The sequence below is a fragment of the Canis lupus genome, chromosome 3 (assembly GCF_011100685.1).
Source record: "Canis lupus familiaris isolate Mischka breed German Shepherd chromosome 3, alternate assembly UU_Cfam_GSD_1.0, whole genome shotgun sequence".
NCBI lineage: Eukaryota > Metazoa > Chordata > Mammalia > Carnivora > Canidae > Canis > Canis lupus.
In genome coordinates, this window is record NC_049224.1 from 65,666,203 (window position 1) to 65,730,618 (window position 64,416).

General features: G+C 40.2%; 2 long non-coding RNA genes across 2 annotated transcripts; one reads left to right on the forward strand and one right to left on the reverse strand.

Moving 5' to 3' along the window:
• Positions 1-444: 444 nt before the first annotated feature.
• Positions 445-28,963, forward strand: LOC119870836. The gene is made up of 3 exons (XR_005356394.1): positions 445-562; positions 26,898-27,889; positions 28,465-28,963. It is a non-coding gene; the product is annotated as an uncharacterized LOC119870836 (long non-coding RNA).
• Positions 15,321-29,972, reverse strand: LOC111095263. Its single transcript, XR_005356393.1, has 3 exons — positions 29,868-29,972; positions 25,567-25,667; positions 15,321-15,660 (listed from the first exon to the last, which is right to left on the reverse strand). It is a non-coding gene; the product is annotated as an uncharacterized LOC111095263 (long non-coding RNA).
• Positions 29,973-64,416: the final 34,444 nt, after the last annotated feature.

The window sequence follows — 64,416 nt, forward strand, 5'->3', positions numbered from 1 at the left end:
GCTTAGTCTTAGTTTCTAAGACTATAACATGCTGGGAATAAGATACTTACTTCCTAAGGCTGTGGTGCGTATTAGCCAAGATCATCTATGCACACAGTACTGGGCTCCTTGTAAATTCTTAATAAATCTTACCTGTTCTTATCTTTCTATGAAGCAGAAGGAAGGGAGATTGCTTTGTGTGATGATCGGGGACATGGGGTGAGGCTGGTCTTGAAGGGTCCTCTGAGGGTGTGGGTTAATAGTACTGAGCACTTCAGTCCATGAGCATACTCAGCCTCTGCTTGCTTACCGAACTCGCTGCACAAGTCTGCAGGGAAGGGATTATTATGTCCTTCATAAAGATGAACAGACTGAGGTTTGGGGAAGTGATGCCAACCTGCCTAAGGTCATGTAGCTAATAAATATCAGAGTTTGGGCTTGAATTCAACTTTACCTGGCCTCAGAGTTAGACACTGCAGGCACAGGCAGTCTCAGGAGTGGGAAAGCCTCAGGCCATCCGGACTCTGGCTAGAAGAACCAGTGCCTATAATGGTGAAAGAGCAGACAAGGAGGAGAAGAAAAGGTAAGCTGGGCCAGGGGAGGTCTCCATTGCCAGGCCAGGGTATCTTGGACTTGTTGCCATACATATTAGAATGTCCTTTCAAGGTTATGAACAGGGAAGAAAGCTGACAACAGCTGTGGAAGAGGGGGCCTAGATTGTATTGTAGTCCATTTACAGCTGAAGATCTCAGCAGTGTCATATCCTGGCCATGCTTTCCCCCCTGTGCTCCGGAAATGCCCGGCTTTTGTCTTGTGTCCGCTGCTGCTGTTTGTAGGATTTTCAGCTCAAATTTCAGCATCTGGACGCTCTGCAAACAGCAGCCAGGCCCAGCTGCGGGGGGGTGGCGGGTGGGGGTGGGATGATGCCCATTAGAAAACTGTTAAAGAAGCTACTGCCTCCTCTTCGGAGGCCCAGAGCTGCAGAGTGCTGCTGGGCTAGGGGGTGCCTGTCCCAGAGGCTGCGTCCTTAGGTTCCAAGCAGCTCTCCCAGCAGGGCAGCTGCTCAGGAAGGCAACTTCACACAACTGTCTCACCCCCTCAGAGCTTTGATTCACGTTTGTAAAATCAGGAGAATACGGCACTGTCTTCCCTAACCGATCTGCCATGTCAAGCAAGCTCGTGTTTGTGAAAAATGCATAATCATTCTCCAAGCACTAGATTACCACCCTGACACTTTTTTCCTCCTGCCCCCCATCCCAAAGTGACCCCATTAAATTCAATAATGAAGTTCAATTCAAGAAACATATTTATGGCATCAATAGGCACTGGGCATGCAGAAGGGAATGAGAAAAGTCTGTCCTTAAATGTCTCCCTGGTTAATAGAGGAATTCCAGACATGAGCAAATATGGCGGTGGGCAGGCAGCTTGGACGTCATCTCAGATGACATCATTTGAGATTCCTCTCATTGTTCCTGGTATAGTGGCACTGCCCTGTGAGTGCTTTCTATATTCAAGGTACTGGCTAGTTTCCTTATCTTTGTTATTTTATTTAACCTTTAGAACAATCTTGTCTCAGAGATTTGAAAACCAAAGCTCATCAGGAGAAATGAACCCAAGGTCATCCAGGTACTAAATGGCATAGTCAAAATGCTAAGCATGGCTCCAGCCTAGAAACTTTTCTTCTGTCAACTAGCCTACCAATGAGCAAATACCCCCTCCTCTCACACCTCTTTCCTTCTCTCCATCCATGTGGCTGCTTTAATTCAGGTCTCTATCATTTCTCAGAGGTGATTTAAATACCAGCAACCCCCCCCCCCCCAAAAAAAAAACCAAATAAAAAAAACCAGCACCCTCATTTCCCTTGCCATTCTCTAGTCCATTCTTTCCATGACCACCAGAGTGAATCTTTTAAGCACAGATACAATCATGCCACTGCTGGTTAAAGCTCTAAATCCTCTAAATCACTTCCTTTGCCGAGAAGATAAGGCCTAAATACTTTGCTGTGGCATGCAAAACCCTTTGTGATCTTTCCTTGCAAACCATTTCAATGGTCCCCTGCACAGACCAGCCCAGCAAACAGGACCATGGGTATGGCGCCACTCGTCAAGTCTTCCTTAGGTCCATATGCTCGATTCCATTTTCCCCTTCCTCAATTTAGGAAAACCCTGCTCTTGCCTTAAAATTGAGGGTTTTCTCTACAGGAAGCCTCTCTGAGCCATCACATGCCCAATTAATCAACACAACCTTTGTAATGTCTACTATAATTGGCACATGATGTGATGAACACTGGGTGTTATATGCAACTGGTAAATTATTGAACACTACATCTGAAACTAATGATGTACTATAGGTTGGCTAATTAAATTTAAACTTAAAAAAATAATTATTACTTCTGTTATGAGGAAATTGACCTGATGAACAATGATATCAGGATGCCCCTGGCCTAAGGTGGGACAAGGGGAGGAACATGCATCTCTCTATGGTTGGCCATGGTCTTGGGGAACACATCATGGAAGAGGTGAAATCAGAGCTGCATTTCAAAGGAAGGACTGGATGCATTTAGGTCACCGTGCTCTGAATTCCCTGCTGTTGCCAAGGAGAATGTCAATATTGATGCCCGTCAAGTAGGAAGAAGACAAAGTCCCTTAAATAAGCAATGGTATCTTTTGTTCTTTCAGTTTGGGCTGGTGGCTAGTCTGGCAATGAGCCAGGTGTCCCTCAGCACATTGTCATCTTAAGAGATTGGGCATAAGTGACAAGTGTGGGTGACTTTGATATTTATTAAGGCTCTTTTCCTCCAGAAATATCAAGTTCTAGCCATCAGTGAGGGAGGGGACTGTGGACTGTGGATGTCTTCATTTTACAGGCTATGGACATCTTTTGTGGCCATTGGGAAACAAGAAACTAGCCTTTGAACTTTGCCTTGAGCAGCCCCAGAAATCGCATAAAACAACATTATCTGGGGGTTTTTACTCTGGGAAGTTAGAAACAAGTTTCTTGAACTCGGACTTAACTAGTCAGAAGCTGAGAAAACAAAGAAGTAGTTATTACCATCCCCATCATCATCATCACCATCACCATCTTCACCATCATCATCATCACTATCTTTACCATCATCACCATCATCATCATCACCATCACCATCTTCATCATCGTTTTTCATCTTCATCATCACCATCATCACACTTTTCTCTTTTCATAGCTTCTGTAAGATTATTGACAACCATCTCTTATTTAGTCCAATCTAACTTTAAGCATGCAACATAAGACCTTCCTCATTTCCAGGGAGACAATTCTCTATTTTTGCAGTTGAATTCCAGACCCATCTTACTGCAATACATCTTTTAATTTTGTTTCACTTTTAAAATTTCCATACATCTCCTACTCCAATCCTCAATCTTAGTCCAAATGAGCATTTCCTTTGTTGATTTATATGTATTTTAAATATGTATAGGTTGTAGTTGCATTTTCTGCCCACACCCCCCCCCCCCCCCATCTTTATAAGTCTTACTTTCTCTGTTAAGGTCAACTCCTCCAGGCTCTCCTTTTATTTACAGTGCTTCTGCCCCTTTTAGTATGTGTGTGGGTCTTGCTAGAAGGGTTATTAATCCCCTGCAGCTGAGGGTGGATTAAGCCATCTGTCATGGATCCTCACCTGAAAATAAAAATTTTAACAACAACCACTTACAACAGGCACAGTGCTAGCCAGGCACTAGGTAAGTCTCCTGACCTGAATTTGTTATCATATTCATTCTTGCAGCCCTAAACATTTGGTATTTCTATTTTCCCAACTTGAAGATGTGGGACCAAGTCTCAGAGGGGCAAAGTGACAGGTTGAAGGTCAGATAATTAGTGAGCAACAGAATCTGTCTGCCTCCAAAACCAAAGTTCAGTGTCCCAGACGACATTCTATATTGAGCTTTCATTGACATATGTTTTTATTTCTCCTTTTTAATAATAATACCATAAATAAAACAGAAAATAAGATCTGACAGATAAAAATAGTGGACACCCTGAAATTGTCCTCAGTCCTTAATTAGGGTCTCCCAGCAGGGGTGATACTCAATTTCCTTACTTAAATCCATTTGAATTCATTTCCAGGAGTTAAAATTTGACAAGAGGCTGTAAGAACACACTCCAGTGGAGTATGGGACTCAGCCGCCTAGCATGCCTGCCATGGTCTTATTTTGTTCCTCTCCTGTTTGCCTGGCATGATTTGTCCTTTATAAACCAGCCTCATCTGGGAATAGTGCGCATTTGTTAATTACCTTTACAGAGCCAGCAGATGGTGCAGAAAGCACTGTATTATCTGTGGACCCAAGCCAAAGAGAGAGAGAGAGAGAGAGAGAGAGAGAGATGAGAGAAGGAGGCATCTGTTTATTTGTTTAATTTCTTTGCAAGGAAATGGTGGGTATAAAAATAAAACTATTCGTCATTGGACATTTCAGAATGAGGAACACTTTGACTGTCGCATAATAATGTTTTAAAATAAAACTATCCTTCAATCCCCAAAGACTCTGCAAACTAAAGAAGTATTTGAAATCAGGAACTGGCCATGTTGGCTCAATGAGGGTCCATCAGCCAATGTTGGATGATGGCCAATTTACCTGCCAGAGGGAAACCACTCAGCGAGGTGGATCCCACACAGAGATTCTCACCATGTGCCCCTCACTCCTACGTCTTCTTCACCAGCCAGAGGCCAGATGAGTTTCAAATTAGCACAGGATAATGGCCTCAAGTTTGGCGGTAGGAGTCCTGTATATAAGTCTACACCCCTGTCCCTAGAAATAGAGAGTATTCCAGGTAGAAGGGCTCTCAAAACCACCTCGGCCAGACCACTTCATTTCAGTGTTTAAGACATTGAGACACAGAGTAAGAAAGGGCTTTACTCCAAGTCACTAAGCTTATTAGTGGCAGAGCCAGAATCGGAAGTGAGGTGACCGCATCTCTCAGTGGGTTATACATACTGCCAGGTGAGCAGAAGAGGATGAGGGCCAGGAACAGTCTGAGAACACTATATGGTTCCAGAAGCAAAGTCTGAGGAACTGTCTCCTGTGGAAGGTCCCATGCACATGGAGGTAGGCAGCACATAAGTGCTGGCTGTGGGACATGGGGCAAGAAAGGTCGTTTGGGGTTTGACTGTGAAGTGACCCTGTCATAAAGATGTGGCACCAACAGATGGTTGGGCCTGTGTGGTGGTCATGTGAAAACAGGCTAGTGGGGAACAATCCCGAGGCAAAGGTGCCACCAGGGAGAGAAATGAGAAGACTCGGCCTCCAGGTGGTGGTACCAGGGATAGAGAGCTTTTGTCTCTCCCATTTCACAGGAATATCTCTGCTCAAGGTCGCTCATGATCTTGAGATTGCCAAATTCAACAATCAGTTCTTGGACCTGACTCTTCCTGACACAGTTAACCACTGCCTTCTTCTTCAGATACTTTTCTTTTCTTAGACTCCATGACACTGCACTCTACTGTTTTTCCTCCTTCCTCAGAGGCCAGGCCTTCTTGGTTGTTTCTGCTTCCTCTGCTGTGTCTCTAAGTGGTGTTGATCACACAGCTCTCTCCTTGGTCTTTCCCAGGACTTTAAATATCATCCATGTACCAATTACTTCTAATTTTATCATTCTGGTACTGGTCGTTGCCTTCAAATTCACATGCATATATTCAGCTTACTATTTAAAAGCCAAATGGATCTCTGGAACATGGAATTAGGTACATGAGAACCCTCAGTTCGTTACACACTATGGGAGTCAGGCCACATAATGAAACCCCGTGATTACACAGGGCAGCTTCCCAGTGAGGATGGTGGCAGGGCTAGAACTTTTTGCACCCATTATTTGCTTTTCCCCTGTTCATTTCCCTGTCCTTCTCACCCTGAGGTAACATCTGTCCTAAATTTTGTATTTGTCATTTCCTTGTTTTGTTTTTCTTAACACAGTTTTATCATATATATATTTATGCCTGAAAGTATCATTTTTTTGGTTTCAGTTGTTACTGAATTATATTGAAAAGGTGTCATCTGTATGTGGTCTTCACTTGATGTTATGTTGCTAAGATCTATCTATATCATTCTATGTAAACTCATCTAATTATTTCCACAGCTGAAAAATATTCTGTTGCCCAAATATAGCACCAATTATTTATCTATTTTCCTGTCAATAAGCTTTTGAATTATTTCTCGATCGCCATTAAAATCAGCACCTTTATGAGCACTTTGTCATGGCTCCTGATACACATAAGAGATTTGTTTAAGGTTATACCTAGGAGTGAAAGTGCTCCTTCCCAAGATAGATGAATGCCAAAATTTACATCATAATACTAAATTATTTCTCCAATATGGTTCAAGTCACATTCCTATCAGCAGTATAGATGATTTTTTTTTTGCTTCACATCCACATCAATACTTGTTATTGTCAAACTTTGAAAATGTCATCAATTATATCAGTATAAAATCACATCTTATTAGGACCTTGATCTGCATTTTCCTGATTACCAAGGAGGTTGAGTAATGCTTCATAAGCTTATTAATTACATAACTTAATTAATTATTAATTAATTAAATTTAAAATATATGTATTTATCATTTTCAAATTTAAATTCAATTAGCTAACATATGGCACATCATTAGTTTCAGATGTAGTGTTCAATAATTTATCAATTGTGTATAACACCCAGTGCTCATGACATCATGTGCCCTCCTTGATTTTTAAAAATTTTTTAAAAAGATTTTGTTTATTTATTCATGAGAGACACAGAGAGAGGCAGAGCTATAGGCAGAGGGAGAAGCAGGTTCCCTCTAGGGAGCCTGATGGGGTACTCGATTCCAGGACCCCAGGATCACTACCTGAGCCAAAGGCAGAGGCTCAACCACTGAGCCATCCAGGTGCCCTATATGCCCTCTCATAATGCCCATCATTCAATTTATATTTTTTTACTTATAATATGTATTTCCATAAATTTTGCCTATTTTTTCCATTGGTTTGTTAATCATACAGTTATTGAATTGTAAAAGTTCTTTATACATTTTGACATTTTATATTTTGATACTATAATCCTTTGTTGGTTATATATAGCATGTATATATTACAGTTTACAGTTTGAATCTTCATTTTCTTTAATGTTTCTCTTTTTGATCAATAGAGTTTCTTAATTATATGTACTTTGTCAGTCTCTGACAAAGTAGTTAGAGCTTTTGTGTCTTAAAAAAAAAAAAAGAAAATCTTTCTCTACCCCAAATGGAGAAATATATTCCTCAACGTATTACATAAAAGTTTTTACTTTGGTACTTGGGTTCCTAATTCATCTAAAATTCACTTGTAGTATATGGTGTGAGGTAGTGATTCAGTTTAACATTTTTTTCCCTCCCAATATGATAACCGTTTTATCAATGCTACTAAGTAGCTTCTCACTGATTTCCTTACTGATCAGCCATGCTGTCCCCATCCTTATGTTATATTATATATGTGTGTGCCTTAATTTCTAGGATCTCTGTTCTTTTTCTGACTGGATACACTTTATCATTTTGTCCACCAACATTCTTTCCTTTTATTCCAGTAACAGATTTTCTTTTCTTTTTAGGGACTGCCCCTTCTCTACTTATCGGCCTCCTCATAAATGTGGACATATGATCCAGGTTGGCCAGTTAGCATTCTTCTAAACAAGATGGTTGGTTTGAAATTGGTCATATGAACATGATTAATTAAGAAACCAACACTAAAGAAAGCATAGCTGGACGAGAAGAGGGGTAACCATTTGATTATAGCCTTTGAGCACTTGGATCCAGCCATGCCTGAAGCAATTTAGCCTTTGAACTTTTCAATTAAATAAGCCAGTGAAGGCTCCTTATTGTTAAGTATGCTTAAGGAAGGTTTTTCTCTCTTGCAAATAACAAATGTGGCTGTGACACATCTACCTGCAGGTGAACCTAGGGGCTATCTATGGGCAGAGTCAATATTTTCCTGAAATAATCTATCTTCCTCTGCTCCCACCCAAAGACAAATCAGGAGACAGATTGAGTTTCCAAGTACCAAGGAACAGATATTTTCAAGTCCTTTTTAAAATGCAGAACCCATTTTTAAGGTAAAATTCAATGCAGAAATCCCACACAGAGCGTGCATAGAAGTGGAGTTGCCCTGGTGAGAAAGGAATGAGGGCTCACACAGATCTCCCCACACTGGCCCAAGGGCAGTTTCCACTTCCACAGTGTTTGGATGCTATATCTTATTGTGGAGAATTTCCTCAGCACCTCTCACCAGACCATTAAAAAATAAAAAGTGATTTTGGTTTCAGAGTGGATGACCTTAGCTGGTCAGCTTGGCAATAACATATAACAGGGCAGTGATCTCTGGAAGCCATTCTCAATCCATGAATGGCATCAGCACAGGGAGAATGCTGACTTTCCTGTTCCCTGTAGCATAAAGGGGGAGCAAGCAGAGAGGATTTTTGCTAGACCAAGAGTAATAGCAGAGTTGGGGGACTTGGGAGTAGCTGCATCTAATTTCACTGCCCCTTCACTCTGCCCCTACATTTATGACTCTTTCCTCTGGCCCCCATGGCCTCAGCATGTTAATGGTCTCCTAGCAGGAGACCAAATCAGTCTGCCTTTGCAATTCTGTTTGAACTCACATTTCCCAAGGGTAACCCACTTATCATCTGGGATCCCTCCACCCCTTGAAATCTTGGTAACTTGAATCACATCCCACAATTCCATGGCCAGTAGGGAGTCAGGTCCTCCCTGACATTTATTTATTTCTGAAGTACTTGAATTGTGCCAGGCTCCTCTGCCTTGGGAAAAACATAGAAGGCTTATGGGAAAATCTGAAGTGAAACAAACCTGAGAGGGAGAGAAAATAGGGTAAATGACAGAATAAAAATTCAAAATGACCTCGACAGACAAAGGCCACAGTAAAATCAACATCGTGAGATTGGTCAGGGTTAAATGCAAGACTCTCCATTTCAGGTTTTTTTCTTTGTTTGTTTGTTTTTTGTTTTTTTGTTTTTTTAATTAAAAGATGGAATGAATGAATATAGCTATGCTCAAAAATAAGAAATGGGAATCTTCTTGGACAGAGGAAGACAACACCACAGATGACTAGCCGCTGCCTAGTGGAGAGCTCCTGCAGGGAGTGACTCCATTCCAGGACACAGGCAGGGCAAAAGGAAAGTCCTATATTTTGATTGGGAATAAAGCATCTATAGGACTCAAGTTCTAGTTTAGCTATAGATCATGCTTTCCATCATCTGTAGGTAAAAGTCAAAATTACCCTGGCATAGCATGTGAGCTTTTTATGACTTTTTTCTATTTACATTCTTAATTCCTTACTTGCCTTTTGTGTGAATAAACCAAACTTGCAACAAAGCTACTATTTAGAAAGCTAACCAAATAGGTAACATCACTACGAGTTTAAGTTCTAGATCAAAGGAAGTGATAAGCCTACATTGTTCTGCATTGTTCTGCATTGATTAAACCCTATCTCGAATTCATTCGCTGTCTAGTTCAGGGCCTTACATTTCCAAAGAGAGAATGACAAAGTGAAAAAATAATCCAGCATGGGGGGGCTCACAAATGAAGAAGTGTTCCTTGTGACACCTAGACACATTTTACTCAGAAAAATCTTTAAGCTCCTTTGATTGTTATTTTCAAATGTTTAAAATTTAAGGATAAATGTGGATGATTCTCAGACTCATTTCAGAAGAAAAACTTATGGCCAATGGGTGAACCTTGCAGGTGGTGAGCATAGCTCTGTGTAAGCACTAATCCTCGAAGGAGTTGATTGTTGGGAGTTATGGCTGGCTTTCTGGACCTAGAAGTGTCCACCTATAGAAACATGTGAAAGACATGACCCTCTGCATGGAAGTCTAAGTTATTTGAAATATAGCCTTCTCTTAGAGACCATCTAGAATTTCTTAGAAATACCCAGAAGTTCTGGGTAAGATCAGAGGTTGTCAGGAAAGGGAAATAAGAGACAGAAGGATATAAAAAAGATGATATTAACATTAGATAAAAATCTGAAATCTGTTCAGTGGGCTTTCTAGGAACCTCTATTTCCTTTCTTAACTAGTGATATATTCTCCTCATCATCCATGCTCCCTCTTTGTCTTTGTACAACTTTCAAAATACACCTTCAATCAGGGGTTAACACTAACAGGTAAATGACTTCTAAGTATCCAGTCTTCTCTTCCTACAGCCCTTATTTACTAGTAAATGACAAAATATGAAACTAGCTAATGGACTGTGGAGTCAAATCATTAGCCAGGTGTGGAGGGGAAGATTAAGGGTTACGTTTGGGAGTAAATAAGCCCAAGGGTTAATGACAAATAGCAGAAATGGGTTTTCCCTTCAGCACACAATGAGCTCACAGAATTGAGGATCAACAACTGAGCCACAAGAGAGACAGGGAGCAGAGTAGCTCCAGGGGCCTGGGAAGTAAGAGCTGGTGAGCCTTTCTCCCATGGCTACTGCCAGAGCTTGACTCTAACCATCACCCATCCCTGCCATATAACACTCAGCATTGGTAGAGAGAAAATGATGATCTAGCTTGGGTCACATGGCTACCCTGAGTTACCAGGTGTAGAGAGAGGCATAAAAGTAAGACAACCAGATGTAGGAGAAGGTATAAAAGAAGAACAGAGAGCCTTGCAAGGATCTGAAAGCACATCACACAAGTAAAGTCTTGAAAGACTCCTTGTACCACCAGTGAATCCGGTCCTGTCACCACTATGCTAACAACCCTTGAGTGCCTCCTGGCTTCCACAGGTGAAATCCAAGTTCCATAGCAAGTATCCACATCCCATGGACCCTTACCCTTGACCACTTCACTGTCCAAGCGACCGCCATATAGCCCCTCTGACACCCCAGCTGCTGAGCACCAGTGGCATTCAGGGGTCCCAGTGCTTCCTCTCTGTGCAGGACCCTCCCCACCCTTGCTGGCTTTCGGACTTGTACTTGTGTTCATAGATGATGGGGCAGAGGCAACTGCATCCACAAAACCCCTGGTTTTTTTGTTTGTTTGTTTGTTTTGTTTTTTAATTTTTATTTATTTATGATAGTCACAGAGAGAGACATAGGCAGAGGGAGAAGCAGGCTCCATGCACCGGGAGCCCGACGTGGGATTCGATCCCGGGTCTCCAGGATCGCACCCTGGGCCAAAGGCAGGAGACAAACCGCTGCGCCACCCAGGGATCCCCACAAAACCCCTGTTAAAGTCAATATTTTAACTGATTCCACTTTTATTTTTGAAATTTGCAGTTGTACTGATTGAATGTTTCCTGAGATCCACTTCACGTCTCTGGGGGCATGAGGCAAGACACAAACAAATATGGCTTTTTGGAACATCAGAGCTGGGGCAGAAATCAGGGTGATGTGAAGAACCACAATCTTTCCTTCCTTCTCCCTCCACTTCCAGGTCTGAGTTTGAACAGATTCATGGTGCCTGGTACATAGTAAGTGCCTGATAAATAATGCCTGGTGGTAGACCAAGGGGCCCAGGCTTTTAGTCCTCGCGACCAACAACCTGGGCCAGACCCTGAAGTTTACACAGTTTGGCAGCCTGTCTGGGAAAAAAGAATACAAATTTTGCAATTTTTGCAGAAACAGAACATGAGGAATACCTTGTAAGGGGTTCATGCAAGAGAGCAGCTGAGGCAGAAGTTTCTTATTTTCACGGTAATTTCTCCTCTGTCCATAACCAACCAGATGGGTGACATTCATACCATCTAACAGGAAATAACTAATTAAGGGGAAGAGTTAACCTTTACTAAGTCTACCCCATGTGCCAGCATCTGATTTCAACCTCACATCTCTGGGAAGGAGGGTGTGTTAGGTTCCTGTGGCTGCCACAACAAATGACCACCAACTTGTGACTTAGAGCAACAGAAATTAATTTTTTTCACAGTGCTAGAGGCCAGAGATCTGAAATCAAGGTGTTGGTAGGGGCAACTGAATCTGTCCCATACCCTGTCCAGCTTTTGGTGGCTAGACACCAATCTCTGCCTGTCTTCACATCCACCCTCCCGTGTCTATCTCTTACAAGAACACTTGAAATCAGACTTAGAGCTTACCTGCAGGATCCCAGATGGTCTCATTTCAAGATCCTTAACTTAATTACACTTGCAAAGTCCCTTTTTCTAAATAATATTACATTTACAGATTCCAAGGATTGAGATGAAGACATGGAATATCTTTTGGAGGGCCACCGTTCAACCAACTACAGAGCAACTATTATCTTCATTTTGCTGAGGTTCAGAGAGATTAAGACATTTCCCAAGATCACACAGCCAGGAAGTAGTGGAGCCAGGATTTATTTATTTTTTTAAAGATTTTATTTATTTATTCATGAGAGACACACATAGAGAGAGGTAGAGACACAGGCAGAGAGAGAAGCAGGCTCCATGCAGGGAGCCCGATGTGGGACTCGATCCCGGGACTCCAGGAACACACCCTGGGCCAAAGGTAGGCACTGAGCCACCCAGGTGTCCAGAGCCAGGATTTAAAACTAGGCAGACTGCCTCAGCTTAGGGTCTTAACTACTATTTTATATGGCAACTAAAAATTGTAAACCAATGGCCAGATCAAGAAGACTTCAAATGAATAAACAGTTTTATAAAATTAGTTGCCTAGATTTTTAAAATTCAGAATATTTTATAGAAAATTGTGGATTTCCAGCTATAAAACAATAACAATCAAAAGACACTACAACTCCAAGATAGGATATCTTCATGGCAACAATTGCTCAGTGCCTAAGGGGTGGCAGGTCCTTTCAGATGGGACATGAATGTTTCACTTAGTACTTCCCAGTCCCCACCATGCCCTCTTGTATTCCCACAGTTTCCACTCATTTACCTTACTTGCCGGGAACATGAGAATGATTGAATTTAGGTTCTCTGCATAAATAGGGGGTTGTAGAATTGTATTCTAGATCCTGTAGAACTTCAAGACCTCTTCCAGGAAGTCTTACTTAATTTATATCCTCTCAGAGGCTTCCATGAGCCTCTGTCCTCTGTACATTCACATCCCTTTATAAGCCATGTCAATCTCCTTGACTTTGACCTTGAGCTATGTGTAATATCAATCATACTCTTGTCCCTAAGAACTGATGGCTTCCAGTTTTAGTGGCTACCTTTTTTTTTTTTTTTTTTTTTTTACTGCAGGTCTGATTTCTGTGGACTGTGCTTGGGCTACACTGGTCTCCTCTTGGTTCCACAAATGCCACATGGGCTCCCATAACAGGCCTTGTCACCTTCTGCTCCTTGTGCTCTGGTGGCACTTCCATGTGTCTTTTATACCTCCTGCTTGCATTTGAATCTCAGTTTAAATCCCATATCTTACCCTGATTCAGCCAAAGAAAATATAAGAAGACATGATTGAGAAAATAAGTGTAAATCTGTCATCTTGGTACTAAGTGACATTAAGAAACACTCAACTTTAAGGTGTATTAATAATACGATGACTTTGTTTTTGCTGTTTTAGTCCTTTTTTGTTAGAAATGCTGAAGTGTTTATGGGGGAAATGACGTGATGTCTTGGATTTGCTGCAAAATACTCCAACAACAGCAAAAAGTCTAGGAAGCAGAAGTGAGGTAAAAGAAAGGAGATTGCCAAAATGTTGATAACTATGGATGCTGGGTGATGGGTATATGGGAATTCATTATTTTGCGTGTGCTTAAAAATTTCCATGATAAAAAGAGGTGTGTTTGTGTGTGCATGTGTAAACATTTTCCAAGAGGCCTCTTGATGCTCAACCTAAAGTAGTTACATTGCCATTTGCTGCAACAAAATCCTCTTTTCGTTCTCCTGAACCGCCCTCTTCCTCTTTATTGTTCTTTTACCTGATTGGACTTGGTGTGTGTGAACATGTGTGTGCATTTTATCATCTTATTGTATCTTCTCCTCATACCTGCCCTCCCAGAATATAAGGGATGGCTCCTCCAAATATAATTTGTATGGTGCAAGCAAAGGGATGTTTTTATCTTCTGTTCACTGGTACATCTCTAAATGCCCCTAAAGCACCAGCTAGCATGTGGTAGGTGCTTAATAATTATTGAGTCAATGAATCCATACTTGAAGCCCCCAGAGACCATGTCCACTTACCTGTGCATCAATGTGGCTCCTATTGTGACATGATTGTTCAGGAACTGATGGCTAAGTAAATGTTCATGTTGCCCCACCGACAACAGACTTGTCTTAATCTCTGGCACTTTCTTGGGCTTGTATTTGAGAGCAACTCAGGCACTATGCTGGCAATATTGGAGAGTAGAGAGCAGTTTCTTAAGAGACTGCTTTAGGAATTCTGGAAGTAGTTCTAAACTATTTTTCTTACATGTTTTTCAATGCCTGTTAAATTGTTGCTATAAAATAACACACATTTAGATGCCATCCAGATTAAACTTTAACTCCACTCAGGCCACCAGTGAGTTACTTTGGGGTGCCAGATTATCTCACTTTGGGGAAGGCCTTATAGTAAAGCTTTCCTGGTGTTTTGATGTGTGTATCTGGATCTTTTGCAATGTACCACTGATTTGGAAAGTCTCTTGTTTCTTGTTTGTTTCTTTTTCTTTTCAACTCAGGTTCAATCTGTTCCTTTCATGTAAAACTGTATATATAGGAAGTCTTATACACCACGTCTTAACAGGATTATATATTGGGCAAGGAAAGTTGTAAGATAAGATTTGGCGTCATTACAACAATCCCAACATCACAAATTTCTCAGACAACTATACATTTTAAGGACTACTGACCCGACTTTAGATGTTTATGATAAAAAAATGTGGGGGTGCCTGGGTGGCCCACTTGGTTAAGTGTCTGACTTTTGATTTTGGGTCTGGTCATGATTCCAGGGTCATAAAATTGAGGCCCAAGTTGGTCTCTGTGCTCAGCATGGAGCCTGCTTAAGATTTCTCTCTCTCCCTCTGCCCCCCCACCCCCATGATCTCTCTCTGACTCAAAATAAAATAAAATAAAATAATTTTAAAATGAGGATTCATAATTAAAATTTAATAGTAATTCAGCTCAGTAATATTTGGATTAGTTTTTCTGAAGAATGAGCATGCTGAGACTCTAAGATTAGCTATTTAGGAATTGCCAATCCTTTGTAGCTATGTATCTGGTAGAAAAGACGTTTGTTCAATTCTGTGCAACAAAAACAAAATTCAAAAATAGCTTCTGAAGCTCACGGAGAACTCTGTTGTCTATGCCCTCAAATTTAATGTTTTTGTGTTAATTAGAAATGACTCATTGGTTTCACTGTCTTTCAATTTTATATTATAAGTTTAAACAAATCAGTTCTGTTTATACTAGCATGCCACTGGTGGTTTTATATAGAGTTTGCATATTTGCACTCTAGGTAAGATTTTATTTGAAGATAAGACTCTACTACTGAACAAAAATAAATGAAACAAAACATGGGGGTGGTAGAGAGAATGTGAGTTCAGGGCAGATGGTCTTGGATTCAAATTCAAGCTGTGCCAAGTCCAGTGGCTGTCCCAGGACAGGGTTTTCATCAATGCTTTCTAGCCAATGGTGAATTTTCCATGTTCCTGCCTTTACAAATCAGCTGCCTACACAAGTAGCCTTAGATTCTGGAGGTTCTTCTGCTTTGCCTTTTGTTTCACAAAACATTCCATGTGAGGAGGATGCCACCCTGCATATCAATGTGGTAGCTATGTTCAAAGCCCAAGAAGGTCCTAGAAGATGAGAAACATTCATGAGAAAGTGCTGGGTAATCAGGCCCACTAGGCTCTGAGCCCAAGTGGGCAGCTCTGCTCCTTGAAAAGTTTTGTTTCTCCAAGAGGCCACCAGGACAATGCAGGCCTTATGCTAAGTCAACTGACCAGACCTTACCTCCTGCCACTAACCCCGCCCCCAGCTTTGGGACAGCCCGTAACCTTCTACCGTGGACAAAGTAACAAAGGCCAGTCTATTTCCCTTTACACTGGAGATGCCATCGGGGGAAACAGAGCATGTTTTCTTCAAAATCCAAAATATTCAGTTTTCAGTCAGAAGGCCAAACTTGAACTGGGAGGGTGTGGGATCATATGGGAGGCTCAGAGGCCTTGGCAGGTTTTCTAACTTTTGGATGGAGTTTGGGCTCCGGTGAGAGCCCTGCTGGGGGTGGGGCTCCAAGAGGAATAAGGGAACATTGCCAGAACTAGCTGGCTCAAATCATGCACATTCTTGGCAAGAAGAGAGAGTCTTTGGATGAGGAAATCTCAAGAAGCTGCAGGGAGGGTAGCCTTTTCTCTCCCTGTGTGTTTGCAAAATCTTAAAGGCAATCACATGCTTTACTAGACTTTAAGCCAGAGATCTGATTCTCTGCAAAAACAAAGCCAGAAAACAAAACCCAAATGTCTTAAATAGGTCATCAGAAAGACATCTCCTTGGAGTTGACAATCAAATTTCCTCTTCACGTTTCACTTGTAGTCACAAAATCTGTCTTGTTGCAGTGAGTAGTGTCCTACTCAGTCTCTCTGTCCTACTCTCTCTGCATGTGGCAGGCTGAGTGGCCCCCTTGGGTAGCATTTCAATGATGCCATGTCATGGCTTTAACATTCTAATTCTCTCCATTGCCTAGAAAACAAGCTTAGACTCTTGACCCTGCCATTCAAAGCCCTCTAGGTCTGTCCCAAAGATATTTTTTCAGTCTTCATTTTCTCTTATTTTCAAACAACATGTTCCTCAATCAGTTTTACATTCTGTGTCCCACTCATACATCCTGCTCTTTGTCTCCGTGCCTTTCTTTGTGTTGTTCACACCCATCTCCTGCCACCCTCCCCACCTTCCTTTCCAAGCCCAAGTTCTACCACTCTAAAATACTTATTTCAGACGCTACACCTTCTACAAAGGCTTCCCAAGAACTTAAGAAAAGCAAATTTACTCTGGGGCACTGTGCCTGGGTGGCACAGTCAGTTAAACATGCAATCATGGTTTTGGCTCAGGTCATGATCTCAGGGTCCTGGGATCAAGCCCTGCATCAGGCTCTATACTCAGTGGGGAGTTTGCTTGAGACTTTTTCTCCCTCTGCCTGGGCTCCCCCTGTTCTCTCTCTCTCTCTCTCAAATAAATTTATTTATTCGTTCATTTATTTATTTATTTTTAAAGAGAGAAAACCAAATTTACTCTAGACTTGTCCCTTCATCTATAAGTGCCTTGCTTTGGGACTGGATCTGTAACTTTCCCTTGGTTTCCTCAGCTATAAAATAAGGAAAACTTACAGGGGAGTGTGAAATTTAATTGAGAAAAACGTACAAATTTCTTAGCACAGTGCTTAGCACATAGTAAATGCTTAAAAGGGGCATTTTAAAATTTACTATTATGCTTACCATGTTCTACCTTATTTTGCAGTGACAAGAAATGTACTTTATTGCTCTACTCTGCCTTTGAAAGAATTCCTGCAAATCTTTCATAGCAAGTCTATGAAAAAAATTCACATAATCGATAATTTCAGACTTACGTGTTTACCACCACATGACACGCTGTGCTAATTCACATATGGAGTCCTTGTGGTGAGTTTAATTTACCACAGACATTTTAACTAGCCATTCTATTCTACCTGCTTCCCAAAAGAGATATAAAATCAGCATTAATAATACTAGAAATATTGTCCCTTACTCAAATTTCCAGAACATGGAGCTATCATCCCATATTTATAGAGCACTTCAGAGTTTTCAAACTATAAGTCTTATTTGGTCACCACAACAAGGGATATTTAGGGATACTTAGCACTATTTTCCAAGGAAGGAAAGAAGGACTTACAGTTGACCAAAGTGAGATCATCACACTAATGTCATAGCTAATGCAGAAATAATGAAATCATGTGGGCACAGAATAGATAATCAATAAGAATTTGTAAAGTGAATGGATGAATGAATGAACGAATGAATGAATGAAAGAAGTGAATTGCGTTCTGTTCTGGCTGAAAGATATAATTCATCAGGAGTTGGGGAGAGTAATATTCATCTATACATTCCTTTAAAAATTTAGGGGACTGTACCTGTTGGTCCATTTCAGTTTTGACAGAGGTCCTACCTTATTTGCTTGAAGGAAAGCAAGATTTATTAGCTCCCATAAATGGGAAACACAAAGACCAAGTTTCCTGCTAAGAGTTGATTCAAGGCCTAAGTAAAGTTATCAGTCCTCTGTCTCTGTCTCTCTCTCTGTCACACACACACACATACAGTCTCTCTCACACATACTCTACCAGACACATTCCCCTACTCTGAGGAAAAGATCATACCAGCACCTCAAACTTCACATCTTTTCTGTTCTGTGGTCAGGATGATAAAGAAGTAGGGGAATGTGGTATCTAACTTAACTGAAACTGGGTCGAGGTAGTACTGTATTAAAATGATTTTAGAGTTATTTATGGAGTATCTCAGTGACAGTGTGATTTTCGTAGCAATAAGAGCTTCTGATTGCCCAGTCTAGCCTACTTAGACCAAGAAACTGTAATAGTTAATTTCCTGTTGAGCATTCACCAATTTTAACCTCTGTTGTCTATACGATCTCATTGGGTCCTTTGAACAAGTCTATAAAGCAGTTCTATTATTATCATTATTCATGGGTGAAGAAAGTGAGGCACATACAATTTAAGTAATTATTTCTCCAAGGTCTTGCAGAAATTAGGTAGCAGAACTAGACATCAAGTGTAAATGGACTAGCTCCAGAGGCCATGCTCGTAACCACCACACAACTGCTGCTCAGTTACCACCTATGTGGCTAGTACATCTGATATGATTTAGTAAAAGCCTCAGTGCCTCATGAGTAGTATTACATAATGGGTGGAAAGAATAGAGGTAACAAATGTATTCACAGTGCATGATGCATGGCAGGAGGTTCAATCAATCCTACTTAATGCTCTATTCTAAGAAGATACTGATTTACAGATTCTAGTATATCCTAGGAAGCTCCCAGGGATAGACCAGGCAACAATGACAAGATTGTCAATGATTTTAATTTCTTTGTGTTATAAGTCATGGTCTCTGTTACAGGGGTTAGACATTAGTCTGTTTTAGTCAAGATTGTGAACAATACTGGGGGGAGGGGTGTGCAAGAGACATCAATCTAAGCCCAAACTGGCCAAGAGAGAAATGCATTTGTTTTCATAAATGAAATATGTAGGCTAGAGCCAATGTTCAAACAATTTTTGCAAAAATCTGTCTTCATCTCCCAGTTCTGCATTCCTCTAGGTTGGCTTATTTCTGCAGGTTGACCAAGACAGTCATTAGAGACCATCTCTCCACATTATTATCAGTTTAGTACATTGACCACCCCCCCCCCCACCCCCCCCACCCCCCCCACCCCCCCCCCCCCCCCCCCCCCCGGCCAACCCCCAGCCAAAGAAGAGCATCTCTTTCCTGAAACTTCCATTACCAGTCCTGGGGTACCCATCATTTTCTGGCTTAAGTCACACTCCCATTCCTGCTCACCTTCTATTCAAAGGGAAATCAGGGTGTAGTTACCAAAAGAAGGGAAAGGAGATCCAGGGCAAGCTAAAATGAATCTCTCCCTACAGAGCACTTTAAACAAAGGTGGAAAATTCTAATCAGTCTAGTGGAGAAAGTTCTTGAGTTTCATTTGGAGAGGGCAAACCTCATTTGAATTGGGGAAATTCCAACTCCGGCCTCAACAATGTCTCACTGCTCCTTCCCCATTCAGTGAATATTTATTTATTCAGCACCTACTATGCATCTGGTGCTGTGAAAAGAACAGAAGATAAAAAAGGAACAAAGACACCTGCTACCCTGCTAAGACTCCCAGTCCATTGCTGGGGGCTAGGGGAGGTAAGAATTCCAATAACCATCTTGCAATTTGATAGTCCAGAGACAAATAATAACAGAAAAACTCAAATGTTAGGTATAAAACTGTAAATCACCAGAGGAGAATGTAGCAACATATTTATGTAATAGTTGGAAAGACATGTGTTCACCACAATCTTTTGGAAGACAGCAGAATATTAATTTAGAAGAAATGCTTGATAATCTGCTTGGGTTACAGGTCAAGATCCTCAAGGAAGGCTTAAGTATCAAAAGATGAGTCATTAATCGCTCTGCATAATAAAAGAAATTTGGTGCTCACTAGAGAGAAATGGAAAGGAGATTTGGCAAGAAGAGACACTGATAGTGAGGTGGTGGCACTTAATAGTGATGTGTCCTTCATCCTGAAACCCCACCTGTGTGTGTTCCCTCAATCTCCAGAAAACAACCGGTGTGAGTGGATTTATTATGAAAACTGGCAAATGGGCGGAGCTTCCTACAGACAGAGCGCCTGTGACTGCGCTGACATCTGGTTTGCATTTACGTAATCACAGGGTGGGGACCAACTCTCAAAGCATGACCCCAAAGGCAGAAACCATAAAAGAAATGAAGGCTAAATATGGCTACATCACACTAAACAGATTCTGAATGATTAAAATACCATAAACAAAGTTAAAAATGACAAAGACAAACTGGATTGAAATATTTTTGCAATAGAAATGACAAAGGCTTATCTTCACAAAAATATTTTTATATCATTCAAAAACAAAGGTAAATAACCCCAATAAAAAGATGGGCAGGGAACATCTGGGTGACTTACTTGGTTGAGTGTCCAACTTATGATTTCAGTTCAGGTCTTGATCTCAGGGTCATGAGTTAAATCCCTGCACTGAGCTCCACACTAGGCATGGAGCCTACTTACAAACAAAAGGAGGGAAGGAAAGAAGGAAGGAAGAAAGGAAGGAAGGAAGGAAGGAAGGAAGGAAGGAAGGAAGGAAGGAAGGAAGAAGATGGGCAGAGAAAATGAACTAACTGGTCATTTTCAAAAGGAAAAGAACATAAATGATCAATAAACATATTAAGAAGTTTAATCTCATCAATAATGGAAGAAACACAATCTACAATAATATATTAAAATACCATTTTTTGCCTACTAGGTCAGGAGAAAAAAGAATGATAATCCCCAGGGTTTGCCAGGCTGTGGGGAAATAGGCACCTTCAGATACCACACAAGAGAGAAACTTTCCAAAGAAAAATTTGGCAGTGTATTCTAAGTCCTTAGAACTTATAATTTGCATTATATATATATATATATATATATATATCTTTAATTAAAAAAATATTTCAGAGGATTTATCCTAAAGAAATATTTAGACCAATGTGAAAAGTATGAATACAGGAGTACTCGTTGCAGTTTATTTATCAAAGTGAAATATTAGGAAGAACCTGAAATTCAAAGTCCACAGAGTGGTTATCTAAACTATGCCATGGAACACCAGACAGCCACCACATACTATGATATAGATGGATATGTGTGGACATCGGCATTAGTCCCAATGCAGAGATTATGAAGTGAAAAGAGCAGACTAGGGAGGGATGTGTATACTATGAGCCTGGTTTTGATTGTACACACAAATACCCAAAAGCACACACAGGAAAAGATGCCCAAAGGGCATCCATCAGATGGTTTACTGAGGCATTTTTGGATGATTGGACTACAGGTGCTTTTCAACTTTTAAAAAACATTTAATTGGTCTCTGTTCTGAGTATCCTAAACAGAAAGCTGGATTCTGGCATCAGCTAAGAACATAAATGCAACATGGTGGCTGTAGGTTGTGTTGAGGAAGGGACAAGTGCAGAGGGCTGTGGGGGCCCAGGGAAGAACCCATGACACCCACTGGAAACCTCAGGAGCAGATTGCAAGCTTTCTTCCTCTGTGTCATCCCCTTCCTTTAAGTGAGCATTTGCTCTCCTATCACAATGCCATCCCCTCTCCAAATGTGTGTCCTTCCTCTCCGAATCTGACTCTTGTAACTCTGCCAATGATCTGGACTGAATTTGATTCTTAGGCCCCAGGTCCACATCCAAACCAACCCATCTCCTGGCCCCAGATCTGGAGCCCTGGTCTACACCAGTGTGTTCATGCTCTTGGTTCTTGTACCTTCCACATGGCTGTTCTCTCCATCTGAAAAATCAGGATTGTTCCATGATCTCCTTAAAAATTGCTTCAATGTCAAATTCTCCAGAAATTATTATTCTTTTCCTTCTCCTCCTTCTCCTCCTTTTTCCTCCTTCTTCTTTTTCCTCCTCCTCCTCCTCCTTCCTTCTCCTCCTCCCCTTCTTCTTCTTCTTCTTCTTCTTCTTCTTCTTCTTCTTCTTCTTCTTCTTTTTCTTCTTTTTTTTTTTTTAAATTTTTTATTCATTTATGATAGTCACAGAGAGAGAGCGAGAGAGAGAGGCAGAGAGAGAAGCAGGCTCCATGCACCGGGAGCCTGATGTGGGATTCGATCCCGGATCTCCAGGATCGCGCCCTGGGCCAAAGGCAGGCGCCAAACTGCTGCGCCACCCAGGGATCCCTTCTTCTTCTTCTTCTTCTTCTTCTCCTTCTTCTTCTTCTTCTTCTTCTTCTTCTTCTTCTTCTTCTTCTTCTTCTTCTTCTTCTTCTTTTTCTTCTTCATTAGAATACTGCAATTTAACTACTAAAAAAGAACCCCAGTAATCACATTCCACATGAAGCTATTGGAGCTCAGTGGGACTAAGTGTCTCTCCCAAGGTGTCCTAGCTATTAATGTCAGAGTGAAGACTCCATCCTGGTGCTCTGTCCCCCTACCCCATGCAATTCACCTGTGTAAGCTATGCCACAGTGTATTTGCCACACCGACCTCCCAATGTAAAGGAGAGCTTGGAAAAACCTTCTTCCTCTAGCCACCATATCACAGTCTTATTTCTTCCCTCCAACTCAAGTTCTGATTTTACTCCTGGCTTTTTTTCCCCTGCTTGCTTTCAAGTTTCTTTGAGGAATGCCTTGGAGAAAGACCTGGTAGTTGATTCTATGGTTTTGTCCAGGAATACTTCTTAGGCAGACCCAATTATCTTTCCATACATTCATTCTAGTAATGTTCTGTATCCTGCTCTTTTTTGTTTGCATGCTAGGACCTTGCCTTCATATCTGTTCCCCAATCCGCCCTTCAAGTTGGGATTTGGACATTGTGGCTCTGCCATCCTACAAGACCAAACTTCCATGATGATCTGCTCATCTGAGCTGGGAAGGATTACACAGGCTCCCTATCTGTGTCATTGCTTAAGCATAAAATCCAATCACTTTACCATGACCAATGAGGCCCTCTTACATCTAACATTGCTTCATGGGCTCTGCTTCTGTCCTCTCATCTCTGGAATGTGGCTATGTTGGGGGAACCTGCAGTGGTCCCTAGGGGGGATGAGGTTGGTTCATGCTGACCAGGGCTTAATGGTGGAGCAGGGGCCTGATGGTCAGGCACAGCCCTGGTGTTTAGGAACATGCAAAGGAGATACTTCATGAGGCTCATCCATCCCCACCATTCATTATTTTCAAGCTATCAGATTGCTGGCCACAGGAATCTCGAAAATAGCATCTGATGTTATCCTTAGCCAGTTTTCTAAGACTGATTGGTAAAGCCAGTTCCTTGACTACATCATGTACTAAGTGTTATTTGGGGAAATGCTGGGCTGGATTTTGGTTTTCAGGTGGTTCTTTGAACCAAGTATAAGTAAGGAAACGAGTCAGGAGACTCTTATCTCCTAGTGGGTCTGGACAAGAGCAAAGATCGGAAAACATAGACCAGTTAGGGGTAATTTGGAAGGTTTTATAAATGACAAGACTTGCCTCCCTGTGTGATTGGGGAAGGAGAGATGGGAAAGGAAAAATCGTGAGAAATTCTTTGTTTTTGGACTGAGCAACTGCGTGGAGGGATGGTGGTATATTTACTGAGAGGCAAAGGGGTGGGGGAGGGTAGTAACCACTTTGGAACAGTTTATAGTACGTGTGAGGTGGAGAAGGAGGGAGTTCTGCTTCCAACACCTTGTGTTTGAGATGTCTGAGACATCCATGTAAAGATGCAATTATGGAGTTGTTTATGTGAGCCCAGATCACAAAGTCTGGCTGGAGTCTGAAATCCTGGAGTCAGCGACCTAAGGTGGAATTTAAAGTCCTAGGAAGGCCTGAGCACAAATACAAAAGGATTATAGAGATAACACAACATCAGAAAAAGAGCTAGGCCACCTTGTACAATTTTTCTGTGCCTCATCTTATGCATCTGTAACATGGGATTAAAAGATGCCTGGCATGTAGTAGCACTGTGCAAATAAAGCTTTTATTGTTAACATTCTTACAGGTCAGTAAAAGGAGGTTGGTTGGCCACGAAGATGGAAAGGAGTGAGTGAAGTCTGAGGGAAATGTGGAGCATGTAGTTCCTTTTAGGGAATATATGCATGTGTTAGCATGTGTGCATATGCCTGTGTAGGCACGCATGCAAGTCTAAGGGTTTGTGCATGCATGTGTGTGTGTGCAGGTGGCCGTGATGTGAAAAGGGGGAACATAGACAATCACACAAGACAAAAGCCCCTTTCCGTCCTTGAGAAAATCCTCTTAGGGGAGCAGACTCTGTTTTCTTTCTATTAATAACCTTATTACATGCAAAGATACCTTTTTAAGTTGTTGTTGAATGATAAGAAACAACAACAAAATCCAGCACCACATTTGTATATAACATAGTTACAGCTTGTATAGGATACTCCTGTCTGTCCCAATCCATATTGGTCACGCACAAGCTAGTGTCATTTCTTACAACTGGGAATGGGCAATGGTCTTCAGGTACCACTTGGAGGCTTTCTAACACAATCCTGGGTGTGGACAACCAAGATATTATTCTGAATAGAGGAAGAGCAAAGTCAAAGCAGGAGGAATTCTGGAAATATCATTTTAAAGAGTTCATTTAACAATAAAGAAAGGGTTCTCTATCTCATTTAATAATATAATTTTACTGAATTCTTAGATAATGTTGGGAACAGAGTCTCTTAAAACAATAATGATAAAAGTCCACAACCTTTGAAGAACACATCAAAATTTGCAAAGCACATTCCTCTCCCTTCAGCTGATTCTCTTCTCAGCCTCACTAAGGGAGGAGAGAGGCTGGTGGGGGCTGGACTCTGGAGTCCAATATGGGCCCAACTCTGGCTTCCACCTCTGTATTCATTTGCTAGGGATGTTGTAACAAATTACTGCAAACCAAGTGGCTTAAGACAACAATTTATTGCCTCACAGTTCAGGAGGCCAGGAGTCTGAAATCAAGGTGTCAGTAGGATTGGCTCCATTGGAGACTCTGCAGGAGAGCAGGTCCAGGCCTCCCACCTGACTTCTGGTGTTTGCCACTGTCCTTTGTGGTCTTAGCTTGCTCCTGCCCCCATCTGCCTTGGTCACCGCCAAGCCTTCCTCCTGTGTGTCCCTCTGTGTCTTCAAGTGGCTTTCTTTTAAGGACAGCAGCACTGGATTTAGGACCCGTCCTTCTCCAGTATGACCTCACCTTAACTATATCTGCAAAGATCCTACTTCCAAATAAGGTCTCATTCTGAGGTTCAGGGTGGATGTGACATTTTACGGGCACTACTCAACCTGGTACAATCTCCTGCCAGCTATGTAAATTGCTTAGACAGCAACTTCATTTGTAATATGTACATATTATACTGTTGAGTTGTGAGAGTAAATGAAGGAAAGTGGAAACACCCAAAATGCTGCCTAGTGTGAAGATCATCAGAGCTATGTACTGAGGGCCGAGTCTGGTTCGTTGAGAGATCACATACCTCTCTGAGCCTGGTTCTTATTTTCCCATTTTGATTCAAAGCTCCTTGAAGAAAAGATATTTTCCTCTGTTTTGCTCTCATTGCTGTATCTCCAGAGCTTCCTATAACACATGGTCAATAGCAGATGCTTATTATATTATCCTGACATGAGTGAACACTAACACGAGAATAATATATACCCCACAGAAGTAGTGTCTACTTCCTAGTGCTTGATAAAAGCACTTCTATTCTCTTTTCTGACCCTCTTTTACAGCACAGACTGCAAACAGTATAGACATTCATAGAGGGATCCCTGGGTGGCGCAGCAGTTTGGCACCTGCCTTTGGCCCAGGGCGCGATCCTGGAGACCCGGGATCGAATCCCACATCGGGCTCCCGGTACATGGAGCCTGCTTCTCCCTCTGCCTGTGTCTCTGCGCCTCTCTCTCTCTCTGTGACTATCATAAATAAATAAATTTTATTTATTTATAAATAAATAAAAAATAAAAAAAATAAAGTACTAAATTAAAAAAAATCATAAATAAATAAATTTTATTTATTTATAAATAAATAAAAAATAAAAAAATAAAGTACTAAATTAAAAAAAAAAAAGACATTCATAGAGATGCCTATGAGGACTGCATGCATCAGTGAAAATCTCAGGGAAGAGTCAGGGAAGGGGATGCTGAGCTCCATTTAATGCCTGGGTAGAATTTGGAGAATAAGAAGGAAAAAGGTAAATCAGCCTGACAAACTACCAGTGCATCCTGTACTTGGTCTACAAAAAGATCTTCAGAGTCAGTTCTGTATCAGGCACCATGTGTGTGGTTGCAGAAACCAAAGTAAACTGCCCTGTTCTGTTTAGTTCTTTGGTTCAGCAGAGAAAACAACTTATTTAGGTTAATATCATGTTATAGGTCTCTGTGGGGACATTTTTCCATGATAAGAAATTTCTATATGATACTTTAGATATACACAAATGTATGAAAACTAATAATGAACACCATAGACTGCGTTAGAGGAATACAGCATTGCTAATACAATGAGAACTCCCTGTGTTTCCTCCCAATTGGAACCTCTGTCCATGATTGGTGGGAATATTGCTCAGGAAGGAAAGGATAAAGTGAGGAGAAATGACTGGCCCAGGGTGCTACATGAGGCAAAAACTCAGCTCAGGACTCCCTGAACTTCCGTAATGGGAATGGGCAAAAAAGGACTTGTGTTGTCCAGTGGTGTTTATTTATTGCTTTCCAAGCAAAGGAAATAGGTTATTATTCTAAAGGTCGTATGTCAGAGAGTGGGCATGATGATCCTTTCCTTGCTCCCTGGACACGTGTGTTCTATTATTCCCAGGGAATAATGTCACAGAATGTTGATGAGATTCTTCTTGAACCCTGAAATTGGAGGACTAGGAAGCCTCCACATTCTAAACAATACTTCTAAAAGAGGTGAAGATCAAGCATCATGCCCAAGGATTCCTAAGAGTTTGCAGAATTAGCCGCTGCCTCTGCCTCTGACCAGTCACAACACTTGTCAAGCTGTGAGAATGAGGACACAGGAGCATGGAAGATGAAGATGTTGTGAGAACTGTCAAAACTGTTTAGGATGAAATCCTCCCTTCCCTGGAAGCCAAGAGGGGAGGTGGCAAGAGGGGAGGTTGTCTCAGAGAATCACTTTTGGAGGCTAGGGCACTTCACTTGCCTATTGGATATTGCTGAACTGCAGAACCTTTAGGTCTCGCCTGGTGCTGCTATTGCAGAGGAGTGAAGCATAGTGTGCAGGCAGACTCCTAGGATGGTCCTAAGAGTTTCAGGCCCAGTTGTACACATACCTTCTCCCAGCTTCCAATTAATCACTAGTCTGGGTTCTTATGTGAAAGAATTTTTCAGATATAATTAAGATCTCAAATCAATTTGCCCTAAAATGGGGAGAAATCTGGGAGAGGCTTTTCCATGTGGGTCTTCCATATGAGACCTTTCCATGTGTGTCTAGAAATCAGAGACAGGGGCATTCAGGTGTGTGAAGTATGAGGGAGATTGGGCACATGAGAAGTTCTCTGTTGGCAACTTGAAGATGAAAGGGGCAACATGGAAGACATGCAGGCAGCCTCTAAAAGATGCAAGTGAACCTGGTTGATGCCAATAAGAAAATGGGGACCTCAGTCTTAATAACCACAAGGAACTGAATTCTGCTTGGAACCTGAATTCACTTGGAAGCAGAGCCTCCAAATGAGAACTCAACGTGGTCAACACCCTGATTTCACTCTTATAATAACCTGAGCTGACTTCAGCTGACTTATCAGCTGATAAGACTTCACACTCACAGAATTCAGAGATAATAAATGGGTACTGTTTTTAACTGGATTGTTGTGATAATTTTGTATGCAGCATAGAAAAGTAATAAATGCCATAAGGAAGGTGTTCAAGGGCTGGGCATGTGTACCCTGTAGTTTACGGTGCTGGCTTCCAGTCTACAAGATTTGTGGATTCCAGACAATGGTACTGTATGCTTGGGCATCCTGACTTATCCCCAAATCTCTCTTATTCTCAGAGAAAGGGGAAGAACATCCTAGTGGCTCCTGAGTTCTACTTGAAGGAACACTGGAAATTTAAAAAGAGGGCAAGAATGAGGATAAGGCCCAAACACCAACCAAGGGAAGGGACACAATATCTGGTGAAGGGATGGTGAACAGAGATCCATTGCAGAAGCTGAAGAGAGATGCCACTGTCTCTCTTGAAGGGAGTGCTCAGTGAATAAAGATGTAGACCACAGAACTAAAACCATACCCACTATTGATGAAGTTGTAAACACTGGAGGCAAGCAGAATCAAAATGAATCAGGGAGTGAAAAGGTTTTTTCTCCTGATAGGGAACAAACTTCATCTTTTTTTTTTTTTTTTTTTTTTGTCTTTTTGTGTCAGATTGTATTTGTCAGATTGCTGCCCCATATCTCCGAATCTACAAACTCTTCTGCATTGTGATCTCCCTTCCATCTCATCAGCCAGTGAAGTCTATTTTTTACTCTCTCTGAATCTAAGCTGACTCCTGTGCCCTGCTTGACCAAGAGAATACAGTAGTGGAAGTGATGTTCTGGGGCTCCCAAGACTAGATCATAAGAAGCCTTGAAATTTCTGTTTGAGCTCCTTGGATTGTTCTTTTTGGAGGTCTTTCCTTTGGGGAACCCACCCTCACACTGTGAGGAGCTCACACAACACGGAAAGACCACATGTAGGCTCTTAGGTCAACAGCCACAACAGTGCTGCCAGAGGAGAGCCAGCATAAAATACCACATGAAGAGCCATTCTGGATGTCCAGCCTTTGGATGACTGCAATTTCACACATCCTGAGCTACTACTGCCCCACTGAGCCCAGTCAACCTACCAAATTGTGAGAGATAATAATTGTTGTCTTAAGCCATGTTTGGAGGTGGTTTATTATACAGTAAAGAGAAAAGTGGAACACTCTTTTTTTTCTTTTTTTCTTTTTTTTTCTATTCCTTCTAACTCTTCAAGGGAACAGAGGGTCAGAGAAGTGAAATAAGGCAGCAAAGCTGGAACCCAGGTGTATGTAACTCCAGTAAACACACATTTCTAAGGAAGTGTCTTAGCTCTGGCTGCTATAACAAAATGCCATAGGGGTGGCTTAAATAACAGAAATGTATTTCCACTTCCAGAGGCTGGAAAATTTAAGATCAAAGTGCTGGCCTATGGGATCCCTGGGTGGCGCAGCGGTTTAGCGCCTGCCTTTGGCCCAGGGCACGATCTTGGAGACCCAGGATCGAATCCCACGTCGGGCTCCCGGTGCATGGAGCCTGCTTCTCCCTCTGTCTGTGTCTCTGCCTCTCTCTCTCTCTCTCTGTGTGTGTGTGTTACTATCATAAATAAATTAAAAAAAAAAAAAAAAAAAAAAACAAAGTGCTGGCCTAATCAGTTCCTGGAAAGAGCATTCTTGCAGAAGGCTGGCTTCTTGCTTATCCTCACATGGCCCTGAGAGGGAGAGAAAGCTCTCTGATCTCTTCTTAGAGGAGCACCAATCTCATCATGGGGGCTCCATCCTCGTGATTTCATCTAAATCTAATTACCTCCCAAAGGCCCTACCTCCTAATACTGTCACATCGGTGTTAGGACTTCAACATATGGATTTTGGGGGGCACAAACATTCAGCCCATCACAGGATCTTTCAGGGTCAGAGATTCACCACCAAATATCATGATCAAAAGCCCTATGGCTTCTGAACTGGATGCCTGGGAGATTAAAAAATAAATTGAATTTCTGAATGGGGGGAAGGAGCAAACAGGTCCCTGTGGGGCTGCCAGATTTCATACCATCTTAATACCAGTGCTGCCCTTGAACATCAGGAGTTTCTGGTCATTAAGCCCTGACCAGCCATTCGAGCCCACATCAGCACACTCTGAGCCAAGGACATCGTCATTGCCCTGGTAACGATTCAGGCTCCGCCGTGGGGGCCACATTCCGGAGGCCAGGGAACAGACGGAGGTGGAGAGCTGGCACACAAAGTGACACTCCTCAGAAAGCAGCCCAAAAGAAATTCACAAAAGCCCCGTTTGCCTTGGTCTAATATTTGCCATTCCAGAATTCCCCATCTGCAAACAGCAGGGTTGAGCCCGTGGTCATGGACACAGCCTGGGCTGAGTGCTGCTTCTTGCTCTTTATGGCTTTTCCAAGAAACCTGCTGTGTTCTGCAGACATCAAATGATTTGTCTTTTGAGCCTGTCTCTCTTCTACTCCTTAACATCCTTCTCCCATTCTCTTTCCACAAAAGAGCTTGAAAGAAGACAGTAACAAATTAATATTTATTGGGCACTGACTGTGTTCTAGACATCATGTTGGGTATGGAATGCTATTTTATTTGATTCTCATGATACTTCCATGTAAAAGGGCATATTACTTCCAGTGATGGGCAAAAATAATTAAGTTCAGAGATGTTAAGTGAAATGCCCAAAGTCACACAGCCCATAAGAAGAAGTACTGGGGTTAGAACTCTGGTCCACTTGCCCTCAGCAACTTGCTCTGTCCACTTCACCTTTCCAGGAGAAAGCTGACGCAAGGCAAAAGCAGATGGAATGGGCAAAGTGGTAGGTCTCCTCTCCAAACCAGATCTTGAGATGAAAATTCTTTTTCTCATTGCCTACTTAAGACCAATCCCGGAACCACAGGACCTTATCTGAAGTGCAATTTAGGGGAAGGTAGGGTGGACACAATGTGTGATCTTTCATCACACCTTTGAGCAAACATTTTCTGAGGTCCTAAGCACTGTTACGGAAGGAGAGAGGCTAAAAAGATGAAATTCTTTCCAATCATTTTTACAAATGTCAACAGAGTCCTTACCATTGTTTTATAGCTGAACGTAAAAAGATTAACAAGATCATCTCAACCTTTAATAATGGCATCGTGCAATTACTTAATAACCTTGTGCTTCCTTCTTATTTAATCCTCACAACAACCAAATGAGGAAGCCATTGGGTATTCCCTCTTTCTAGAAGAGAACAGCCAAGTCACAGTGATCACAACAGGACCTAGAGCAGGACAGGCACAGCTGCTGCCAAAGGCTGCAGAAGTTGTGCATGGTCGGGGAGTCCCAGTCCATCCTGGCAGCGGTAGGGGCTTATCGTAATTCAGGTGACGAGAGGGTCCATCATCTGAAGACAATCGAAAAACAATATTAAAACTGCTGAAAGTCTGCTTTTTTATTACCACTATGCCCAATATCCATGGTCAAACACTCTGTTCTGAAAAAAATCTTTTGCCACTCCAGGTTGTAAACCATTCTGCGGTTGCTATTGTGATTTAATGTATTTGCAAACTTCAGATAGGCTCATTTTCATTTGTTGGGCTCCCATATACGATGTATTCCACACAGAAATTAACTCAGAGGCCTCCCTGGTGTCCAGTTGGGCCCTGACTCCCACAGAGTCATGCCCTTGTTTCAAGAGTAAATTTGTAATGGTTTGACATTGTTTGAGCTTTCTTCACGGGCAGTTCGTGTTCCCAACACAATACTGTTCTGCTACTAGTGATTACCGAGCACTGCTGGGAACCAGGGTCTGTGCCAGGCATGGAATAAATAAGAAAGGCAATGTCTCTTCCCTCATGATGTGTCTATCTTTTCAAAGAAGACAGATAATGAACAAGAAAAGAAATTGAAACACAAAATGATTTAAAATTGGGGAAAATGCTCTGAAGGAGAAAACAACAGTATTCTTGGGGCACATAATAGGAAGCCAGTTTTGATAGGATAACCAGAGAGTCCTTTCTGAGGAAGAAGCATCTGAATAGAAGCATGAAGAATGAACACGAGTTTATTAAGAGTCAGCCTCTCAAGAGTCAGGACATGAGGGCCCTGGTCTTGGAAACAGCAGGTGCAACAAACAGCATGTGAGAGAATGTTCTAGGATGTCTTGATGAAGCTGAGTGAGGGATGAAAAAGTAGCAGGAAGAGAATTTGGAGAAGGAAGTGGGGATCAATGACACATACAAAGCTTGGATGGGACAGGGGCATGGATTTTATTTGCATTTTATTCTACTTGCCACATAAGGACTTTAAGAAGGGAAGAAACTTGTTCTGATTTACATTTTCAGAAGATCTTTCTTGCTGCCATATGGTGAAGACAGTGAGAGAAGTCAGGAAAGATATGATAATATCCCTGGGATTGGAGAGAAGCAAGATATATTTGAGGACATAATTATATTGATGAGGCTTGCGAGGTCAAGAGAAAGAGAGAAGCCCGAGAAAGTATCTGGCTGCTTTGTTTTCTGTTGAGTAGGTAGTGGAGCTATTTGCTGGAATAAGAGCAGTTGGGGAGAAATATTTAAAGAGAAAGAAAGAGAGAGAGAGAGTGTTGGGGATATATATATATTAATGTTTAAGAAAATTTGGAAGATACTGGGGTGCCTGCATGGCTCAGTCAGTTGAGCACCTAACTCTAGATTTTGGCACAGGTCATGATCTCAGGGTAATGGGATCAGGCCCCATGTAGGGCTCCCAGCTCAGTGAAGAGTCTGCTTGAGATTCTCTCTCCCTTGCCCCATCCTCCACTCTCTCTCTCAAGTAAATAAATAAATCTTTTAGAAAATTTGGAAAATAAGAAGGAAGAGAAAACTATCTCACCACTTAGAGTCAAGCACTATTAATAGTTTATATATATATATATAGTCTCTAGTCTTTTTTTTTTTTAAGATTTTATTTATTTATTCACAAGAGACACAGAGAGAGGCAGAGACATAGGCAGAGGGAGAAGCAGGCTTCCTGCGGGGAGCCTGATGTGGGACTGGATCCCAGGACCCTAGGATCATGACCTGAGACAAGGGTGGATGCTCAATCACTGAGCCACACAGGTGTCCCTCCTTCTAGCCTTTTATTTCTTTATTTTTATATTTTTATTTTGGTACTCAGTATACAATTAAAGACATCATGGTGTATCAAAGTAATTAGGAATTAAGTAAACTAGAAGCTCTTACTTCCTTTACCTTGCTATGTGACCTTGGCAATGTACTTATGCCCCTCAAACTTTATTTCTTCTTCTGTAAAATGGAATGGAGGACACTAATCTGCAATTCAATGCATGGCTGCAAGGATGAAATAAATAAGGCAGATCATGTGCTTAGCACAATCCCTGGCAGATACAAGGCCCAAGAATTGTTAATTATTATTATTATTATTATTGTTAATATTATATGATTACTTCTCTATAATAAATTCTTAGAATTAGAATTGCTATCCTAATGTCCTGTACAAATAATAGCAGTAACAGAAAAAAAGAGAGCAAAGAGCAGAGTAAATTGCACACAGCACAAGGACCACCCCCCCATTTTTCTTCTGACCCAAAAGGACTTAGAGGAGAAAAAAAAAAAGAAAAATTCACAGAGTAGAAATCTGCCTTGAAGCCATATTCACATATTTTTCAGCATATTGACTTAGTGGGGATTAAATACCACAATTGATATTCTCAGTTATTTTTAAAATGATCCAATCTTGCATTTGAGTCTTATTGGATGGAATTCTTTCCTTGCCACAAATTAATGTCATGCAACTATTCTAGGAGGGGACATTCTACTTGGGCCAGGTGAACCAATGGATCCCACAAATTTACTTTGATGCTTTCTGAGGGCAGCAAACATGTTGTGACAAAGGCCAGAGTCACTCCGGAGGCAAATTTCACCTGGAGCTGCTATCACTGGCTTGTCTCTACCATTGACAAATCTGCTCTTTCCCGGTGATTTTTGTTGGCCAGATTCCCCTACCTTTTAAAGGTGCTTCCAATCATACCAAAGACATTTAAAGGACAAAAAAAAAAAAAAAAAAAAAATTCATGGGAGGGGCCAGTGGCTACCCTAGAGGCTAGGCTTGAAGCCAGGGAATCCTTCAGTCCAGCATAGGAATAAACTCAACTGTGAACTCAAGAGGGGCCTCGAGGCAAGTGATGGAGTCTGTCCCATCGATCCTCAGTGGCTTAAAAAACCATATGGACACCAGCACATACAACAGTGAATGCAGGCCAAGCAAAGATGAAAGTGCAAGGAATAACTTAGAAACTTCATGAACACTGGTTAATTGCCTTGACAAATTAAACTCATTAGCCCAGAAGCCAATTAAGTTGGAACATTTATTAGTTAATAAAAACAGGGCCTAACAAGGACTCCCTTTGCAGACATTGGAAATTATTTGACTACATGGAAGAGACCAGAGCTAAAGGAAAAAAGTGATTCTGCTCTATGTATATTGTCATCATAAAGCCTTATTTGGTAAAAACTTAGATATACTGTCAGGATTACAAAGTAAAGCCAGGAGTGTGAAAATATGCTGCCGCTATAAGACAGTCTAAAATGTTTAGCAATAGTGTTTGTCTCAAACCCACAATATAAAAATGATGGAATAGCTCAGAGAAGTTAGATAACCAGATATGGATACCTAGGAAGTAGATGGCCACCTTAGGAAGCTGCGTTCCTCACCCCCCCCCCCCCCCCCCCCCCCCCCCCATTCACTGGTTCCTTTTCTATTGCTTGACAACCACAATGTTAATATATATAGTAATGGTCACTGATAGAGCATCAAGCATTCTTCACAGTAATCTCACTAAATCCTCATTAGAACCCTGTATTGTCACATGATTATCTTTATTTTCCAGGTGGGAGGAGAGGTGGAGAACCTCTAAAACCATATCTAAAACCATATCTCCATGGCGTCAGCAATTCCGTAGAAGAACACTGACCCTTAGTAAGCATTTGTTATGCTGCCAGGATCAGGCCAGTGACATCACAAGCATTAACCCACTTTATCCTCCTGATCCAGTAAAGCAGGTATTCCTAGTTCTGGTTCATAAAAGAAGAAAGTCAGCTAATAGGAGTCAAGGAACTTGCCAAAGGTTAAAGTGTGGGTGGGACCATTCCTCCTTTGCCTGACTTCCAAGAAATGCCTTTGTATGTTTCACCTCCTCCATAGCTGCTTCAGGAATATTGCAGGTAGGTTAATAACCATTGTCAGGAACAGAAACTGACTCTGGCAACCACCATCGTCACTACAAATAACTGTTGTGGTAGATGGATTAGAAAGAAATAAGAGGTAAAGCTTTAAAAGTACTTTCCAAAGGTTTTTTTTGTTTTGTTTTGTTTTGTTTTGTTTTTTGAGAGACAGAGAGGGAGAGAGAGAGCACAGACACACACACATGTGAGCAAGGGAGGAACAGAGGGAGAGACAAGAATCCCAAGCAAACTCTGTGCTGAGCACGAGCTGGATATGGGGTCCTTCCCACGACACTGAGATCATGGCTTGAGCTGAAATCAGGAGTCTGATGCTCAACCATAGGCCACCTAGGCTTAGGCACCCCTAGTGCTAAAGTACTAAAGTGCTAAAGTACTTTTAGTACTTTTTTTTTTTTTTAAATCAATCAGAAGATCAAAGGAGGGGAGAGATGAGATGAAAAAATGAATGAGGGCAGCCCAGGTGGCTCAGCGGTTTAGCGCCGCCTTCAGCCCAGGGCCTGATCCTGGAGACCTGGGATCAAGTCCCATGTCTGGCTCCCTGCATGGAGCCTGCTTCTCCCTCTGCCTGTGTCTCTGCCTCTCTCTCTCTCTCTCTGTGTCTCTCATTTTTCTTCTCATTTTTTTTATTATTTTTAAATAAATAAAATCTTAAAAAAAAAGAAAAAATGAATGAGCTATTGCTGAAAATAAGGAAAGAAATAATGTCTTCCATCAAGCATGCACAGATACTAGTGCACTGATAGGCATAATTCTTCAAAGAAAAATGGATTTGTTGCTCAAAAAAAGTTTGTAAAGTAATAGTGAGCTTGTACATGTATGTATGTATTCGTTCTTAATGAAGAACTCCAGATTTTTTTCTTGTTAGAGTAAAATTTAAATTTTCATGAAGACATATGCCACTCTTGGGCTTATCTGATGGTAGAAGTCCTTCTTCTCATTTTTTTATTTTCTCAGAATACTGGCTTGTATCTAGAACAGGGATAGGCAAATTTATTATTTAGGTAAGGCCTAAATAATAAATATTTTAGGCTATGTGGGCCATAAAGTCTCTGTTCCAGTTACTGAACTTTTCATATAATATGAAAATAACCATTGTATATATGTAAATTAATGGGGCATAAGTGATTATGTCCCAATAAAAATGTATTTACAAAACCAGATGGTAAACGGGTAGGATGTGGCTGGTGGGCCATGGTTTCCTGACCCCTGATATAGTAGAACATGTGTTCCCTAAACCAATTTAGATGATGTTACATTACATTATATTCACTGATTGTTTACAAAGTGCTACAGTAGACCATGGAGTTTATCTGGCTCCATCTACTGCAAGCATCAGAATCTTGAGTCCAATAGTTGAAAGTAGAATCTATGCAATAAAGGTATCTGTAAAAATATCTTGAGGGGTTCTTTAACTGAAATTTTATATACATGATAGAATTAGCTGTTACAGATAACCCCACATTCTAGAATAATAATTCCAAGTTGTACTTTTATACAAAAAACACCAAGCACATTCTGTTACTAGTTTTTTTTAAATAAATAATATGCAAAAATTAATGATGTCAAATGGCCATAAATAAATTTAACACCTATTAATAATAAAATGCTATGTATGTAAGAACTTGAAGTCTACCTTATTAGCATGAAAAAATATATTTCAAAACAGCCAATATTGTTCTAACCGATAAAAATCCCAGAAGTTTCTGCATTGAAATCAAGAATAAAACCAAGCTCCAAGCTTCTAGCACCCCAACTCTTATTTACTTGCATTCTACACGTCCTGGACAACCTAATAAGGCCTTGACCAGGTATAAGTGGTAGAAGTATAAGAAGGGATATCATTATGTGAGGATGGTATGATTTAGTACTTACAAAAATCCAAATGAATCAATTTTAATGCTTTTAGAATTAATAAGAGTTTATGAGTAAAGAGGCCAGAGAGAAGATAAATATGTAAAAACGAGTGGCATTCCTCTAAGCTAGCAATTGCTAGTCTGAAAATGTTATGAAATTTTAAATCAAAAGCAGAATGATAATTATAAAACATGAAGCAATAATTTTGACCAAGTGTATATATTTATATGTCTTTACTAAAATCTTAATATGATTTGAATAAAAATATCCTTGGTCTCCACTCAGGAACAGAAAAGGAATTGGAGCCATGCACTAACCCAATGGGGACATCCAACGAGTCTTTCTATTGGGTGTCACATCAACAGAAGAATAAGAGTCAGAAACTGGACCATCCAGGTAGTGGCCCCACTAGTGGAAGAACATTCTAGGGATGTTAACAGACATGAAATGATGTCATATCCTAAGTGTTCTGATCTTTGTCCAACATTCCTGGCACAGAGTTTCTGAAGCCCTTGTAATTTCCCAAGTGACAGAAGTGTCTGTTTTTCAGCCATATCTTAGACCGCATCTGAATTTATGCTAATGAAATGACTCGTGGTTGGCCCCGTAGATAGTTTCAGGATGGGGACTGGTCACCACAAAAACCAACCACATGATTAGAAGACTGAGACATTGAGCCGGCATGATCTCTGGAGAAGGGAAGAGGACTGGAAATTGAGTTTAATGATGTGCCAACAATTTAATCAGTCATGTCTCCATAATGGGGCTTCAGTAAAAAAGCTGGACACCAAAGCTTTTTGGAGCTTCCTGGTTGGGGAACACATCAATGTTCTGGGAGAGTGACATGTCCTGATTTCATGGGGAGGAGGTACAGAAGCCCTGCATTCAGGACTCTCTCAGTCCTTGCCCTACTTGTACTTTCCTTTGGTTATTCCTGAATTGCATCTTTTATAATGAAACTGTAATTACAAATCTCACACCATCCTGAGTTCTATAAGTCATTCTAGCAAACTGCCAAATCAGAAGGGGCCATTGGAAATCCCCAAATTGTAACCATTCGGTCAGAAGTGTGTGTGGCTCAAGGATTTCACTTGTGTCTGGTGTCTGAAATGAAGATAGTCTTTTTGGAGCCATGCCCTTTAACTTGTAGGGTATACATTAATTCTGGGTGGGAGGTGCCAAAATGGAATTGCAGTACATTAGTTGATGTCAGAATAGTTGGAAGACATCTTTCTCTGAGCAAGTAACCATGTTTATTTGCCAATTAAAAAGTTTTGCCATATGATGTCTCATAGCCTTTTATAACAGTCTGCACTATATTAAGTAAAATCCTTATAATCAGAGTATTTAGGGTTTTTTTGTTTGTTTGTTTCAGAATTTAGAATTTTGAGAAAGCTATGCCCTAAGACTCCTAGCAGAGTCTGGGCAGCACCCACAATACCCAATCCCTAATACTTCCCCAGAGATACATATGAAAATTAATACTGAGATAACAGGGACTATAAGTAGCCCTACTTTACTTCAAGTTAGTCATTGCCACCATCTGAGTTAAAGCGTTGGTTCAGAGATTTCTAGATTTCATAATTGCAGATGAGGAATCGAGGGCCTCTATATGCAGGAAGGAGATCTGACGTGCAGCCTGAACTCAACTAACCAGCGAACATGTTTTTTATCAGAAGACAGACAAAGGTGGTGAAGAAGACAAAGGTTGAATGGGCAGATCCCAGAAACTAATCTTTGGAAAATCTTTCAGTCTTGCCACATAAAATCACTAACAGAGAATTCAGTACTTATTGATGCCTAGGCAAAATAGCAGTTGTTCTGTTAGGAATATATATGATAAGGTACTGCTATAGTCCTGAAGGGGATGACATTATAAAATATGTCAGAATTACTGTATCTCTAAGACACAAGTGTGTAATAAATAATGCCTCTGTAGGCAGAATTGCAAGATGAGCCCCAAAATATATTTTAAAAAATTATAACCTGGTCCTGGTCTACAAACACCTTTCTCCAATTATTCAGTCAATCACTAACCTAGGTACTGCTGTGATGGGATTTTGCAGATGCAATGAAGCTACCAAATCAGTTGACTTTAAATATGGAGATTATCCAGGGAGAGGTGGAGGGGCTAACTTAATCACACAAGTCCTTGGAAAGCACAGATTTTTCCTCTGGCTGATCGCAGAAAAGACAGTCATAGAGGTGAACCCCAGCTAGCTTGGAAGAAAACAAACATCCATGTTGTGAAATTCCCACTGGGGCCACGTGGCAAGGACCTCTTGATGTTGATTGTGGTATCAGGCTCATGGCTCAGTCCTCTAGGTGCAAGAAAATGAGTTCTGTCAATAACCAGTGTAACAAGTGAACCTGGAAGAGGACCTTGAACCCTAGAGAGAACTGCCATCCCAGCTAACACCTCATTTCCTGCCTGGTGAGACCCTAAACAGAACCCAGTACACTCTGCCTGGATTTTGGACCTGGAGAAGTCATGAAATAATTATTTGTCTTGTTTTAAGATGTAAGTTTCTGAGAGTTTATTACACAGGGGTAGAAAGCTACCACAAGTACCAAACAGAATACACTGGCCCAGGAAGTCACCTGTTTGGCATTTTAGCAAGTATAGATCTGATGAGTTCCCCTGAGGAAGCTGGACATCCCAGGCGAAACAGCACTCAAGATTGCCATTGATGAAGCGGAGTCCTCTGAAGACACAAATATTCCAGTGACCAAAGTTCTACACATGCACACCAGTTTGTCAGAGTATCTAATACAACATTAATTTGATTGCACACAATTGTGTAGCTCAATAGAATGCTTTGAGCTACTTTTGTGTTTGACCTAATTTTATATATTCTTTAGAATTATGGTTTATATCAATTTAAAATTTATTCTAGGTGGATAGGGCAAATAACTAAAATATATTATTTTGTGGTGTTTGTGGGTTTTGTGGTATTTGTTAGTTTTTAAAAATATGTGCTTTGCACATTTTTCCCCTAGTTTTAAGTAAATATTCTTCTTTACCTAATTTTGTATAGGATATTTTGTCCCCTCAAAATATAAGCTTCAGAACCCACAAAACCGGTATCCTACCTGTGTAAGGCTAGACTCTATAATCTGTTTTCCAAAATACAGTCTGAGCAATGGTAGCCATTGTTACTCTACAGCCCATGTCCTCCCTCTCACTCCTCACTCTCTTATTCTATTTTTATGTTACCATCTTAAGTACTCAGTGAAACTAGCCATGCCCTAGCCCCATCACATGACTGACAAGTGGCCAAAACCAGTGAGGGCGGGATCCCTGGGTGGCGCAGTGGTTTGGCGCCTGCCTTTGGCCCAGGGTGTGATCCTGGAGACCCGGGATCGAATCCCATGTCGGGCTCCCGGTGCATGGAGCCTGCTTCTCCCTCTGCCTGTGTCTCTGCCTCTCTCTCTCTCTCTTTGTGTGACTATCATAAATAAATAAAAATTAAAAAAAATCTCATTAAAATAAAAAAAACAGTGAGGGCAATTTCTTCTATAAGCCACTGATTGAAGACTGCATGGTCACAAGACATCAACTTGTCCAATGAGATGTATGGGAAAGTTGTCAGGACCACTTCTGGGAAGGACCTTCCTCCTTAAAAAAGTAAGGGGCCTCTGCCCACTGTGGCTCTAGGCTGTGCAAGAATTCATGGTGTCCTGATCTGTTGCTGCAGCAGCTAGAGGGCTGACCCACTGATGATGGACCACATGGGAAAACACAAAGCTTTGGCGACATTGTGGAGATGATGAGCTAATGCAGAAAAGCCCCCTCCTGACGATGTCCTCTTGGTGAGAGGATAATTCCATACCAGTGGTTCAGGCCACCTCATTGTTAAGTGTTGTGTTGCTTGGAGCAGAAAGCCCCTGGCTGCAGTGGGGAAGCCAGAAAGGGAAACCGTGAAGCTTGAGATTTTCCAAGGCCAGACACTCCTCATATATGTGGTCGTGAACTTCCTCCTGAGACAGACTTTCCTGAATGTCAGTGGAAATACTTCATATATATTTTTTTCAAGATTAATTAATTTATTTATTTATGATAGACACAGAGAGAGAGAGAGAGAGAGAGGCAGAGACACAGGCAGAGGGAGAAGCAGGCTCCATACAGGGAGCCCAACGTGGGACTCGATCCCGGGACTCCAGGATCACGCCCTGGGCCAAGGCAGGCGCCAAACTGCTGAGCCATCCAGGGATTCCCGGGAATACTTCATATATTAAAACAAGTCCTGTCACAATGCCAAAGGGATTTTTTTTTATTTTTAGGAATTTAACAAAATGATCCCCAAATTCGTCTAGAAATGTAAACAGAAAGGACAACAATAAAAAGGATAATGAGGAAAGTTTTTATATGACCAGCCCTAAACATATTAAAACATACAAAGCCATAATAGTAATTGTGTCCCCATGCAAGTATATATGAAAGTTAATAATGGAGAGATCAGAAAAGACCCCATTACCCACTAGCAACAGAAGAAATGCAAATTCAACTAAGTTGTACTATTTCATTTAACTTTAAAACTGAAAAATATCCTAGACCAATAGTGGTGGTCACTGAGTGTATGATGGCTACTCTCATATTCTACTGGGGAGAATATAAATTGGAAGAACTTTTCTAGAAAACTATTTGGAAATTTGTAGTAAGAGCTTTAAGTAAATCTGTAAACTTTGATACAATTGTCCCACTTTTGACAATATATCCTAAGGAAATAATTCTAAATATGGATAATGCTTTATGCAGGCAGATGTTTATTACAGTAATAATGAAAAATGGAGATAAATTAGATTTGCAACAGGCAGGGGGAATTTAAGTCAATTATGGCACATACACTCTCTTGTGCAGGTATTAAAAATGATGGTTATGAAGACTAAACTAAAAATGAAAAATGTCTATAATTTAATAGAAAACATGGTATAAAGTTATACAATGTAATTACATCTTGAAAAACAACAATTGTATGTGTAGGAACATACTGAAAATAAATGAAACAAAATGTGAATAATAGTTGGGTTTGAACAGTGAGATTATCAAGTTTTTTTCTTTTTTAACTTTCTAAATTTCTATAAAATGATACTTTTATAATGAATAATTTTAAAAATCAGAGTAATTTTCTTAAAAAATGCCAAAGATGTTGTATTTAATAATAGTTCTCCAGGAAAATAGAATCAATAGGATGTATGCATGTGTATGTGTGTGTGTGTGTGTGTGTGTGTGTGTGTGTGTGTATGAGAGAGAGAGAGAGAGAGAGAGAGAGATTTATTAAGGGACTGCCTCATGTGATTATAGAGGACGAGATGTCACATGATCTGCCACATGTAAAATAGAGACCCAGGAGAGCTGGCAGTGTAGTTCTAGTCCACGTTGGAAGGCCTGAGAGTGATCCCTGGGTGGCGCAGTGGTTTAGCGCCTGCCTTTGGCCCAGGGCGCGATCCTGGAGACCCGGGATCGAATCCCACATCAGGCTCCCGGTGCATGGAGCCTGCTTCTCCCTCTGCCTATGTCTCTGCCTCTCTCTCTCTCTGTGTGTGTGACTATCATAAAAAAAAAAAAAAAGAAAAAAAAAGAATGGAAGGCCTGAGAACCAGGAAAGCAGATGACATGAATTCTTGTCAGAGTGCAGAAGACCAATGTCCTTGAAAACAATCAGGCACAGAGAGTGAATTCTCTCCCTTTACTCCATCTTTTGTTTTATTCAGGCATCCAAAGGGTGGGCTGAGGTCCACCCACACTGGGGAGGACAATCTACTGGACTCAGTCTACTGATTGAAATGTTAATCTCATCCAGAAATACTCTCACAGACATACCCAGAATAATGCTTGCACAAATATGTGAACATGCGATGGCCCAGTCAAATTGACACATAAAATCAATCATCACTGATACTAAGTCTTTGACCACAGTAGTATTATAATAATCACTTCACTCATTCAGTATATATATATATATATATATATATATATATATATATCTGTCTCTATCTACATATGTGTGTGTGTGCATGTGTGATCTTAATATATGCCAGGCACAGTTGTAAACCATAGAGAAAACAGCAAGACAAGATCTATTCCCTTACAGTGCTTATGTTCTAGAGGGTGAAACAGATTATAACTAGAAAACAAAGAAAAGGAAGGAAGGAAGGAAGGAAGGAAGGAAGGAAGGAAGGAAGGAAGGAAGGAAGGAGGAAGGAAGGACTGAAGAAGAAGCCGAATAAGAGAAAAGAAGCCAACCTACACATGAATAGACGAACGTCCGACGCCTCCGCCGCCTCCGAACCTCCACACATCACACCGCCGCCGCCACCCCCCCGACCCGCCCTAACGCCCGACACGACATCCGCCCGACCGCACGCCTCCCGCCGCAGCCCCCCGCCCTCCTCCCCAGCCCCGCCAGCCGAACCCGAAAGATAGATTAGAACTTTAGACAATGAAACATACTATGATGAAAAATAAAGGAGAGTAAGTGGCTAGGTGAGGATGCTATTTTCAATAGTGTTGTTGGGAAAAATCCCTTTGAAGAGATACAATTTGAGCACATACCTGAATGAAGTCAAGGAGCAAGACCTTGACAAAGGGTGCCAGGTGGAAGGGGCATTGCATGGAGGTCCTGAGGAGGACACACTCATCAAGGTAGCTGGAGCTGAGTGCAGGGGTGGTGATAAAGAAGGCAGTTGTGGGGTAGGCAGGAAAGAGATTGTATATAGCCTTAAGGACACGAGGAATGGTTTAGAATTTACTCCAAGCTAGCTGGGGGCCAGGGAATGTAGTTAGCTGGAAAGTGACTTGACCTGATTTATATTCAAAATGCTGGCTGGAAAGTTGACCCTTGACTATAGGACAAGCAAGGGTAGAAGCAGGGAGAAAAGAGGTTGTTGCATTCGTCTAAAGTCTAAGTGAAAGGTGTTCCCCATCACTGAAAGGGGATGCCAGGGAACCCTCAGTATGAACTCAGGATGGGAAATGGATGAAGGTCAAAGGAACTCTGGAGAAATGGGCAGAACTTCCAGAAGAGTCTGGTCTCCATGCTGGGGCCACAGTGATTACAAAGGGCCATTCACTGTCCAAGGGTAGTACAGTTAGCTCTACTTGTTATGCTCCCGCCATGGGGTGGTTGTGGAGGATACCCTGCAGAGATAGAGGATCTCTCTCAATCGATTTCCATTGTGGGAAGTGGGTCCTGCCTTCTACCAAGGCTACACCCAGTGGGGGATTGCTTAAAATGGCAATTTGGCATTTGTAGAGTGGAAGGATTATTTTGAGGGGAGAGAGGTGTTGTGTGCTGTGACAGGCAAAGAATGGCACATTCACACTCCTAACCAAGTAAACACATCTATGTACCACACATCGTTCTGGGCAAGTTCTCCCTGATATGCAGTATACTGAATGAACACAACCAGTTCTCCAGAAGTGTTTGTTGAATACATTCATTTGCTTCTCCCTTAAATCCTGGAAGCATTATGAGGTATATTTAAAATATTTGGAAACTGTCCTTCTGAAAGAGTAAGGGATTCACTGAGGCCCCTCAGTTCATAAAACAGTGATTCAAGGTCTGAAAGGCTTGAGTCCAAATCTCAAATCTGACACTTGCCAGCTTTGTAAACGTAGGAACGTTATTCCACCTCTCTGTGTCTCAGTTTACATATCTGTGGGATGGAGTTAATATTAGCACCTACCTCACAGAGGTGGTATGAGGATTATATTAGATGATGAGCTGAGCTGATGTTGTCCTTATTAAAGCTGGAATTCTTTCCCAGGCTTTCTGGCTCCAAGTAAATGTACTGTTCTTGGTACTTATCTGACTTGTTATAAAATTATGCCAGTACACAAAATCAAATCAACACAGTCATCTGACATTTAATAGGAGCCAATTTCTCACAACTACCTTGCACATAAAAGAGTCTGCTCATAAGCAAGATCAGTAAGGAGCTGCTCTTTCTTTTCCAAAGGATCTTTGTTTGGTAGAAGCATCCTGGTATGCAGGGAACAGCCTTGCTGGGTGAAAGAACACACCATCACTGTTTCTCCTGCATGGGCTGGTCCTTCTGCTTCTTCCAAGTCCAGTTTCCCTGAGGGTGTCATATGTCTCCCCAGATGGACCATTAATGCCTTGGGAACAATGTGCCAAATATTGAACAAAGGCTCCGTTTAGGTCCTGCCACTGGAGAGCTGAAACCAAGGGTCACATTCCGTTTTGGGTTTCTCCATGTTGCATCTCTGTTCACTTTAGCACATATTTTCAGAGAATACAGACTACAAACCTCTCCCCACCCCACCCCCTGACACACAACCACAGCTCTGTTTTGAAACTTCTCTTCCTTTACCATTGGATGGTGGACCTTCCTCCTGGTTGAGGAAAACTCTTTGTTAGTGGTGCCTATTTGGAAACACATCCCTTCCAAAAAACTTGAGTGTGTCTCAGTAAGCACTTCTCATATCACCCCATGGAGGCATGGAGGAAGGCTGTTTCCATTTTATTACTGGAAACTTATGCCCTGTCTTAGAATTAGAGGAGTCATTAAAGATCATCTTGTGGATCTCTTTTCTGATGAATTGGTGCTGACAGTATCACTGCCAGGTGGTGACTGCTCTGTCTTCATTCTACTCTGTAAGCAATTCTGCTACAATTTCATACAAACTCATGTTGATTGAAAGCTCTTCCTACATGAACAAGGCAGATGTATCATTTCCTTGTAGTAGTTTTTATATTTCACTGAATTAAGAGTATTTGCATGACAAAAGCATATTATGTTGACAAAATTTTACTTGGTCCTAAGAGAGGAACTAATAAACTTTTGGGGAGTATTCTTTTGTTTTCCATTTGCCCCTCCAGGCTCACTCTTAACTCTCTTCTTCCCTGCTCTGTGACTGAAGAGGCTAACTTTTACAGACTGCATCAGGGGACAACCTTGCCCTCTGCCTTACTATTGGTTTCAGAGAGGTCAGGGCATGTGTTATCCCAAATTCCCCTAAAAAGAGAGTCCAAAAATAGGGTTCGTGTGCAAGTGGTTTATTTTAGACATGATAACAGAGAGCAGGGATAACAGAAGAAGGAGAAAATCAAGTAGGAAGCAAAGTCAATATAAATACCTCAGGGCTGGCTACTGTGGTGAACAACTCATGTTAATCCTACTGGCTTAGTGGTTGTGAGAAGAAAACAATATGCCTCAGCATTTTCCATTGGAGGGTGCAAGGAAGAAGCAATTAACTGTTGTCTCTAGTCTCCATTCCCTGAGGTTGCCCCATGGCTATTCATCACTTCCACATTTATGGTTTCTTATGGATGAATGCTGAGTGGCTGTCATAAGCATTAGAGAAGACTTGGGGCAAAAAATGAGGGAAGGTCAGCATGTACATGAGCTCAGGCACTGCCGGCCTGAAGCTGCTCAAAACCTGCATGGAATTGTTCACCAGAGCAATGGCTGGGGTTAGAGGTGAGGGCTGGGTTAGAGTGTGGGAGGTAGTGTACCAGAGGTCTCATATACTGTGGTTGTATTCCTCCATGCTTGTTTTTTTCACTCTAAGATTATAGCCCCTGTCACATGGTACACAAGAATGGGATCTGAGCTAATAACTCCATCTCTGAAAGCTCCATCAAGTAGGAGATCTGAGGTACCAATATAAAACTTGGTTTTGACTGGGGAATCCAATACTTTGCAAAATCACAAGACCCAGAAGACTGGACATCATAAGTGGGAGAAAAATCATAAGGAACGTCTACTCAAGATCAATCTGAAAACAAAAATTACAAAAGTATGTGATTAAAACAATCATCAAGAAAGATTACCTACAAGTTCAATGAACAGACAAATTTATTACTGAGAAATTTTAACTATTTGAGTCATCTTCTAATAAGGAGTTTAATGATCCATATTAAATCCTCAAAACAATAAAGGAAGAAATCATATTCATGAAGAAAACCCCCAAGAAGTTATGAAATAAAACAGGTAGGTATGAACCAAGAACAGAAGGATTTTGAGGGGGAGATGTCTTTTCTAAACAAACTTTTTTTTTTTAAAGGAAGAGCTCTAGATTTCCATAGAATGATTGCAAATATAGTTTTCCTTCTCCCCCCGTGCCCAATTTCCTTTATTATTAATATATTACATTAATACGGGGTACACTTATCACAATTAATAAACCACACATCATCATTAAGCAAAGTTTATACTTACTCAGATTTCCTTGGTTTTTCTCTAATGTCCTTTTTCTGTTCCAGAATCCCATCCAGGATAACACATTGTATGTATTAGTTCTGTCTCCTTGGTCTCCTCTGGTAGGCAGCTCAGTGAGACTGGAGGCTGTCTCAGAGAATATTAAAAATGCAGAAGAACAACAGAATGGAAATGGTGGTTCTTGGGCACTTAAATGGTACAGCTGGAAATTGAGCTCTGAATTAGGTGGGTGCAGAAGGAGATGTTACCTGTTGCAAGCCAAGAGCCAAGAATCATGCAAGGGAGTCTCAGTTGTTGATGCTTGTTTTCAATATCCTTAAAATAGAGCTAGTAGAATTCAGCAATATAAAAAAGGAATTAGGGATCCCTGGGTGGCTCAGGGGTGTAGCACCTGCCTTCAGCCTAGGGCGTGATCCTGGAGTCCCGGGATCCAGTCCCATGTTGGGCTCCTTGCGTGGAGCCTGCTTCTCCCTCTGCCTGTGTCTCTGCCTCTCTCTTTCTGTCTCTCATGAATAAATAAATAAAATCTTAAAAAAAAAAAAAGGAATCATACATCATGACTAAGTGGGATTCCTTCCAGGGATGCAAGTTTGGTTCAGTATTGAAAAATCAGTCAGTATAATACCTCATTAAAACAGAGTAAAGAAAATCACACGATCATGTAAAGTGTTGCAGAAAAGGCATTTGACAAAATTCAACAGCTTTTAGTGATAAAAACTCTCAGAAAAATAGGAAAAGAGAAAACTTGCCCAACTTCAAAAAAAGAGCACCTAGAAAAATACCTAACATTTTATTTAATCATGAAAGACTGAATAGTTTTCCTTTAAGACCAGTAGCAGGTAAAGTATGCCCCCTCTCACCTCTCTTGTATGACATAATGCTGAAAGTTCCAACCAGTGCAAAAAGGCAAGAAAAGGAAACAAAAGGTATACATATCAAAAAGGAAGAAATAAAATTGTCCCTAGTTGCAGATGACAGTTGTCTGTGTAGAAAATCCCATGTATGGTACAAAAAAACCTGGAACCAATAGGCGAGTTCAACAAGGTCAGAGGATACCCAATAAATGCACAAAGATCATTTTTATTTCTATATACTAACAATTGACACATCAACACCAAGATTAACACCAATTCCAGGAGTGTCTGAATGGCTCAATCAGTTAAACCTCCAATCTTGATTTCTAATCAGGTCATGATCTCAGTGTTGTGAGATCAAGTCCTGTGTTGGGCTCTGTGCTGGGCATGGAGCCTGCTTAAGAGTTTCTCTCTCCCTCTTCCTCTGCCCCACTTGCTTCTCCCCACCCCTTGCCTTTTTAAAAAAGTACAATTTAATTTACAATTACTCATTAAAAAAAGATAAATATTTATCTGATAAAACCCATGTAGGATTTGTATCCTGAAAACTACCAGATGTCTTTGAAAGAAACCAAAGAAGAGATAAATGGAGAGGCATACTGTGTTTATGGAGTACAAGACTCAACATAGTAAAATGTCAGTTCTCTCAGATTTATATACATGTATAACGACTTCTCTCAAAGTCCCAGCAAAACATTTTGTAGATATAAAAATCATTCTAAAATTTATATGAAAAAGTAAAGGAACTAGAATCACAAACAATTTTGAAAAAGAAGAATAAAGTAAGGGGAATCTGTCTATCTTGTTTCAAGACTTATCACGCAGCTATAGTAAACAAAACAAAAAAAAAATAAAAAATAAAAAAAAAACAAAAAACAATGTGGTATCAACAGATGGAAAGACACACAGATCAGTGGAACAAGACAGAGAACCCAGAAATAGACCCACACAAATAGGCCCAACTGATTTTTTTGACAAAGATGTAAAATCAATTAAGTGGAGGAAGGATAGCTTATTAATAAATGGTGCTAGAGCAAGTAGACATCTACAGGCTAAATAAATAAATAAATAAATAAATAAATAAATAAATAAACCTAGCTGTCAGCCTCCTATCTCATACAAAAATTGACTAAAAATAGATTACAGACTTAAATGTCAAATATAAAACTATAAAACTTTCAGAATAAAAATATAGGGGAAAAATCTCTGGAATCTATGACTTGACACAGAGTTTTTAGACACAGTCTATAAAAGAAAAAAAATTATAAATTTGACTTCATGAAAATTAAAACCTTTCACTCTGTGAAAGAAACTGCTAAGAGTATGAAAAGACAAACCACAGAGTGGGAGAAAATATTTGCAAACCACATTGCTTGTAAAGAACTAGTATGCGGAATATATAAACAACTCTCAAAACTCAACAGTAGAAACATAAACTATACAATTAGAAAATGGGTAAATGGCATGAAGAGACATTTCGTGAAAGAGGATACACGATGGCAAATAAGAACATGAAAATATGTTCAACATTATTGGTCATTAAGGAAGTGCAAATTAAAACCACAATGACATATTTTTGCACACCTATCAAAATGACTAAAATAAAAAAATAGTTATAATGCCAAATTCTGGTGAAGATGGAGTGTACCTGGATCATTTATATATTGCTAGTGGGAATGTAAAATGATATAACTGCTCTGGGAAACAATTTGGCAGTTAAAAAACAAAATGAAACAAAAAAAACAAACAAACATGGAACTATCATATAACCCAACAATTATACTCTTGGGCTTTTATCCCAGAGAAAGGAAGACTTACTTTCATCCAAAACCCTTAACACAAATCTTGATAACATCTTTATTTGTAACAGACAAAAACTAAAGCAACCCATATATATCCTTTAGTGGGTGAATGTTTAAACAAACTACAGTATATCCATATTATGTAATACTACTCAGCAATAAAAAGGAACATACTATTAATACATGCAACAACTTGGATGTATCTTCAGAGGATTATGTTGAGTGAATAAAGCCAATCCCCAAAAGTTACACACTATATGATTCTGTTTATATAACATTCTTGGAATGACACAATTACAGAAATGGAGAAGAGATTAGTGGTTACCAGGGCTTAAGCAGGAGACAGAGGCAGAAGGGAAGTGATTTGAACTATAAAGGACAGGGCAAAGAATCTTTGTGGTGATGGAAATGTTCTGTATCTTGACTGTATCAATGTCAGTATCCTGGTTGTGATATTATGCTCTAGTTTTTCAAGATGTTGCCATTGGTGGAAACTGGGTACCAGGGCTTTCTCAACTGCATATATGTATATAATTATCTCAAAATAAAACGTAACTTAGAAATAAATAAAAATGGAGCTGAAAGTGTTTCTGCCTGCGTAGCAGTCTAGCTAATGTTTTTTTTTTTTTTTTTCCCATCCGATTTGCAGTGTATAATTCTACTCCTGTTTATATTCCAGTTTCCGCAGCCTAGGAGATATTATATAGGAAGCAACACAACTTATGTTATGGTGAAATAATTTTCCTATTTACAAATGTGGGTGATCAAACTCGAATCTAACTCAAATGTGAGTGTTCAGTAATTGAATGCATGAGAAAGTACCAATCAGTGTCTGGCACAAAAGAAGTTTCATTATCATTTGTTGACTTAATGTATTCACAGAGAGTTGAAGGAAGCTACTATCAACCATTAAGATCTTCTAATGAATTCGTTTACTATGTTAGCCCCTTTGCAAAATGAGCTCTAGCATTTTGTAGTTGTGTGATATGGTATGAGTTACCTAAACTCCATTTTTTGGTCTTCTCATCCACAAACGGGTTTTTAAATAATGAATATAAAGTGCTTAGCTTAGTACCTTTTACAGAGTAAGCATTTCAGTAAGTGCAAACTGTTCATTAATATCATCATCATTATCATGTTACCAGGAAACCCCAGGAAGGGTACATCCAGAAGAAAGGTGGAAGAAGGAGAAGAAGGTGAGGTAAGGGCACCAGTGGGGTGTGTGGCATGAGCCTTGGACAGAAATGAGGTTGGGAAGTGGGAGAAAGCCACAGCAAGGACTGGGATGGGAAGATAAAGGGCTAGACGATGTTGGTGTGAAACTTTATTGCCTTCTTATTACTATTCAGCACAGACTGATTTTGTATTCAAACGCAGCATTTGAATAGCGTTCCCTTCTCTTCTGCAGCTTTTTTTTTTTTTGTATATTTTTTCTTCTGCAGCTAATTTGAAGAGAAAATTGCCTGTTGTGAATTTCCTTTGTTTAATGAAATCCATTTACCAAATATTGAATACCTACTATGTGCCTGGCCTACTTCTGGGTTTTTCATCCCACTGTCATGTAATTTGGAACTTTTGGAGATTTCCATTTCAATTTCCACCCTCAGCAAAGGGTTTCATTTGTGATGAGGGATCTGAAGACTAATCTGATGAAACGAAGCTAGGATAATCAGTGTGGCTTTGAACAGATGCTTAAAATCCCTAAAACACCAGCTTTCTCATCTGTAAAGTGGGTGAAAGTACTATTTTCCCCAGGAGGTTAATGTGGGGGTAACTCAGCTAATCCTGTGAAGTTACCATGATTTTGCATACATATAATACCCCTAATAAGTGTTGCTCTTACTAGAACTTACTAGAATTGACTGGACCTATGCCTTACCCCCAGTCCTGCACACATGCCCGTGACCACTCAACATCTTCCTCTTGCTATTCTTTGTCTAGTTTTAAGATCAGAATTCAGATATCATTTCTATACCATCTGTGTTTCATGGTCTTGTGCAATCTATTTTACGTCTCTGGGGCTGTTTCCTCATCTTATGGGGAGTATTATTACAGTGTAGCAATTAGAAGCATGGCCCCTGGAGTCAGGCAGATCTGCATTCAAAACCCCACACCCATCATTTATTAGCTGTGTGACCTTGAATAGGTAACTTAGTCTCTCTGTGCCTCAGTATTATCATATGCAGAGTGAGAATAATACTAGTATTTCTCTAATCCACTTATTACGGGAACATGGAACATGCCACGCAGTGCATGTAAAGCCTTGTGCATAAGCACTCAAAAATCTCCTTTCTCCTCCTCCTCCTTTGGTTCAGTGACTGGCATTCCACTAAAGGTAGCTATTATGATTACATTCCTTGTTCCCCAAAGCAATATACTTATAAGTGATACATGAATATGAAAAATCTCTGATTCTGGAGAAGAAATGATTTCTGCTGCATTTCCAGGCTATGTGAGGTCTGTTTTCCCGCACCTACTTGGAGAGCTTAGAAGAGAACAACAAATCTCTAGTATTTATTTCAGTATCTCCAGAGCATTTACCATGGTGTCCAGGAAGGCATAAAATGGGATCTATTGGAGAAAGTGCGGAGAGAAGAGCTATAAACAAAAGAGATAACTCTATAGCATCCTGAATTGCTTCAGGTGTGCCCCATTCCCCTCTCAGGAACACTTGCCTAAACAAATTCCAAGAAGGATTAGCGTTATTCAAGAACAAGTTTCCCTGAAGGGTTTTTTACCTTAGAGAGCTTTATGGTCTGAGCCGGAGAATGCCAACATACACACCACCTCTCATGACAGATATTGTGCAAAGTGGTATTTGCTGATTTGTGGGAGGGTCATATCTAGCAATCGATGCCGCAATCTCATGACATGAAATCTTGAGGCCAGTTGGAAATAAGAAACAAGTCACATTGTCTTCCGCCCATTTCCTGACTAGCATTGGGGAAATACAAATCAAAAGCATAGTCAGATATTACCTGACACCAGTGAGAATGGCTAAAATGAACAACTCAAGAAACAACAGATGTTGGTGAGGATGTAGAGAAAGGGAACTCTCTTACTCTGTTGGTGAGAATGCAAATGGGTGCAGCCACTCTGGAAAACATTGTGGAAGTTCTTCAAAAGGTTGAAAATAGAGCTACCCTACAATCCACCAATTGCACCATTAGGCATTTATCCCAAAGATACAGATGTAGTGATATGAAGGGGCACCTGCGCTCCATTGGTTATAGCAGCAATGTCCACAATAGCCAAACTGTGAAAAAAGCCAAGATGTCCATCGACAGATGAATGGATAAAGAAGTGATACACACACACACACACACACACACACAATGGACTACTACTCAGCCACAAAAAAAAAAAAGAGAGAGAAAGAAATATTGGATTTGCAATGATATGGATGGAACTAGAGGGTTATATGCTAAGTGAAATAAGTCAATCAGAGAAAGACAATTATCATATGATCTCACCCACATGTGAAATTTAAGAAACAAAACACAGGATCATAGGGGAAAAGAGGGAAAAATAACAAGAAGAAATCAGAGACAGAGACAAACCATTAGAGACTTTTAACCTAGAAAACAAACTGAGGTTGCTGGAGGGGAGGTGGGTGGGGGATAGGGGAAATGAGTGATGGGCATTAAGGAGGGAATGTGATGTAATAAGCACTGGGTGTTATATAAATCTGATGAATCACTGAATTCCACCTCTGAAACTAATAATACTCTATATGTTAATTAAATTGAATTTAAATAAAAAAAGTTTTAAAAAAAGAAGCAAGTCTCCTTGAGAGCACCCTGATCCTAATTTCAGGTGACAGCTAAAATTCAGTGAATTTTCTAATTTTTTGTAGTAGAGGGAGTGTTTTAAAGGGACTTTATGTGGATTACACTCCATTATACATTATGTGGCATTCTTAATGAATCTCATATCATCAGCAAGTGCATTATGGAAATAATTACTTCCATAGGAAGAGGAATAATGTACTAAAACATTTCAGACTTACAATAACAAAGGTTTTTTCCCCCTCTAAGGAATTTTAATAATAAAAGTGTTTTTGTAGCTAAAAATATATAGCTATAAAACTTAAACGTAACTGAACAAATCTGGCATTTGATACCTTCTAGCTTAAAAAAAAAAAACTCCTTTTCCACCACCATCAGCACTTATTACACATCCTGCATTCATTCACTTAATAAGTGTCTATCACAACTTCTGCCCTGTGCCAGGCACCATTCTAAATGTTGATGCTGTGATGGTGACCAACATAGACACAAGACTTTTAACTTGGGATAGATGGAAGCAATTAGATCAATACAATGATTCTGGAATGCAATGTGCTTGGAAGGAGCCAGATAGGCCACTGAGATGGGGTGAGAAGGAGGGACTCACCACAAAAGGTGTGGACAGAGGAAGTCTCCTCTGAGCTGGGATCTAAAGACTGAGAAGGGACCAAAGAGAGAGCATTGCAGGCAGAAGGAACGGTTAATGTCAAGGCCTCGAGGGGGAGAGAGCTTGGCATGGTCTAGGGGAGCTAAGAGACATCCAAACAAGGCAGCTGGGCCACACATGAAATAGTGTTTTCCTGCAGATGAAGCTGCACAACTGTGCTTTGAGCAATAGCAGCCTGCATAATGCAAACCGAATCCCGTCACTGTTGTATCTCGTTGTGTGTGATTCAGATGATGAAAGTTGCACTGTAGGAGACATGCTTGCCCCACTTTCAGACATCCACCATCTCCTGCCCTTGGACAGTTGGGTTTCTGGCTCTCAGGTCTTCTGACTCAGACTGAATTATAACACTGGCTTTGTAGGTTCTCCTGCCTGAAGGTGGTAGACTGACACATCTCAATCTCCATCATCTCGTGAGCCAGTTCCCATAATAAATCTCTTATATACCTTTTGGTTCTATATATCCTTTTGGTTCTGTGTCTGGAAAACTGACTATTACAGTTTTACTGCTAACCATGTCTAACTCAAGGGATGTATTCCTTACTAAGTACTGTCTTTGGATGTAATTGGATAAACAAGCTACGTGCACCATCCAACTTCAACTTGAGTAGAAAATAGATTTCAAATGTACCTTAAAACATGATAAGATGTTCAAGGGTGTGTTTTCTAAGATCTTAGATGCCTGATTGTCTCTAATTAAAATTTACTTAAAGTTTCAAATCAGACAAACTTAACATTGTTTCATATATTAATAGAAGTCTAGTTTTCAGCTTCAATTATCTTTTTATTTTATTTTATTTATTTATTTTTATTAAAGATTTTATTTGTTTTTTCATGAGATATATAGAGAGAGCCAGAGACATAGGCAGAGGGAGAAGCAGGCTCCTTGTGGGGAGCCTGATATGGGACTCGATTCCCAAGACCCTGGGATCATGACCTGAGCCAAAGGCCGACCCTCAACCACTGAGCCAAACAGGCGCCCCTCAGCTTCAATTATTAAACTTGTGCCCATAGTTGGAAGAATTCTAATCTTTGGAATTGTGGTAGAGCTTATTCAGAGACACGTATTACTATTTGTACATTGGTATTATTACCATATTCCCGCCATGTGGTGTGTGTATATGATGTCCAGGTGCTAATGTAATGCAGTTTTCCTTTAATCTCAGTTGAGTAGGGGAGAGCAGGCCCAAATAGCCAAATAAGACGGTGGTGCTAGGTCTAAAATTCATGTCTCTGAACTGTTCTTCCTAATACTTGTCTAACTCCTTCCTTTAACCTGTTCTGATAATTTTCTGGAACATAGCAAGTGGCCATATGTTTATTAAATGGTTGCTTTTCCAACAAGCTACACTTATCATTGCAGTAAGCACATTTCATCATTCTGCTGGATCTAAGCACTGCCTTGGATGCTGGGGATACAGCCATCATCACGTCCCTTGTAGGTCTTGGTAGTGAGGCAGACCCTCATGATGTGTCTACTAAGCAAAGACAAAGTAGTAAGGACTAGAAGAAGGGAAAATGGAAGATCCCAGCTCGAGCGGGTACAGGATGGAGAGGAAGCTAATTGATGGGAGCCTTCTTGGAGGAGGTAGCCATGGTGCTGGATTTTGAAAACCTCCATTATCTGTTAACCTTGAGATCCAGTTAGATTTCCATCCTCATCATCTGCCATGTTCTTTTTTTTTTTTTTTTTTTTTTTTTTTGCTACTGCCCTGCCATGTTCTTTAATTTGCACCCTAGAGATACACAAAGTAGGCTGTTTTGAACTCTGCTCACTCTCCCTTGTCCCTGAAATCCCTCTCTCTCCTCTTTTCTCTTGATTAGTTGTATTTATTCTTCAAACCTAATCTCAGTTTTGATCTCTTCCATTCCTTCAATCATTAAATTGGGCTGATTACCTTGCTCTGTGCTCCTATGGCCCATTACCAATCTATTCCTAGAATTGGCCATAAATATCCCCTTTCACCCATTTTCCCATTCTCCTCCTCCTCTGGCAACTATCAGTTTGATCTTTGTATTTATTGGTCTGATTCTGCTTTTTGTTTGTTTGTTCATTTGCTTTTTTTGATTCCACATATGAGTGAAGTCATATGGTATTTGTCCTCAGTCTGACTTATTTCGTTTAGCACAATACCCTCTAGGTCCATCCATAACATCTGTCAGAATGGCTAAAATAAAAAAGACAAGAAATTACAGGTGGTCTGTGAGGATGTCAAAGGAAAAGGAACTCTCATGCACTGTCAGTGGGAATGCAAACTGGAGCAACCACTGTGGAAAACAGTATGGAGTTTCCTCAGGAAATTAAAAATAGAACTACCACATAATCCAATAATTCCTCTGCTGAGTTTTTACCCAAAGAAAAGGAAAACATTAATTCAAAAAGATATGCGCCCCTATGTTTATTGCAGCATTGTTTATAATAGCCTAGATATGGAAGCAACCCAAGTGTCCATCAATAAACGAGTGGTTAAGTGGTGGTATATGTAAACACTTGTCTTATTCATCTTCACCTGTCCCTATCTATCTATCTAATCTTAGTATCCACTATTAAATGCTTGATAAACATTTTCAAATTGAACTGCAGTGTAACTTTATGCCAAAACTCTCCTAAAAATACTGTGAGCTTGATTAATGTTGCCTGGAATGAACTTTCACTTACTCCAGAAGTGGTTGGAAAGCTATGCTTTGTTAACTCCTGAATATGGTGTCCCACACAGCTGCTGCTTACTGGGAATGGACTGTAATAAGTAGTTTTAACAGCTTTTGATGACATGGCTATTGCTTCAAAGTGTGGCATGCTGTCACTGCCATCCCAAGTGTTGAGTGCCTTCCTTCCACACCTACAGATAACACATAACATATTCTTTTCACTATTTTATCTTCTGAAAGACTGAGGAGATGAAGAGTTGAGGTAGATCAACAGCTACCGTAGAATCTGAAGCAGTTAAATAAGAAGTAGTTTTAGCAGCTGTTCTTTTGCAAATGCAAGCTAAATAATAATCGACTGTGCAGTATCGATGTGAGAGGATAGACACAGATCAATAGATCTGAGTGAGAGTCCAAAAATAGATCCCCACTTTATCAACCATGTACTTTTGACAAAGATGTCAATTAGAAAAGATAGTCCAACAAATAGTACTGAACTAACTGGATATCCATATGAAAAAAAACACCATACATAAATGTTAAATTGATCATATACCTAAGTATAAGAACTAAAACTATTAAACTCTAGAAGATGGCATAAGTAAAAATCTTTGTGACACTCACTGAATAAGACAAAGATTTCTTGAACCAAATACAGAAACTCTAAGAAAAAAAAAAAGATAAAATAGATTTCATTAAGATTAAAAATAGTTGCTTTTTGAAAGACATAGTTAAGAACACAAGAAAGCAAGCCACAGACTGGGAGAAAATTTTCCTCAACATATATTCAACAGAGGGCTTATATTCAGAATGTATGAAGAATACTCATCACTCAAATGTAAGACAACAAAGGTTTAAAAACAAACAAACAAAAACCTCCAACAATAGATAACAAGAACTTGAACGGACATTCACAACAGAAGGTATTGGGATGCCCAATAAGCACATGAAAAGATGCTCAGCATCACTAGTAACCAACAAAATCCAAATTAAAACCATGATGAGAGGGGCGTCTGTTTAGCTCAATGGGTTGAGTGTCCAACTCTCATTTTCAGTGTAGGTCATGGTCTCATGGGTTGTGAAATCAAGTCCTGTGTCAGTCTTCTAGCTCAGTGATGGGGGGGGGTCTGCTTGAGATTCTCTCACTCTGCCCCTCCCCCTGCTCATGAATGCTCTCTCTCTCAAATAAATAAGTAAGTCTAAAAAAACAAACAAAATAATGAGATAGATACTACTTCACATCCACTAGAATGACCAATAAAAAGACAAAAAAATACAAAGGTCGGTGAGAATGTAGAGCAGCTGAAACTCTCTTGCACATTGTTAGTAGAAACCAAAATGGTATAGGCACTCTGGAAAATAATATGGCAATACCTTATAAAGTTTCCTACATTTATTATATGACTCCATAATTTCACTTTTAGGTATCTTGCAGATACCTAAATGGAAATATATATTCAGACAAAAATGCATGGACATCGTTCCTAATAGACAAAAACTGGAAGAAACCCAAATGTCCCTCACCCAATGAGTAGGTAAACAAATTATGTGCCATGGAGTACTAATCTGCAATAAAAGAAGAGTGACATATTAGTACACGCAGCAACATGGATAAATCTAAAAACATAATTCTAAGTGAAAGAGTCAAGCACAGACCAATATGTACTCCTATACAATTTCAATTACATAAAATTCTAGCAAAGGCAAAACTATAGTCAGAGAAAGTAGAGCAGTGATTGCTGGAAGCCAGAGATATGGCAGAGGGAGAAGGACGAGTCTAAATGACATGAACTTTTTAGAGCAAGGGAACTCTTCTGTATCTTGATTGTAATGGTGATTATGATTACATACAATTATCAAAATACATCAAACTATACTTCTAAAACTTGGAATTGTATACTCCCTTTATAAAAAAGAGAAAAAAGAAAACTATAGAAACTAATGATTACTGGGAAAATTAACATTTAGGAGAAGAGATTAAAATTAATGTGCAAACAACAAATGGGAAAGTATAGACAATCTTGTAACAGAATGTGGCAGTGTCGTCCTGGATGTTTTACCTTTCCGGACTACTTGGAAACCATACCTGACAACCAGCATGGCTGTTGTATAACCACCTGTCTGGGGAAGGAGAGAACATGTGCTTCTCAAGACCAGTATGTAGTGAATGGTTTGTCATCTGGTAGAGAGGGTTAAAAATATGGACACTACCAAGATTAATACTAAGCAATTATTCACTTATTTGGTGCATAGATTTTACAGTAATTACTTAACAAGAGATGGCATTTAGCTAAATTACCTTGTATATGAATACATATTTCTTTAAAGATTGAGGTCCAGAAAAGACATATGTAAGAAGGACCAATAGGATTTGGTCTTTGGGAATGTTCTGTGTATGAAATTTCTCAAGTGTACCAATAATAAACGGGCTTCCTAATACATTTGTTGAATGGCTCCTACCATTGGTTATATCAAACATTTCACATGGTTGACAATAATAATAAAAGGCCTAAAGGAGATAGTTTAATCCTTGAAATTCATGACTGTAGGAAATTCTTAGTAGCATGTACCTTTGAATGGTCCAGGTATAGTACTGGATGCTGGTTATAAGATGATGAAAAGACATGTTGCCCATAGTATAGAACATATTTTTGTAAAGGGCTAGATAGTGTGTGGCCATAGTGTCTCCGTTGCAACTATTCAACTCTATTGCTGTAGCATGACAGCAGCCATAGACAATATGGCTGTGATCCAGCAAAACTTTATTTGTGAAAACAGTCAGTGGACCGGTTTTGGACCATGAGCTACAGCTTGCTCATGCTTGGTCTTGGGGGGTGATAGGCATTAAATGCATAAATATGTATTAGGCATATCATCATGTATTGTAATAAGTGCCATGAGAAAAAAGATGTTACCATGCTAGAAAAAAATGAGGTATAAGGAAATTAGCTCCTGATTAGGTAGAGGGAGGGAGAGTGGTAGAAGGGTGCTAACAAAGTAGCACATGGTACAGTATATCTTCTTGACTCTCAATCATCAGTAAAGTCTACACCAGTCAAGAAATGCTTGTGTTAAAGGATTTCTCATAGAAACCAGTGGCTGAGCTCAATAGTGTGCGCCGGTTGATATGTGGTTGACGTTGAAACAGCACAAATGGAGCAAATGGCAAGGAGGCCCCCCAGCTGGCATTGGGGTTCCATATAAGTTTACCTGTGTTTAGGAGAAAGGTCTAGAAACATACACACCAAATGTTAGCAGCAATTACCTCTGGAGAATGACTGTTAGGTAGGCAGGTAGTAAAAGGGGACTACTTTGTTACAGACACTTCTTCCCTGTTTTAATATTTTATTTTTTTAATTTTTATTTTTTAAAAGATTTTATTCATTTGAGAGAGAGAGAGAGAGAGAGAGAGCAAGAGCGAATGAGCACACAAGTAGGGGGAGGAACAGAGGGAGAGGGAGAAGCAGACTTCTGATGTGAGACTCAATCCCAGGACTCTGAGATCCTGAGCTGAGCAGGCTGACTTTTAACCGATTGAGCCATCCAGGTGCCCTTTGTTGTAATATTTTACAATAAACATGTATTCCTTCTAAAAAGCAAAAATAATAGAATGATGAAAATTCTTTTCAAGGAATTTTTGAATAGATTTTCCAGGATGGAGGACAGTATATACTCTATGATAAGGATTCTGAAGAGATCTCTAGAAGGACCCCAAATCATTTTAGTTTGCTCACAATTACATCTCACTGCACAGGATGCACGTGTGTGTGTGTGTGTGTGTTTGCACACACAAAACTCCAGATGCATAAGAATCAAAATAATAAGGTAAAAATATAAAGTTTTTGGAAGACAGTATAGAAGAATATCAACTTGGTTTTAGGGTAAGGGCACATTTTAAATGGTGACCACATCAGACTACATCGAAATTAAGAACATCTATTCATTAAAGAGTGAAAAGGCCAACTGTGGAAGTAAGAATATATATTCAAGACATATAACTGACAAAGGGCTCATGTCTAGAATTTTGGTCCTACAGATCAGTAAGGAAAGACAATCTTAATATATATTATAGGTGAGAAAGTTAAGAGGCATTTTATAAAAGAAGGAATCCAAATAAATCCAAATGTATTTAAACAAATAAATGGTAAATGTATGCAACCCTATCAGTAATACAGGAATCGAAAACTACCCCAAGGTTGGGTGGCCAGAACGTAGCCTAGACTAGGATGTGGAAGATGAGAGGCTGTACACAAATTGCTAGTGCATATATGAACTGGTAAAACCACTTTAGAAAACAGGTCACATTATTTATTATGTGGAATCTTGTGTACCCTATGACTCAAGCAATACACTCCTGGGTAGTATTCTCTTGAAATTGGGGCACCTGTACATGAGGAAATACAGTGATGTTTATAATAGCACTTCTCACGATAGCCGGGACCTGAATATATATATATCTAAATGCCCATCAACAATGTTATATATTTGTATGGTCAGATACTGCCTGATAGTGGGGGTGCCTGGGTGGCTTAGTCAGTTGAGCCTCTGACTCATTTCACCCCCGGTCATGATCTCAGTGTTGTGAGATTGAGCCCCATATGGGGCTCTGTGCTGGGTGTGGGGCCTACTTAAGGTTCTCTCTCTCCCCAGTGTCTCTGACTCTCCCCACTCCCTCTCTTAAAAGAAAAAGAAAAAGATACTATCCAAAGTGAAAATGAATGACTGCTACAGACAATACAGGTGTATTTTATGCAAGATAATGTAGAGCGAAAGCAGACACATAAATATATGGTTTTGATTCCCTTTATTAAGAGTTTAAAAAACTATACTGTATTGGAATTCATGCTTGGGTTTAGGTAAAACCATACAGAAATGCAAAAACTTGGAAAGGATTTGCTTCTGAGAGGATGGGAAGGATGGTTATACTAAAGAAGACACAGAAAGATTCCTGGATATTGTGTTATCTTTTTCTCATTTTTTTCTTTTGTTGTAGCAAAATATACATAGCATAATATGTACCAACTTAACCATTTTTGAGTGTACAGTTCAGCGGCATTAACTATATCCACATATAGTTGCTGTGCAACTATCACCACTATCCACCTGTAGAGCATTTTTCATTGTCCCAGCTGACCCTCTGTACTCACTAAAGAGTAACTACAGTTTCCCTCTGCCCCTAGTCCTTGGCTATCACCAGTCATTCTACTTCTGTGTCTATGAAGAGACATATTTATCTACTCTGGGTAGATATTTGACTACTCTACTACCCAGAGTACTCAAATGTAGGGTAGACATTTGAGTACTCTGAGTCTCTCATGTGCTGAAATCATAACGTCTGTTCTTTGAAGAAGGGTTATTTCACAGCGTACTGCCTTCAAGGTTCATCCATGTTGTAGCACATTTAAGAATTTCCTGCCTTTTTAGGCTGATATTCCACTCTATGTATCTACCACATTTTGTCTTCTCATTCATCCACCAGCGGACACTTGTGTTGTTTGCAGTCTTTTGCTATTATGAATAATGCTGTGATGAACACAGGTGTACAAATATCTGTTGCGAGCCCCGCTTTCAACAATTTTCTATTTCTTGATGAGAGTTTTAAAATTGTTCATAGTGCCAATTAATGCTTAACTCATTTTCTATATGTGCATTACATTTTGCAGGGAGAATTTTTTTGAAAATCCTATAGAACTGGGATTCAGTTACCATGGCAACTTGCTCTCTGATTCTGTTTTTGCCTTTCTTCCTGTGATCCTCTCATCTTTACCATGAAGCAAGCTGTGTTTTCTTGCCCATTTAAAAAGAAACCTTTTAGTGAGGTATGAAACCTACAGAAAATTGCACAAGTAATAAACATCAACATGACAAATTATTCACAAAATGAACAGCCTGGTTTGAGGGTATGTGTTAGGTACATGAAGGGTATATGTCTGGAAACAAAATAATGTACATTTCAGGAGATCAACAAAGTTATATATATATATATATATATATATTTTGAAGGAGGTCAACAAAGTTTTAAACTGAAAAATGAGTAGCTATTTAGATCTAAGGAGGTAAAGAACATGATATTGTAAAGTGTTAATACCTGGAGTTTTAAGTGGTTGCCTCTTAGGAGTATTGGGGGGTAAAAGTAAGTGGGGCAATATTCTTTTCATGATTTGTATTTTTGACTTTTAAAAATATATATTACATATTGCAATTTGAGAAATAATTTCTTATTTACAATTAATTAATCAACATTTATAATCTATCCTCCTCTACTCTAAACAAGACCTTTGTCATCACTTCAAATGATCCTCTAGGTTTTTCTCTGTTTTGCTTCAATTATCTTGACCTTTAGTATTATCTTGATAATGTTTTAAATCATGGCTCTACTATTTGGACTTATTTATGTATTGTGGGAAGATTTTGAGCCACATTTTATTTCCTAACTATAAATTAGACTGGTCTGTTTACCCACAATGGCATCTACTATCCCACGTTACAATGCTGATACCAATTACGTGTTTTTTTCCAACATAGCACCCCAAGCAATTCTCTGACTCCTGAAAGATGTCCTACAGTTCAACTTAACTCAAACACTGCTTGGAGATAGCATCAGATGCCACGGATTAAGGATTGGGTCCTAGGAGACCCACACCCCTCCTCCCACTTCAAGATATCAAAGTCCAGGCTGGACCAAAGTCACCTGTGCTTCTGACTGGCGATAAACTGGAGTCCCAACAACCTCCTCTTGGGTTTGACTCATTATGGGTTTATTATAAAAAGATTCTAACCTAGTTATAGGCAGATGGAAGAGATGCACAGGGCAAGATATGGGGAAAGGTCATGTAGCGGTCATGTCCTCTCTGAACTGAGCTACTGTCTCCAAATTTGCACGTGGTCACCAACCCGGAAGTTCCCTGGACCGTGTCCTTTTGGGGTTTTATGGAAGTTTCACGACTTTGGTGCTACTGATTAAATCACTGGCCATTGGTGATGGATTCAACCTCCAGCCCGAGGCCCCTTCCTGGAGGTGGGTGAATGGGTGGAACTGGAAGTTCTATCCTCCAATCACATGGTTGGTTCCTTAGGGGTTTCTTAACCAATTCAGGTGTGGCTGAAGAGGTTTGTTATGAAAATCAAGACCTCTTTATCGCTCTTATCACCTAGGAAATTCCAAGGATTTTAGGAGCTCTGTGCCAGAAACAGAGACCAAAAATATATTATGAATCACATTATCACATGTCTTCCTGTTTCTGGGATATTTTGCTGCTATTCCTTCTTTTTGGTGGAATCTTGAAGTAATTTTCTAGGAAATGGTTTGTGAGTGCTACGAGTTCTTACTTCTTTGCTCATACAAAAATTCCAAGAGCTAATTCCTGTGAGAAATTCTTAAGTAATTTAAAAACATGCAATCACTTCAGCAGTCTTTCCTTTTACCCTTAATACATATTTACTATGGTCTATCTTGTATTTTCTATTACACTGAGTTGGAGTTAACCTTTTTCACCTAGTAGGCTATAAAATGGCCTGGCAACCAAGGATCCAGCATAGTTAGTGTCCAATACTTGGTAGGTATTCAAAATTAA